Source organism: Azolla caroliniana, unplaced genomic scaffold, assembly GCF_043228905.1.
Source record: "Azolla caroliniana isolate FFs.n. ecotype wild unplaced genomic scaffold, voAzoCaro1.0.p SCAF_21, whole genome shotgun sequence".
Lineage (NCBI taxonomy): Eukaryota > Viridiplantae > Streptophyta > Polypodiopsida > Salviniales > Salviniaceae > Azolla > Azolla caroliniana.
This window is the reverse complement of record NW_028230456.1, coordinates 11,904,146-11,963,104: the sequence shown is the minus strand read 5'-3', so window position 1 is coordinate 11,963,104 and position 58,959 is coordinate 11,904,146. Positions and strand designations below refer to the sequence as shown.

At 40.2% G+C, this 58,959-nt stretch overlaps 4 protein-coding genes across 5 annotated transcripts; 3 read left to right on the top strand and 1 right to left on the bottom strand.

Annotated features, from left to right (window-relative positions):
* The first annotated feature begins 23,098 nt into the window (after positions 1-23,098).
* LOC147850640 (uncharacterized) lies at positions 23,099-27,774 on the top strand. Its single transcript, XM_087336193.1, has 13 exons — positions 23,099-23,784; positions 23,889-23,982; positions 24,994-25,050; positions 25,138-25,193; positions 25,296-25,527; positions 25,608-25,694; positions 26,002-26,079; positions 26,155-26,238; positions 26,348-26,412; positions 26,507-26,708; positions 26,810-26,898; positions 27,003-27,117; positions 27,205-27,774. Exons 1-13 carry the CDS (start codon positions 23,147-23,149, stop codon positions 27,244-27,246), a joined length of 1,839 nt encoding a protein of 612 aa, XP_087192319.1. The 5' UTR covers positions 23,099-23,146; the 3' UTR covers positions 27,247-27,774.
* Positions 27,775-29,275: 1,501 nt separating this feature from the next.
* Positions 29,276-34,666, top strand: LOC147850639 (DNAJ heat shock N-terminal domain-containing protein). The gene is made up of 6 exons (XM_087336701.1): positions 29,276-29,694; positions 30,186-30,282; positions 30,393-30,482; positions 33,681-33,746; positions 33,837-33,905; positions 33,990-34,666. Exons 1-6 carry the CDS (start codon positions 29,297-29,299, stop codon positions 34,128-34,130), a joined length of 861 nt encoding a protein of 286 aa, XP_087192827.1. The 5' UTR covers positions 29,276-29,296; the 3' UTR covers positions 34,131-34,666.
* Positions 34,667-35,970: 1,304 nt separating this feature from the next.
* On the bottom strand, positions 35,971-40,167 carry LOC147850638 (uncharacterized). 2 transcript variants are annotated; one of them, XM_087336869.1, is made up of 10 exons: positions 40,068-40,167; positions 39,836-39,931; positions 39,608-39,739; positions 39,363-39,489; positions 39,052-39,195; positions 38,771-38,863; positions 38,445-38,616; positions 37,819-37,897; positions 36,576-36,653; positions 35,971-36,344 (listed from the first exon to the last, which is right to left on the bottom strand). In XM_087336869.1, exons 1-10 carry the CDS (start codon positions 40,107-40,109, stop codon positions 36,231-36,233), a joined length of 1,077 nt encoding a protein of 358 aa, XP_087192995.1. In that variant the 5' UTR covers positions 40,110-40,167; the 3' UTR covers positions 35,971-36,230. The 2 variants fall into 2 exon arrangements, with proteins under 2 accessions (XP_087192995.1, XP_087192996.1); XM_087336870.1 differs by having other exon boundaries at positions 38,445-38,610.
* A 7,466-nt stretch (positions 40,168-47,633) lies between these two features.
* On the top strand, positions 47,634-52,981 carry LOC147850637 (U-box domain-containing protein 2-like). Its single transcript, XM_087336332.1, has 5 exons — positions 47,634-47,740; positions 47,999-48,275; positions 49,866-49,982; positions 50,100-51,914; positions 52,634-52,981. The coding sequence occupies exons 2-5, from the start codon at positions 48,003-48,005 to the stop codon at positions 52,709-52,711; spliced, it is 2,283 nt and encodes a 760-aa protein (XP_087192458.1). The 5' UTR covers positions 47,634-47,740; positions 47,999-48,002; the 3' UTR covers positions 52,712-52,981.
* The last annotated feature ends 5,978 nt before the right edge of the window (positions 52,982-58,959 follow it).

The following is a 58,959-nucleotide window of genomic DNA, read 5'->3' as shown; positions in this document are numbered from 1 at the left end:
ATTGTATTTTATAAGATTCAACTTATTACATTGTCGGTTAATCAATAGAAGTTTCCATGCACTCTCTAGATGTTTCCTAGCTTACATGCATTCTTGTATAAATACTCGGGTGCACCTTGATTACAATCAAGGTGAACAACACCAGTTACGGAAGCATAATTCAGTTCTCGCCCTCTTGTCTATTTTCTCTCGCTCTCTCTTTCTTGCTCTCTTGTCTATGCTCTCTCTCTCTCTCTCTCTCTTAGTATTTAGCCTCGTCTACTCGTCCGTGACAGTTTGTTCACCTTCCTCTTCTTGTTACCATGTCCGACTCGGTCAACAACTTAAACCAAGTAATGACAGTCTTGGAACAAATTCAACTAGAAAATGAAAGCCTTCGTCAATTATTACAAATGCTTCAAAATGGCACATCCAACCCCCCACTCGTCGAGCCTCACCCTCCATCAGCACCTAGCCCAACCCCTTCCTCTTCCCATTCATATGTCCTCGAAGCTAGTGTCAGCCTACCTGACAAATTCAATGGCTTGAGAGCACATCTTCGCGGCTTCATCAATCAAATTTGGCTTATCGTCCGCTTACAACCCCAACATTATGTTAGAGATTTCTCTTGGGTTGACCTCATTGGCACCCTTCTCTCTAGGCCAGCACAGGCGTGGTTTGCACCATTGATCGAGACCTCATCCCCACTCTCAGATAGCTTTCCTGCCTTCCTTGCGGAGCTTGAAGCCACATTTGGAGAGACAGACCGGTGACGAACAGCACTCACGAAGCTCTATTCCTTACAACAAGGCTCTCATCCAACTTCGGTCTATGCTTCAAAGTTTCGTCAAATCGCGTGTGATGTCAACTGGGGTGCCCAAGCCTTATGCAACCAGTTTCATCGAGGCCTCCAAAACGATGTCAAGACTCTTTTCTTAAACTTTCCGGAGCCCACATCGTTGTCTTAGATAATCTCCCAAGCCATTCAATGTGATAATCTTCTTTTTGAGCTACGACAGGAGGAATGGGGGACTCGAGGTTCCCGTTTTCCTCCTACAATTCTCCACTCACAAGGCCATATACATCGGTTTCGCTAGGCATGCCACGGTTGCCATCCTCCAATGATACTCATACCCCGATGGAGGTCGACCATGCTCAGTTCCAACCATTAATCGATGCCCAACGACAACATCGACGTGACAATGGTCTCTGCCTCTATTGCGGTACCTCCGGCCATGTGGCGGCCCTCGTCATCAATCCCACTATGCACGTCTTGTAGAGGTTTCTTGACAATAGGAAAAAGACCAAGTTTGGCTACAGTAGGAGCCATGCCACTGGACACTTTCTGTTACCCTACTTCTCCGTGCTCCTACAATTCAGCCACGTCAGTAGGACGTTTTACTTTGCAAGTAAGTCTTTGTTTTGAATCTACTTCAATACAATCCCATGCCTTGCTCGATTTTGGTGCATCTACTTGTTTCATTGATATCGCGTTCGTCTGAACACATAAAATCCCTACCATCCACACAACACAACCCATATCCATTGAAGCTATCGATAGACAACTTCTCTCTTTGGGGGCAGTTACCGAAGCCACTGTCTCGTTGGTACTTCATGTCAGGTTCCACCAGGAGGTATTAACACTCTACCTTATTGCAACCCCTCGACATCTGATTGTTTTAGGGCTCTCCTGGTTGGAAAAACACAATTCAACGGTGGATTAGTGCAGTCGCTCCATCACTTTTCCACAAACACTAGTGCGGGTCACGACTCCCCACCCCGTTACTTTTGTGGGGGTTGTTTTCAGCTTGGGTGTACATTCTTCTGATTTCGAGTAGTTGTTGGCCTTATGGCCTAAGCAAGGAGTGTGAGCAAATAACCTTCGGCGATTGAATAATTAGGTTAAATAGTATGGTATCTAAAGAATAGTTCAAAAGAGAATAATGGAGGAGGAGGAGAGAGAGACAGAGATAAAATTCAAACTTCAATTTATGTAAGAAATAGGTCTTATGGCAAAAATACTACTAATCCTTTTCCTAACTCTCACCCTAACCCAAACCACCGCTCCAATAGTAACTCCAAACAAGCGCAACGTCCTCGTCATCGAGCATCTAACATCCTTTTCACTTGTAACACTGCAACTAATGAAGTCAAACAAGCATTTAAACCTTATGTTGTCCAGAAGACAGAAATGTAAAATTAGGAAATTAGCAAACGCCGAGTCCGAGTATCACGGGCCACCGACGGCTCGGTTGTGTATTAGGGGAAAAGTTATTTAAACGAGGACTAGTACCTCAGAGGAGGGAGAAGAAAACTATAGGCGGAAGCACTAGCTTAGTCATTCGTAATTAGATAAACTCATAAGGTCACCGGCCATAGGCCGTGTTCTGTAATCTTTTCTATCATAGTAATATATCTGATTTGTGCCTATTTTTGCTGCATGAGTCTGTGCTTTGATCCATACCTATGAGTTTCATGCCGCCACATCTATCAAGACCTCACTAGTGTTTTCTCTCTGAGCCCTGTATCTCTCTCGACGCCTCTGTTACGAGCCTTCACGTACCACGCCCTTGAAGACCGATAGACGCAGATCTATCGAAGGTGTTCACCCAAAGGAACGGGTAACACCTTATCCCAACCTTGGTGGGCCTCAAGTTCTCTTCGACAACCCACATTTTGCCAACAATGAATCATCGGTTCCCGTCCCGGCTTTTCTTGTATGCTTTCGGCAAGCAAAAAAAACGCTAGCGGGCCTACCACGCTTCGCGCCTGCGTCTTTGCCAGACAGTATTTGCCAGTAGTGCCATCCCACCCGACCTGAGGATTTAGTTTGTCCCTTGCGGGCAGGCAGTTGGTCTACCCATCCCAACATGAAACAAGTGTAAGTTGAAACGAAACCTCGGGCCGGTTACACGTTCCACTGTGCCGAAATGCGGAGGGTGCTGGTCGTAATAGTTACCCCGCGGGGTATGCGCGTGCGCTCTTGACGGGCACTCCAGGACCCGCCAACGCGTTCTTGTTTCCGAGAACCCCCGGGGAACCGTTGGCTCGCTCGTGAGATAACCAAAATCGGAAGTAGAGGACGGCAGGTTCTCCCGCACTCATTTATTCTGACCTCTGATACAGATAACGAGGCCACCTTTACGACCTTCTCCCTTCCTTCCCTTTTTAGGTTCGCCTCACTTGAGTTGCTCGACAAACCGAACTCGGTGCTTACGACGCGGAAGTTGCCTTCGCGCGCCGCCCGTGCCAGGGAAAAAGCGGAGCATCGCTAACGGCTTTCATCTGGCCAACTCGGCGCCAGCAGCTTCATGCCGCACTAGAATAATCCAATATGCGGTTCCGCACGTTCTACCGCTTCTCCATTCGTTTCCGATACTGATCATGAAACACCATAACCAGCAAGGTGCTAAAGTCCAGGATTCGAAGTGAAATTCTTGATTTGCCTGTTAGACGCCGTATTGAACCATTCTTGCTTGTTCCTCCCACCAGCCCACGACCGGACTCGAACCGGCTAGTTTCCCGCCAACCCGGGTGGTACATAGGAATGCTCTATCCTTTGAGCTACGTGAGTCAAAATAGCCACTGCTGTTTCTATTACTAAAAAATTGTTCTCCGCGGGCTTTCATCGTGCGTGCTAGGTTGTTGGCCAAGACTAGTTACTAGTCCGCCAATTTCTTATTGTTAGAAAAAAAGAAGTTGGTCATCATTTACTAATATCCAGGACTTGTCGTAGTCAGGAACCAGGTCGCAAGGTAGTTTCTGACGATATGTTTTGTTCCGAATTCATTCGGGATACCACCATTAGCAATATAAGAGGATCCAACAATCAATCAATCAATCGCGCGCGGGGAACCAAAGGAAACCATTCCCGCCCTTGCCCTTAAGGCTACCCTGCGGACCGGGACTTGATACCAACTAGCGCGAACTCCCTTTACCTAATGCCGCCTTTACGGGCTTAGGAGCTTTGCGGGTTTCCGGGCCTTTGGCGGGATGCGGTAGTATTTCTAGTAACCGGCAGGGTCGAGTTATCGGTTCAACGTGAAAGAATTTTGTATATAAGTGCGCATTCTGTAAAAGAAAAAACGCTTTGCGTTTCCATTCTGGACAAACTGCCATGAATACCAAAAACAAGAAAGAAAGGATTCATTGAGTACGTATTTACCAATAGTATCGTTGTCCTTGCCTGGTAGCTTTGTAGCAGGTGCTTCTGGTCGTTTTCCAGGGTCGAAAGGAACCGCTATAGTAACCATCACGTGCGTTTCATTCTTTTTCATTTTATTCCTGACCGTCTTTCATGAAGTCGCACTGGGAGCCAGTGCTTGCTATATAAAGATTGCTCCATGGATTTCCTTGGAGATGTTCGATGCTTCCCGGGGCTTCCTTGGCGACCGCGAAGCCACCGGATGAATTGCCGGATAGATAGATTATCCGGACGCTGTTGTTGCTCCGTGGCGAGACGGGCTCGACTCACTCTATGGGATAATTTCCTCCCCTAGAGCCTCATAGCATGTCGAGAAAGGGGCCTACTGGACTCCGCCCGCCGAAAACTGCCCGCCCTCCCTTGGCGGCTCCCGACCGTGTCTCCAAGACATAGGTGAGGCTTACAGATCACGAACTACAGATCGGTGGAGAAGGGATCCCGGCTAGCGTCAGGCGAGGTCCCATATACAAAGTATATGTACACCTCCACGCCGGCCGCAATACAGGCTATGGATAAGGCGCATCCCTCGCACATGCGCAGCAAGAGGGCGCAGATGCCTGGACAAGGAAAGGCCTGAGTCCGATAAGGACAGCACACACACCATTGGCAAGCGCACTGTGCTTCAACACCACCACCCACCACAAGCATTCGCAACAACGACAAGCCCCTGTCTTCTCCTCGCTCATACAAGTCCTCCGGCTCCCAACACCACCCCTGAGCCTCATCCACTTTACTATCATCAGCCACACATATCAAGGCAACAATTTCGACACTCGAAAACGGATCAAAGCTGCCAACAGAACTTCCCGCCGCCGCCGCCACCGCTCCTTCACCATACGCATGGTACTCCCTATGATAGTTGGAAATCACAGAAACATCAGCCACCCCATAATACTCAACAACATACCGAAATTGATTGCGGCCTCTTTAATCAGTCCCCCCCCCCCCCTATTGTAAACGAGTATGGGATTGTGTTTGACAGCCATCTCATGCACCCTTCCCCCTCCCTACATGGCACGTTGTTCGGGACTACACAAGGCAGCCGACAGAAATTCATGCCTCCCCTCCTTCCAACCCCTCATCCATCCTCACAACAGCCTCACCTCTCATGTTTTCAGAACCCTAATTTCTTCCCTTTCTCTGTCCGCTCCTCACATCCCCCTTTCTCTTCATATGGAGGCAACTTGTATGAACAAATGTCTCCTCCCCTCACCTCTCCCTCTCACTTATATCCATATCTCCCCCATGCCCCTACATTACTTCCCAATAATCTAACTCATGCCCCCCTTTAGTTTGCCCCTAATTCACATACTGCCCTTCCCCCTCCTTTTTCTAATTTTCATTCAGCCCCCCCACCTTTTTCTACCCCATTTGTTGAACCCCACTCCTCTAAGTCATACTCTACCCCTCCCTCGTATCTTACTAAACCCCCTTCTTATTATCCCCTCTCTAATATAAAACCCCTTTTCACCCACCACACCACCCCTCCCTCCTATCCTAATCATAAACATTATAGAAATACACCATACCCTACTAATCCTCCCTCTACCACACACCATAGGAACCCACCCTCTAGCCGACCAAAAAACAACTAGCACGGCGTGCTAAGCGTGTTAACAAACACTTTAGACACGTCGTGCATCCTTATAGGTGCCTATTTTATCTTCTTAATAGGACCACCTCCACCCCAGACACTTTTATGTGGCTAGGTAAAACAAATACAACTTTCCCCTTCCGCCCACGCCAGAAAAGATCCAATAGTAATAGACTATGTAAAAAAATTTGGAAACCGCTTAATGATACCCTTCGAATAGAAAGTAAAATTCACAATTTATAATTGCTAAGCTTAGGTCTCAAATACAGTCCACCATCCTCTCTACCTTCCACTAATACTATCCTTAAAGAATTTTCTAGTTTAAGTAGATCCTTACGTTTAAAACATTTCTTTAGAGACCTGGACTCAACACCCCTTAACCCATTTAAACTACCAAATCCTAATTGGAATCCACCATCTCAATATCCCCCTATTGAAAATATTATTAAAAAACATGAAAACCTCCTTTTGTCTATACTCCAACAACCTAAACCCAAACATGTTAGGACACCACTCCACCTTCACACAACCCTTAAGAGCCTTACGAATAACAACCAGATTATCATTCTTCCGGCGGATAAGAACATGGGAGTATGTGTTCTAGACAAAGATACCTACTATGAAAAAGCTATAAACCACCTCTCAGATACCACCACCTATAGAAAAGTAACCCATTTTCCGTTAGAAGAGCTTTGATACTGCCTTAATAGTATAGTACAAAAAAATCTAGGAACACTTTCCTTTATAGAAGCTAATTACATACTCCATAAACCCCTAAAGGGATATCAAGTATCTAATATTTACTTCCTTCTTAAACTCCATAAAACACCCATTGGATTTAGACCCATCTGTTCTTATAATAACTCGATATTCGAGCAAACCTCGAAATGGCTACATTTTCAACTTTTACCCATCCTAGTGCTCCAAAAACAATACCTAAAAGACTCACACTCCCTCATCCAAAAATTAGAACAACTAACCCCCCCTCCTAATAGTTTCATTTTCTCTTTTGATGTAGAATCCCTTTATCCTAGCATCCCCCCTAAATTAGGACTCAAAGCACTTTGCCATATCATCTCCCCCCATTTTTCCTTAGCCAAGACTAATCTTATCTATACCCTTAGCACTTTAACCCTAGAGTATCACTACCTGACCTTCGATAATCAAGTATACCAAGAAATCAAAGGAACAAACCATGGGCAGCAACTTCTCAGTTGTCTATGCATGCCTTTTCTTATCACACTTAGAAAACTCACAAACCACACCCCATCTCTTCTATTTTACTATGTACATAGATGATGCCTTTGGGGTTTGGACTTGTATGAAACCCCAACTCTTAGAATACCTTGGTTTCTATAGTCGTATGACCAATAACTCCATTAAACTTACAATCCATACGTCCCCCACTAGGTTCCCTTTCTTGGATATTTGGATTAATCTAGAGAACTCTAAGTTCTCTTTCAATTGTTTCCAAAAACCATTAAATTCCTATCAATATCTTCCCTTCTCTTCAGTCCATCCCATACACGTTAAACAAAATTTTATTTCAAATGAATTAAAACGCTACCTAGTTAGAGAAAGCACACCTATAGGGTACTTAGAAATGAAAAAGCGTTTCTTCCTTAGACTCATTGGTCGAGGTTACCCGCCCCATTTCATCCTTAAGGCTTTTAAAAAACATCCTTTCTCCCTTAGGAGTACTCTCATCCATAAGCATAAAATCAAATCTTCCCTTACACCTACCATATTCAAGCTTAGGTACTCGAAAAACTCCCCTAAATTAGGCATCCACTCGTTTTTACAAGACCTACATGTTGACCTTAGGCTAGATCCCCAACTAAAAGACATCCCTAAGCCTTTTATATGTTGGACCAACTCAAAATCACTCTATTCTTATCTAGTCAAAACTAAATATCTTGGATCCCCAAATCCCCATTAAAACGTCACACTTATCATTGGTATCTATCTAGTATAACTAAATATAACAAATCCCCAAAATCATCCCTTCCCATTAAACTCATTAAGCTATCCCTCTCTACTTTAACTACCTCCCTAACTCCCACATCCTCCTTTATACACATTCAAAACCCCTCTCTCCTCTTTTCTCTCCCTCTCTCTCTCTCTCTCTTTTCCATCCCCACAACTCCCCAAATCACTCTATTCTTATCTAGTCAAAACTAAACATATTAGATTCCCAAAACCCCCATTAAAACATCAAACTTATCATTGGCATCTATCTAGTATAACCAAATATAACAAATCCCCAAAATCATCCCTTCCCATCAAACTCATTAAGCCATCCCTCTCTACATTCACTATCACCCTAACTCCCACATCCTTCTTTATACACATTCACCCCCCCCCCCCCCTCTCTCTCTTCCATCCCCACCACTCCCCATTCTCTCTTCTTTCCTCTTCCCCTATATAAGCCTCTAACATTTTTGTATGGTCTTTAGCACTGATGAGCTCATATAGAGCGAAACATGTTTGCCATAAGACCTATTTCTTACATAAATTGAAGTTTGAATTCTCTCTCTCTCTCTCTCTCTCTCTCTCTCTCTCTCTCTCTCTCTCTCTCTCTCTCTCCCCTCCTCCTCCACTATTCTCTTTTGAACTATTCCTTAGATACCATACTATTTAACCTAATTATTCAACCGCCGAAGGTTATTCGCTCGCACTCCTTGCTTAGGCCATAAGGCCAACAACTACTCAAGTGTACATTCTTCTAATTTCAACTTAGTCCCCAACACTGCTGATTCCGTTGTGGCCGATTCTAGCTTGGTCGTTTCTATGCCCGTTGTGTCACAAAACGTCTCTGTTCCTATCACCAATTTGCCTGCAAGATATAACAACTTTTTGAATGTGTTCGAAAAGCGAAATGCAGACCGATTACCGGCACATTGCCCCTATGATTGCCCAATCGAACTCTAAGATGGCTCACATCCACCATTTGGGCCCATCTATGGGATATCCGAACCCGGACTTGAGGCTCTAGATGAAAACCTCTCCAAGGGCTTCATTCAACCCTCCAAATCACCGGCTGGGGCCCCAATCTTATTTGTCAAGAAGAAGGACAGTTCATTACGACTATGTGTGGATTATCGGGGTCTCAACAAAATTACGCTACGTAATCGTTATCCCTTGCCTTTAATTTCAACACTCCTCAACCAACTTCGAACTGGGGGTATCTTCTCCAAAATCGACCTTCGGGGAACCTACAATTTGGTGCGTATCAAGCCTGGAGACGAGTGGAAAACGGCCTTCTGGACACGCAATAGACATTTCGACTACAAGGTGATGCCTTTCAGTCTCACCAACGCCCCCGTAGTCTTCCAGCACATGATGAACAATATATTTCAGGAGTATCTCGATCACTTCGTGGTGATCTACCTTAACAACATTCTCGTTTTTTCTTCCAACATAGAGGAGCACACACAACATGTTTGACTGGTTCTATCCAAACTTCGGGAACATGGGCTTTACGCCAAAAGTGAGAAATGTGAATTCAATCGGACCTCTGTCGAATTCCTAGCCTACGTGATTTCACCCTCAGGGATCACAATGGATGCACGCAAGTAGCGGCAATCACCGATTGGCCTATCCTTACTCGGTTGAAACAGGTATAATCATTTCTTGGTTTTGCAAATTTCTATCGACGATTTATCAATGGTTTTTCCTCTTTAGTGCAATCTCTAATCATCCTTACTAGAAAAGATACTCCATTTCTTTGGACCTCCGCGATGCAAAGTGCTTTTGATGCCCTTCGGGCAGCTTTTCTCATAGCCCCCCAAGTGTTGGGACCCCACAAGGCCCTTCCAAGATGAAACTGACGCCTCTGACTTTGCCATTGCAGTTGTCCTATCCCAACAAGAAGACGAGGGCACACTACATCTTGTTGCCTTCTACTCTCAGAAGTTTACAGCCCCAAAAATCAATCATCCGGTCTATGACAAGGAGCTTGCAACAATCATTTCTGCCTTCGTTGAATGGTGACCCTATTTGGCTGGGGCCCAACCATAGTTCTAGCCATATGTCTCATTCGTGCCATACTCATACCTGAATATTTGTATCATACTCATATGTGAAATGGCTCCAAGTATGATTGAAATCCATACGCGATACATACATACACACATATATACGGTGTACATATTGTGTGTGTGTGTGTGTGTGTGTGTGTGTGTGTGTGTGTGTGCATGGGAGAGAAAGATGAGATGACATGAGATGAGAGGAATTACTAGTTGTCTGTCTACTTTCTTTGTGTGCACCGCTCAAAGAGGAGCTCCTCATCTATCCATTACATACAAACAAAGCGGAGAGAAGTGACATACAAAGAAAGCAAAGCATATAGAGACAGAGAGAGGAAATCCCATATAGAGGCAGACAAACACACACATAGGGTTTCTCTTGGATTTGTTGTTTTTGGAATTTCTTAGGTTCCCTCATTTCTGATGACTTCTCTACCTGTTCTTTTTAGGGTTTCTCTAGTTTCTTTGTAATTGTTGATTTCTATCAGGTTCCTCTGTGACGTCGCTTCCTTTCCCTTTGTAGCTTTAATCAACATCTTTGTTGATTTTTTCGGCTTCTACTTTTTAGGGTTTTCTGAAGCGTCTCTCTCTCTCTCATTTTGTTGTCTTGTGTCTAAAATGTTCGTTTCTTAGGTTTCTTTTGCATTTCATCCCGTTTCATGGTTTCTCGGGATTTTCTATAGAATTCAAGCCTTTCAAGCTTTGTTTCTCTGTGATATGGTCCTTTGTTTCAAGATGGAAAATGAATATCACGTATCATACGTGAACGTATACAAACGTTCACATATGTTTACCAGATTGGGCGTATGCGAATATTAGGAACTATGGGCCCAACATCGTATCCAGGTGTTGTCCGACCACAAAAATCTTATTTACTTCACCTCGTACATTGAATCGGAGGCAAGCCCGATGGTCATCTTTTCTCGCCAACTACGACTTCGAGATCTTGTTTCGACCCGGAGTTCAACATGGGAAAGTTGATGCCCTCTCTCGAGGACCTGATTTCGCACTGCGCCCAGGGGATGACGCATATTCACAACAATCCCATTATTTGTTGAGGCTCGATCAACTTCAAATGTTTGCCACCTGCATGTTGCATGATGATTCTTTACTCAATGAGATCGCCACCGCAACCATGTCAGACCCCTTCACCAACGACATCATGGCCCGCATCAATGACCCATCCCCGGACATGAATAGCTCATATCTCACCCAATTTACAACCCGGGATGGGTTACTATATCTTAATCATCTCATGTACGGTCCCGAAGGATCGTGTTGTACACGGGGTACTACAAAACTATCATGATCCTTTTGCTGGCCACTTTGGGGTCACAAAAACCCTAGAGTTGCTATCTCGGGGGTTTTGGTGGCCCCAACCTTGGAAATTTGTCAAGGAATTTATCAAGACATGTGATGTATGTGCTCGGTCCAAAACAACTCACCATCGGCCATACGGTCTTCTCCACCCGCTCCTAATTCCAAGTCGACCATGGGCCTCTCTATCCATGGACTTTGTAACCGACCTCCCTCTAGTCAGTGGCCATAACATGGTGCTAGTAATTGTCAATCAGTTTTTGAAGATGGCTCACTTTGTCCCATGTTCCAAAACCATTTCCGGAGAAGAGACAACTGACTTTTTTCTTAAAAATGTTGTCTGATTACATGGCTTACCCAAGGATATCACCTATGATCGAGGTTCTCAATTCATTTCTCACTTTTGGCGACGACTTCAATAAACTTGTCATCAGCATACTATCCTCAAATTGATGGACAAACCGAACGAGTCAACCAAATCCTCGAACAATACCTCCAGTGTACCGTGAGCTACCAACAAGAGGATTCGGTGGACTTCCTTGCAATGGTGGAATTTGCCTACAATAATAGTATCCATGCTTCAACTAAGGTTACCCCATTTCGGATGCCAGATGGGAACCGGTTACACATTTACAAAATGCTCTAGAGGCCATTCACGATTTTCATCAACGATACCCACATAAGCCGACCATGGGTCCTGGGAGGCGGCCTTAGAGGGAGGATAATGTCATGGACACGATGGAATGTAGGGGGTTAAACCCATGACCTCCTGGTCTTATTGGGCAACCTTACCAGTTGAGCTACATCCATCTATGCATTATTATATTATATAAGATTCAACTTATTACATTGTAGGTTAATCACTAGAACTTTCAAGAAACTTCTAGACAATGCATCTTCATGCACTCTCTAGATGTTTCCTAGCTTACATGCATTCTTGTATAAATACTTGGGTGCACCTTGATTACAATCAAGGTGAACAACACCAGTTACACAAGCATAATTCACTTCTTTCTCTCTTGTCTACTTTCTCTCTCTCTTTCTTGCTCTCTTGTCTATGCCGATTTGGATAAATCTGGATCCGGCAAGACCGGAAAAGAGCCAACCTTTGTTATGAAACAAAAGGCAAACTCAATGAAGAAGACCATTTCCAAATCAGAGGAAGTGTGGTACATTGACTCTGGAGCATCAGATCATATGATGAGCCATGTAGAGTCGTTCTCGTATCTGGAGAAGTCGAAGTAACCGAGAGTCGTCGAAACCAGAGACAACACTCCTCACATGATTGAGCATGTCGGAGAAGTTCCTTTGATTCATGTCGGACGAAAGAGAAAGTTGATGAATGTATTACATGTTCCGACAATTACGAAGAACCTGGTGTCGGTCTGACAAATCGTCGACCAGGGGATGCAAGTGTAGTTTACGCACCTCGGATGCTTCATCAAAGAAGAGGGCCAGGTCATCGCGCAAGGGCGTTGAGATGGGATGATGTTCATCCTCGACGCCAATGACGTTGGCACTGCTCTATTCTCCAAAGGAAAAAAAGTCGAGTCAAACACCGACTTATGGCACAAGAGAATAGGTCAGGCTTCAAGACCTGTAGGTTGTGTTTGAATTGCCGAAATTTAGTGGCCGGAAGGCCCAAATTTCTGAAGCTTTCTAGGGACCGACACAGAATGTTAGTCTTGGCTGGAGTTGATACTTCGTCTCTTTCATCGACGACTACAACCGACACTCATGGATCTACCTGATCAAGAAGAAAAGTGAAGTTTTTGATTGTTTCCGGAACTTGCTATCAGAACCAAGAGAAAAGATAGGGTGGCGGAAGAAAGATGTAAAGAGATCACAAGAAGAGAGGAATGAAGTGATAAGAGAAGAATGAATGTATTCAGATAGAATGAGAATGGATACAAGATAGGCAATGAGAGCTTAAGACTGGTGTTGATTCGTATTGGTTTTAGAATACATGTGTATCTCTATTTATAGGTTCCTATAGAATAGCCTAGAGATTTCTATAATGTTCTAGAATATTCTAAGATGTTCTAGGATATTCTAGAATGTTCTAGAATGTTCCAGAGTTTTTACAATAATCAGTGTATTACAAGAAGTAGCTTTTATTCATCATCTCATTTAATCATAGGCTAACTTAATGGTTAGGTTCTTGATTATGTATTACAAGGTCTTGGGTTCAAGCCCAGGTGAAGCTATGATGTTTATGTATTCATGACACTATCTCCCCTTCGAGAACGATGAGTGGAAGGCAACGTTAACAATGTAGGGCCCAGTTTATTTGGATAGTGGCGATGGAAGTCGTCGACAGGAGCTTGAGCATTAGAAACATTATTGACGGGTTCCCAAGTGCGAAGGATAGCCTACCCAATCAACTAGATAATAGAGCTTATTCTGCACAATCTTGGAATCGAGAATAGCAGTTACACGATACAATTACGAACGGAAGAGGTGTGCCAAGGTTCCAAAAGAGAGCTATGAAAGATTGGGTGAAGCTGCATGTGTGCTAGAAATTTAAGACGAAAGGTTGCATCATTAATTTGCGCAGTGATGAGAAAAGGACTTAAGTGTTGTCGCAATGATAAGAATGCTTAGAGTAAGAGAGTATGAATAGCACTAAATTATATCTATACGTAAGCAAAACTTAAATTAAGAGAGTATGAGAGAGTTTTTATTACTAAATCATCCATATAATGGACTTATTTTGATACATGATTTTTTTATATCCCCCTTTAGGGTTAAGAGTATGAGAGAGGAAACATAAATCTTTTCTTCAAATCCCTATCCATCTCCCCCCTCTTCTTCTTAAGAATAACTCTTATTTATAGAGTTTCTATGGCTTGCTTTATTTTTCTCCTAAACAAAAGCTTGTCTATATGAGTCGGGTTTTATTTCTATCATTATTTTATTTTTGTAAGTCCAAATTAGACATACAAGTTATTTTTGGAAATCCCTTTGAGTTAGTTTTCTTATGCATATTTTCTTGTCTAATTTGGACATCCGATGAGGAAATTATGAGCTTTTTTCTCTACCTTGCTCCTCAATTCCATGCTGTCATAGTGTAATTTGCACACTACGTGAAAAATTACATTTTTGGTCTCTCCGGATAGGACATGGAGTACCCGGTGAGAACCAGAAGAAGGAACCGGTAAGGACCGAAACCGGTAAGGAGACCCAGCAAGAGCTGGATGAAGAAGGCCGGTGAGAGTCGGTAAGAACCGGACAAAGAAAACTAGCAAACACCGGATGAAGCAGAACCGGAAAGAGCCGGATGAAGAGACATATTTGTAAATAGAAGAAAGTATCAAAATATATATATTACATGCATAGGGCAAGATTCGAACCTTGCACCTCCATGTTAATAATGTTAAGCCTTATCATTATACTAGGGTATTATGAATTTTAAAGTTATACTAAACTTTATTCCATGTAAAATTTCTAGACATGCATGGTACAAAAAGTTATTCATGCATAGACACTCAAGTTAAAAGAAAAGATGAGATACAAAGTTAATCATGCACATGCAGTGTGCATGAAAACTAAAAATAGGAAAAGCATGATGCTTGCATGTGATAAACTTAGACTCTTCAAAACACTATATAAGGAAGGGAGAAAGATGTATAGAGGTTGTTGATTATTTTACAAGGGTTGATTAATATAATATAATCGTGGGATCCACGAATTGGCTAACTATTTTTCTCTCTTAATTTGAGTACTCACTAATACACTATACTCGTGGGATTCACGAGTTTTTCATATCTTTCTTCCTTACAATATATTTCACATTCTTAATTGCCTTAGATTTTTCTTTCCTCCTAGTCCAAAACCCTAGCGGTTTCCACCCGACTCACGCAACGATCCGGAGCCATAAGGCACGACAACGCCTTGCGTTTTTTTTCTCTCTTACTTTTTCTATTTTTATCTACTTTTGAAAAACTGCTTCTACCTTACTATCTTTTCATCATTTATGACAAAAGTTGACTTTGCAATATTAGTTTATTTGGACCACTACTTTATTCTCTTTTGAGGGTGGTTTCGTACTATGTGTCAAAAACATCACGACAACGTCTTGCATGTCCCAACCATCACGAAAAACTTGGTCTCGGTCGGCCATATTATCGAACAAGGTATGAAAGTACGATTCAATAATGAAGGGTGCTTCATCGAAAAGGATGATCAAATCATAGTGCATGGTCATTGAGAAGGCCGAATGTTCATCCTTGAATTAGAGGAGGTGAAATCAGTTATGTTCGCAAAAGGCCTCAAAGTCGAAACAGACTTGAAACAGTGGTACAAGAGAATCGTCCACATCAATCTCCAAAAGCTCTAGAACATGCAATCGAAAGGAGTCGTAATCAGACTCCCGAATTTTATCGAGAAGGAGGTTACAGGCGTATACGAGGCATGCCTATTCGGAAAAAAACACCGACATCCATTCCCGAAAGAGAGGAATGTGAGCAAAGGGATCCTAGATGTAGTACATTCATATGTGTGGGGACTAGCCCAGACGACAACATTCGGTGGTTGCCGATATTATGTCACGTTCATCAACGACTTTTCCAGGCATACTTGGATCCACTTGATGAAATAGAAGAGCAAAGTGTTTGGCCACTTCCAAAGGTTCAAAAACGAAGTTGAGAAAGCCACAGGTTGGCACGTACGCTGCCTTCGATCAATGGAGGCAAAGAATATTTCTCGGACCAGTTTATTGTTGAGAATATGTCCCTCAAGTGGGAGGAGGAACTGATTGTCTAGAAGTTGCTGACAGTCAAGGAGTCGATTGATCGGACCAAGGAGTGCCGACAATCGAAGACAGGGAAGATCCGACTGTTCGGAAAGCCGACAATCGAAGAGTCGAAAACAATGAGTCGACTGTTTGATAGTTCGACTATTATTATTATAGCAATAATAATAATGAGACGTAGCAGAGACTACATTTGTAAAAAGCCCATACAGTGTATAAGTATAAATACACTTAGGACAAAACGTGAGATAGAGAATAGAAGAGATAGAGTGCGGTTGCGCTAGAGGGAGAGCGTGAGGAGTGAGCAGAGAGAGAGAGAGAGAGAGTGTGTGTGTGTGTGTGTGTGTGTGTGTGTGTGTGTGTGTGTGCGGCGCCATAGCTGTGTGCGTAACAGCAGACACCAAGAGCCCCACGTGGCTGATACACTCGTAAGAGTGCTGTAACATACCCTCTGTAGTATATCCACTGTATAGTGAAGTTCTGTTCTCCGTGGTTTTCTCCCGTTTTAGGGTTTCCACGTAAATCTCTGTGCATTATTGTTTATCTTGTCTCTCTTTGGCATACTTGTGTGATTCGTATTTCAGCATAGTTCGTTTATTGTGATTTGACCGAACGATTTCTCAACAAACTGGTATCAGAGCTTGAGGTGCAAGCATGGAAGGAGGTGTGAGCGGTTTCCCAGGTATGATAGTTCTAAACTCACAGAACTATGTAGACTGGAAGATCAAGATGGAAGTCCTTCTCATAGTTAAAGACCTATACGAGCCAGTCGACAGAGCATAAATACCTTGGGTGGTATTGGAGTCGGACTGGAAGCTTCTGAATAGAAAGGCAGTGGCTACTATCCGACAATGTGTCAATGTAAGTGTCCTTCAGCATGTGGCGAACGACGCAAATGCTCACGAGATGTGGCAGAAGCTGTCGGGTCTGTATGAGAGGAAGAACGCGCTCAATAAAACCTCGTTGATGAGAAAAATCATACGACTGAAATACAGAGACGGTGAGAGCATCATCGAACACATCAGCACATTCATGGGGTATGTAAATCAACTTGCTGCGACCAAGTTTCCCTTGGATGATGCAATGCAGGTCATCCTGCTAATGTGCACACTGCCGGATAACTGGGAGAACCTGGTGGTTGTCTTTATAGACGGTGAAGACAAGCATCCTAAATGAGGAGGCAAGGAGGAAAGACAAAGGAGTCATGTCCCAATCGGAGTCGAATCTGACTCAACATATGAACAGAGGAAGAGACCGACGAAGAAAAAGTCTGCAACGAACAGACAAATCCCACGCCAGATCGAAGTCCAGAGGTAAGCCCATGTGCTTTTATTGTGGAAAGCCTAGACACTTCCAGAAGGACTGTCGACACTTAAAGAAAGATAAGAGTGTCGGAAATAATGTCGAACCCAGGAAGATTCCTGATGAGAAGAACACTTCGGCCATTGCTACGAGCAATGAAGAACTCCTGTTCATTTGTGAACAGACAAGTGCAAATCTTGCAAGTGAAGATTGCACGTGGGTGATTGATTCCGGAGCATCATTCCAAATAACTCTGTCGAGAGAGTATTTCTCGACTTACATAGTTGAGGATCATGGCTATGTAACGATGGGTGACAGTGGAGAGTGCAGGGTAACCAGAGTCGGAAGTGTTTGCTTAACGACGTCGATAGGGTGTCGACTGACACTGAAGGATGTTCGACACGTCCCTGATATCAGATTGAATCTGATATCGACTGGAAGGTTAGATGACAAAGGCTATAGTGGTAGCTTTCAAAATGGCAAGTGGAAGTTCTGTCGAGGAAATCTTATAGTGGCCCAAGCACAGAAAGAAGGCACATTGTACATGATGCATGCCCGACTGTGCAAATCGGAAGTAAATGTGGCATCCAACTCGGCAGGTGAGATATGGCATAAGAGGCTAGGCCACATGAGTGAGAAGGGAATGCACCTGTTACCCGACCAAAAACTTCTACTAGAAGTCAAGGGCGTGCATCTGGAGAAGTGTGTCGACTACTTAGCCGGAAAGCATAATAGAGCTGCATTCCACACAATACCACCAAGAAGAAGAGAGGTTGCATTGGAACTAGTACACACGGATGTGTGCTATGTTGATGCTCCATCGCATCGAGGTGGACAATACTTTGGGACCCCCTTGCAGGTCACTTCGGAGTTGCAAAAACCCTCGAACTAATCTCTCAGGGATATTGGTGGCCACAACCATGGAAGTTGGTCAAAGAATACATCCAGACGATTGAGGTTTGCGCTCGCTCCAAAGTTGCTCATCATCGGCCATATGGCTTACTCTAGCTACTTCCATGTCCTAGTCGTCCCTGGGCCTCTATCTCTATGGACCTCATAACCAATCTACCCTTGGTCAATAGCTATGACTCGGTGTTGGTCATTGTTGATCAGTTTACAAAGATGTCTCGCTTCACTCCATGCTCAAAAACCATTTCTGGAGAAGGAATGACGCATCTACTCCTCAATAATGTGGTCTGTTTGCATGGCCTCCCCGGTGATGTCATCTCTAATCGTGGACCCCAATTTGTCTCTCACGTCTGGCAGCACCTGCTGCAAACTTTAGGCATCCTCGTCAAGTTGTCCTCCGCCTATCACCCTTAGACTGACGGTCAGACGAAGCGCGTCAACCAAATCCTTGAGTAGTATCTTCGGTGCTCGGTTAGTTACCAACAAGATGATTGGGTCAACTTACTTTCACTAGCAGAATTCGCTTACAATAATTCTCTCCATGCATCGACTAACGTCACTCCCTTCTTTGCAAACTATGGTTTACATCCTTACTTCAACATTTCCCTCCCTACCACTTCTGTGAACCCTTCGGCAGAGGGTCGAGCCCGCGTTTTAGAAGAGCTACATCATGACTTATCCTTGGAGCTTCGTCTCGTTGGCGAACGATACAATAAGCACGTTGATCTCCATCGCCATATCACTCTACCATTTATCATTGGAGACATGGTCTAGTTGTTACGACGACACATCTCTACTACCCGTCCATGTGCAAAACTTGATTACAAGAAGTTGGGACCATTCCATATAGTTGAGCGCATCAATCTCATCGCCTTCCGGCTGGCCCTTCCATCCCACTTCTAGATTCATGATGTTTTTCATGTCTCTCTCCTCAAGACGCATTATGCTTCACAACTCCCAGGACGCCAGGCGCCCCCACCACCACCTGTGAAGTTGACAATAGGCGAGGAATACGAGGTCGACCAAATCCGTTCTATGGTATAAATCTAGACGAGTATATTCTAGAGTATTTCTTAGGTATATTCTAAAGATATTCAATCTCAGAACTTGTATAAATATGTGTGTTCACCTAGATTACAATCAAGGTGAACAACACCACTTACAAAGTTTTTCAATTAATTAACTCATCCCTTTGATTATCTTCTACTCTCCTGTGTATATTTTCTACCCGAGACAGTCTCTTAATAAATACATGTGGATTTGGTAAACTATAAAATTCTTTAATGGTTGTCTAGCGTTATAGGAGTACAGTAACCGTTCGGTTAAGTGTGTGCCCAATTAAGTGCGTCATTCTATTAAGTGCACTTTTTATAGATGTCAAAATCTTATTCAAAAAATTTACATTGTTTTATGACAAAACATATCAAACCAATTTGAAACTATGTTCCAATCATGCAAAAAACAACAAAATGATCAATAAAAACAAGATTTGTAGTGCTTTTGCAATTTCATACCAAAATGATGTAAGGCCATTTGTCTACTAAATAGGTTGAGCAAGATATGGTGAATACATACAATCTTGAACTAATTTCATGGAAACTTTGCTTTGCAACAAGATACATATTCTCTAAAACTAAATAGGGTGCAAGCTTGGGTCTATTATGGGAAATGTATTAATCGATTAGTTGATTAATAGCTTATTATGTGGACTTACATGAAGGAAAAGCTATTAATCAAATAATCGATTAATGGCTTATTTATATAGAGTTAATCAATTAATGGCTTATTACATGAAGGGAAAGCAATTAATCGATTAATGGCATATTATGTGGAGGAAAAGCTATAAATTGATTAATGGCTTATTATGTGAGGAAAAACTATTAATCGATTAATCGATGAATGGCTTATTATGTGGAGGAAAAAGTTATTAATCGATTAATAGCTATTGATTGATTAACAGTATGTGGATTCAAATCCCTACTTTTGGGCATTTTTTTACACTATCTCCAGCCAAGTATGTGGATCATTTCTCATAGACCACATACCATTCAGGCATAGACATCACCGCACAATCTCCATAGACACCAAAAAACAAACTTAGACATCTCACACAATCTCCATAGACATCAAACAACAGACATAAACATAAAAAAAAAAACATAGAAACCAAAAAACAGACATACGAAAGAAAATATATACATATCCGAGACATTACAACAGTAAGGAGGGTCTGAGCGATGGCTGTTTGGGCTATGCTTTCTCAAAATTACAACAGGGAAAAAATTGGGATTCTTTTTTTTTAACTAAAAAACCCTAAATGCGCAGCTTAGTTAAGTGCGCACTTTTACCTTGCGTTCAAAGTGCACACTTAACCGAATGTTTACTGTAAATAGAATAATGATCATATTCTTGAATTACTAATATTTTGAGAGAATAAATTTAATTAACAATGCAAACCACCTTAACTTTAGAAAACTAGGATGTTTTAACAATTTGTGAACAATCTTAAAGTTTAAAAAAGGAAAAAAATAAAAAATCTTGGATTTTCAATTGAAATCCAATGCACTGCATTAAATTTTACTCTATACATCTAGAATCCGATGCACTACATCAATTTTTACTCTATAAATCTAAATTCTGATGCAGTGCATTGGATTTAAGTTGAAAATCCAAGATTTGTTTATGGAAAAAATAATTAAAAAATATTATTATGTACTACATCGGATTTTACTCTATACATTTAGAATTTGATGCAATGCATCAGATTTTAATTGAAAATCCAATAATTTATTATTTTTATTATTTTGTCCACATGTATCGATTAAGGGCCTTTAAAGGCTATGGGAAATATTCAATCTTTCCATGTAACTATTAAGAGCCTTTGAAAAATATGGGAATTATTCAATCTGAAATCAAAGTTACAATATGCTTATTTTGAAATCAAGTTCTAAACATTAAAGCAAATTGAGAACCATGGTCTACATTTTGAGACAAATCAATAAAAGAGTGGATTGCAATTAATATGTAGAGACACGCTCTATATAAATTTAGCATTATAAAATTAGTTCAATGGGGTACCATTTTCATATTCTGCAAAATCGAGGTTAATACAATTAAGCTTGCATGGAATTTCAGTCCTTATCTCAAAATTGCATAAAAAAACATGATAGATGGAATATGAAACTATTGTTTTTCTTGTCATGAAAATAATTAGCTAAAATGGTATATTTTAAGAAACCATGCATGCATGCATCATATCATCATGAAATTGTGTTGAAATAAGCCTTTTTAACATCTCCCCAAGAAGTAAAAAAGAGAACACGACATATTACCTATTTCAAATGTCCTAGTGTTCCTGAAGATATTGTTCCATTTTCACAATATTGGGGACTGCAACACAATACAAATACGCGTAATGTTTTTATGTTTGATAGTTGACAAGCCATGAAAGGGGGGTGAAAGCCTATATGAAGAAGTTAAAAGGCATTCTTATGTGGAAATTCTAGATGTTAGAACATGTGGGGATAATTGCCACAAGTGTTTTCTAGTGGCTTCAAAGGATGTCCCACTCCCTACTCTCCCTACATAGATAGGTAGAGGAGACTAAGAAGTTGTAACAAGTGGGTTTTACATGCAATTAATATAATTGTTTGGTTTTATGCGAGAGAGAGAGAGAGAGAGAGAGAGAGAGAGAGAGAGAGAGAGAGAGAGAGAATGTAAAGATAACCTTCAGAATGTTTCTTTGTCATTAGTAGAGGGTTGCTCCTAATTACAGACAATAATAGAAAGCGAGGAACAAGAGACTCCATATATACAACATGTAGAACAGATGAAAGTATCAAATGGATCGTAATTGATCAGGTGGAGTAGGGTTTGGGGGTGTAGGAATTTGATCTAAGACAAAATGAAAGATGCAAACTACATGGTCGAGTCAAGAGAAGAAAGGGGTGTGTGTGGGGGGTTATATTTGTGTGAAGGTGCAGGAAGGAAGAGAGGGGGGAGGGGTAGAGATCGACAACGGTTCGGTTTAGGCTTCGCCGGTTTGGCCTTATCCAAGCCAAATCGGTTAAGCCTAAACCGTTCAGGGGTTTTCAAACCTAAACCAAACCGACCCCTAAACTGGTTTGGGAGAAAACAACAATACTATTACAATGAATATTCAACTTCATACCATAAATTTATTACAATTTATATATTAAACTTCATAATTGTATTACAATTAAATCACTTAAACGGCTTAGTCGGTTTGAGCCAGTTTGGGAGGCTCAAGCCAAGTCGAGCCGATCTCAAACCGTTAAGGCAGGCTCGAGCCTAAGCCGAGCCGAGCTGCTAAGCCGCTTTAGCCAAACGGTTTAGGCTTGAGCTGAGCCGTTGCTGATCCCTAGGGAGGGGTATGTAATGGAATTATGTGTAAAGGGAGAGAAAGGGGCTGCTCTTGCTCTTCCTTCCTCCCTTCCTCCCATATGTATGTACATACTTTGTTTTGCCTTGCCTCTCTGCTTTGGCTTACATACATACATCCATACATACATTACATACATATGTACATACATCATCCATACATACATACTTCCTTCCGACTCTTCCTACTACTCTACTGCTACTACTACTATTTACTTACTTACATACTTGGGGCTTCTATTTATTATTTAGGGCTGCCCTTCTCTTTTGGAAGAAGCTGGCTTCAACAGACACCCACCCACCCACACCAGACAGACTCAAACCGAAGATTAGGGTTAGGCTTAAGGTTCACAGTCGCAACAGCAGCAGCAGCAGCAGCAGCAGCAGCAGCAGCAGCAGGCGTCCTGAGCTTCTCTGCCTGCTCGACCTGCTGAAATTTAGGGTTTCTGACATCTCCCTCCTTCTCTGTCTCTGTCTCTGTCCCTCTCTCTTTCAGGTATGTTTACATCGCGTTTCTTGTTATCGTCATTTTGTTTTGCCTTTCAAGCTTGTATTTTGTTTTCCCGTTCCGTTTCGCTTTCCCATTTCCCAGCGTGTTTCTGTGGAGACAGGTTTAACCAATCCCTCCACCTCTCTGCTGTAAAGCTAAGGCAAAGGCCATGGATTTTGATGAGTACGAGTACCTTGAGAAGACTGTGGAGTCTGCTGATGCGGAGAAAGGATCAAACGGTACATCTCTAAAGAGCAGCAAGAGTGCAGAGAAGGACAAGCGAAGAACAACGGAAGGAGGAGATGAGGCAGAGGATGGATATCACAAGAGTAAGCGCCACAGATCTCTGGATGGGAAATCTGATGACAGGGATCACCGCGGGAACAGAGAAAAATCCAAGGACAGGGGAGATAGAGACAGAGACCGTGACCGTGACCGCGATAGAGAAAGATCTGAAAGGTCTCATAGAGAGAACAGAGACCGGGAAAGAGAAAGAGAACATCGAGATAGAGACAAAGATAAAGACAAGGAAAGGGACAGAGACAGGGATAGGGATGTTGACAGAAGGAGACGTAGCAAGGACGGAGACAAGGAACGAGATCATGAGAAAGAGAGAGAGAGAGATCCAGACCGAAAGCACAGCAAAGATCGGGCTCACAGCAAGGGCAGGGATTATGAATCACACGACAGAGAGCCAAGCAAGAGCCGAGATGGAGAAAGAGAGAGAGAAAAAGAAAGAGAAAGAGAAAGAGAAAGAGAAAGAGAGAGAGAACGAGAAAGAGAAAGAGAGAGAGAAAGAGATCATCGGTATGTATGGAGCATTTCTTTTAATGTGGAGGTTAACCCTGTTTCTATTTTTATGAACTCCTTTTTGTCAAAAGAATATTGTACAATACGTGGTTCATTTGCAGCTACCCACACCGGGAGAAGAGAGAGAAGAAGGAAGAAGGAGCTGAGCCAGAGGCTGATCCTGAGCGAGATCAACGGACTGTCTTTGCATACCAGGTTTTGGTTGAAACATCTATTTTTTAAACGGTTATGCTGGCACCGTGGATGTTTTTAGTTGCTCTATGCGTTTCTCACAAATATGCATTAATAGGTATATATACACACATATGTATCTCAATGGTGACTTAGTTGTGTACAATTATGTCTGAATGATCATTTTATGCAGGGATGCTGGTCTCCTGGTGATTTTTCTCCTTTCTGACTTTAGTCAGAAGAGAATTACTTGATTTGCCATGTGTGTGTCTAGGTTAGGTTCACGTGTCTGCAAGGGATGTATCTATGTTGAATATGTATTTTGTCCAATTCTGACTGCTTGAGATTGAGTCATTGAGAAGTTGCAAAAACGTATCTTTATGTCTAAGTTATGGTTGTGTGGATCTCTAAGCTGTATATATTGTCTGGGTTGTTGATATTGTCGAATGTTCTTTGTTCAACTCCAAGTTCTTGATAAGTAGGTGTACATAGCAGCGTCGACTAGAGGCACTAATCATAGCTTTTTTCTTAGGAAATATTGTTGTATCTATTTATACTTGGTGCTACTCTCTTGGATTGATATGCGTTTTTTTTCTGGATTATGCCAGTTATAAGTTAAAGCCTCTCCTCTGCTTTGAGCAGTTCATCAACTATCCAAGTAATCCTTAGTAAGGCAAGGAAATGTGATGCTCTGTTTTACATCTTATTTTACTTCATAGTCTTCGTTTACTACAAAAAAAACTTCCAAGTCTCAGAAGATACTTTTTATAGATTATGCGAGCTAATTATCTGCTTAAGAAAGCATTCCAACTTTCAAGAGACTCTCAATTTCCACAATATGGTTAGTAAGGCAAAGAAACATATGGTAATTTGGGACTTATTGTCTTCTATCTAAAGAATTTGAGTGAAACTTCTCGATACTATTAGTTGAGCCATTGCATTTATTGGTTGATCCAAGGTAGGAAGTAAGACTTGTGCAATGAAAGAGGTTTGCAATCTGTCTAGATGAGTTTCTTCCTCTGTTTTAATGTGCAGATTTCTTTGAAGGCAGATGAACGAGATGTTTATGATTTCTTTTCTAGGGCAGGAAAGGTTAGTGTCTGATGTAATCAATGTTTTGGTTCCCAAAAATCCATTATAACATGCGTGTCTTTCTTAATTGCCATTTTGTTTCTGTAGGTCCGAGATGTGAGACTTATCATGGATAGAAATACAAGGCGTTCGAAAGGGGTTGGGTAATACTTACCTATCTAACTTATAAAACTGTCTTCCTTCCATCAAGCTCATTCCATGTTACAGGAGTTATATGCATGTTCCTTCCTGATATGTCTTTTCAGGTATATCGAGTTTTTCGATGCAATGTCTGTCCCCATGGCAATTGCATTGACTGGCCAGCTCCTGCTAGGACAACCCGTCATGGTAAAGCCATCTGAAGCAGAGAAGAACTTAGTCCAGTCGACTGCAACAGCTAGTGCTGCAGCTGGTATGATGGGCCCATATTCTGGAGGGGCTAGACGCTTGTATGTTGGGAATTTGCATTACAACATGACAGAGGATCAACTGAAACAGGTTTATATATAACTATGTGTTGCTTTCTCTCGCAGTTCATGATAGAATTTTGGTGAAGATCAGGTTTTTGTGATCGACAGGTCTTTGAGCCTTTTGGTGTCGTTGAATTGGTGCAACTTCCTACAGAACCAGAGACTGGCCATTGCAAAGGCTATGGTTTTGTACAAGTAAGTCTACCTGATCTCTAATGGCCCGTGCTTGCAGTCTGTTTCTGATGTTCAAACTTCGTAATGCTTGCAACTTTGTGTGTGAGTTTGTTGTGATGCATTGATCTGAAGCTTGTCTATTGCAGTGTGCTTGTTACTACTGTGAAAATATGTACTGGTTGCTCTCTATGTTCTTGTATGACACTCTGTATGTGAAAATCTCTGCTGTATTGATATAAAACAGTACTCTTGCAATGTCTGCAGCATTTACAATATTATGAAATTCGTACTTCCTAATGTTGTTCTAATGTGAAATTAAATCTTGAAGTATGCTAGGCTTGAAGATGCTCGTATGGCCCAACAAAATCTAAATGGGGTTCTAGAATTAGCAGGGCGTGTTGTGAAGGTATGTCTGTCATGCCAATTTTTACTGATGTGTCTGCCTAAGGTGAATTGTGTGAATAAGGAGTGGTTGCTATAGGTAGTACCAATGACAGATCAACAATCGATGCAAGACCCTACTGTTGCTCCAGGGGAGCTTGATGATGATGATGGGGGAGGCCTGGTATCTCTCTCTCTCTCTCTCTCTCTCTCCCCCTCTCCCGAGTTCTATCTACATATTTAGTGCCATTTGTTTTAAACCTTTTTTATCGCTGGGGTATATGTTTTTGCAGTCTCTCACTGCTCGATCTAGAACTCTACTCATGCAGAAGCTTGATAGAACAGGCACTGTTTCAAGGTATGCCTTCTTTTCCATGCCTCCAGTTGTTGAGGGCTTCATGCTAATATATACCATTACGAAACCTGAAAAGTATGCACATCTATTGCATCAGCATTGTATCAACTGCGGTGGGCCCTGCTCCATTCAATATGCCTGCAATAGCGCCAATCATACCAAGTTTAGGTATTCCGGGAATGGTTGGCATAGCAAACCCTGCTTTAGGAGGGGCTGCTTCAGTAGCTGCTGTCATTGAACCTATTGGTGCACCAACAGACTGCTTGCTTCTGAAGAACATGTTTGATCCAGCTGTGGAGGTTTGTCTTCCCTATTCGAAGTCTGTTATCAGTTTTTTGCTGTGGATATTCTAAAAGACTTTGTTAAGTTGGGCTTCACCAATGTTTTTGTTGCTAAACAGACCGAGCCAGATTTTGATCTTGATATCAAGGAGGAAGTGCAGTCAGAGTGTGCGAAATATGGGGCAGTGAAGCATATCTTTGTGGACAAGTACTGGATTCTCTTAAGAACAAAAATAAAGTCAAAAAATTACAACAAAATGATGAAGAATTTCTTGCTTGTTCCTGATAATGTTTATGAGGTTTGAAATGCAGGAACAGTGCGGGACATGTCTATATCCGGTTTGGTACAATGCCGGCAGCAGTCAGTGCACAACGATCACTTCATGGGCGTTGGTTTGCTGGCAAGATGATCACAACAACTTTCATGGTAACTGCTACTTTCTACTTCCTATTCACCTCTGTTTATATTGTTCTTCTGAATTCTTGATCACAATTCTGTTTACCTGGCCCACAGACACCTCAAGCATATGAGGCGAAGTTTCCTGATGCCAAATAGATGGATCTGCTTTTGCCAATAGGTGGCCATTGCTAGTGGAGTTGCTCCTCATCAGCTTTTGGGTCATTGTTTTTCAGACACATTTTTCTTTAATACCAGGGCCATGAATGTTTCCCCATGAATTTGTTTTGGTCAGTTTAGTTGCAGGCATATCTAAGTTCCAGAGATAAATGATATCCGGATATCAAGAATTTATCTTCACTAGGCCAGTCATGGTTTGGTGTTAAAATACAATTTATGCAGTAGTTTTCCTCTGTGAATGCTATGCTCTACTCTTTTGCATTATGCAAAAGTGAAAATTTGAGGTTCTGAACTGTGTGTTCTGTGGGGCAGGGGAGATAGGTGTATATGTCTACTTCTCACCGACTGGCAGTACCTTGCTCAATTTGCTGCTCTTTCAGGAGTTACCAGTGCTTTGTTATATTCAAATCAATGGAGACTCGTTAATATTTTGTCATGGTGGAGGATATATGTACCCCTCCCTACTATCTAATTTATCTCCACATCGAGGATCATTTTGTTTTTGTTTTATGTTTTTTGCTCTTGCTTTGTTTTGTTTACCAGGGAGGGGAGGGATGGTCTTAAATGTCATTGTACATTATTAGATTTCTAAACAGAATACTCACATACCAAGTGACTGCATGATTTGGGTTCATCCAACAGAAGAGATCATCATGGGTTGTTATTGTGTTTTCTTTCTGGGAATAAGTTATGTTTATAAAGAAAAATTGTCTCGTGGATATGAAACAATTGATTTAATGCTGTTATGAAACTTGTGAAACTACCTTGTCCCAGGGAAATTTAGTGAACGTCGTCACTTGACTACCATTTCATGTTAATGTAAGAAGGAAATGGTGAAGGTGTGTTGATGGCTATTTTTGGAAGGAGGGGATGGGGTAATGTACTGTTTCTTTACAAGAAAAAAGCATGCTTTAAGATTCCCATCAGAAGTGAAGTGAATGTAACGTCTGAAAAATATCAATTGAGAAAGGGTTGATGTCAAAATTATGTATTGTACATTGTTGGTCATACAGTAGCACAAAGCACAAAGTATCGCATCTCCTATCTGCAAACATCAATAAAGCCACTGAATTTAATTGTGTAGATTTTGCTAATCGATGTGTTATGTACAATCTATCTATCTATCTTGAAGGAACGTACATGTCAAATGGCAGTTGCCTGTGTCTTATGAGACCCTATTAAATTCTCCGATCTCAGAGGATGTATGATTGTAATGTGTAATTATAAAAGGTGCAACGTGACTTGGTTTCAATATTGCTAATAATGGCATTTTCCAAATTTCATTGCAGGGAAAATGAATGAAAATTGTTTCAACAATTGTGTGTTTGCTGCATGTGTGCATGACTATGAAGCTAACATAGAATTGTAAATGAAGTAGTTGCTTGAAAGTCTTTAACAATATGCATGATCATTTTTGTCACTAGATTTTTGACATGTGTGATCTTTCACATGGTTAGTAAAATCTTCTTCTTCCCCTTAAATGAAGGCGCTAGTGTTATCAATAGAGTAAAGGATCATAGAGGTAGATTAATTGTAATTGTAACCTTTGCCAAAACTCTAATTGTGGCACGTCCATCAATCAACAATTAATAATAAGCTTGCTCATAAGATGTGGCCTAATTGTAGTTTTGGTTGAAACATGAGGGCATAGTCAATGCCCTGACCACCGTGAATTACATGAAGGTCGTCACTCATTTCTTAGGGTAGAAAAAATGGCATAGCATGATGCTTCGGTACCTTGTTGACCATACCAAAACCTCTCCATATCTTCAGTCAACTAAACCAACGACAAGGGGTGCGCAAACCCCTCCTAGAATCTCTTGATTGGAATCAAGAGTTCCAAATGTTTGGAGAGGTGCTTTACAAATCCGCAGAGCATAATATGTACATGTCGGTCGAACTGAACCGAGGCGGATGGTGTGGTGGCCATCTAATAATAATAATAATAATAATAATAGTAATAATTAGATGTAACAGAAACGAAAAGAAAAGACTCGGTGGGGGAAAGGGAAGGAAGGAGGAAGAAGGAATGGCGACAGGGGCAGCAGCAAGGCACGCTCTAAAGAAGAAGCTTAGAAGAGACCATGGATCCTCCTTGTCTTCTTCTGCCTTCAGAAGCTGCATCCATAATCTTGGTGAGGCAGAGAGCAATGGGCATGGCATGGGCATGGCGTTGGCGATGGCGATGATAAGGAGGAGGAGCAGGGTCTCGTGGATGGAAGTCGTGGCAGGACAACGAGTTATGCCTCCATTTCAGCTTTCGTCATCTCTGATGAACACTCAAATTCGCAATTACTGCCTGGCAAAGAAAGGGAGTCAGTGCTGCTGGTCGTGTGGTGAGAGCAGAGGATGCATTTTGGTCTGCCCTTCCTGCTCCGCAGTACAATCTCCTGATCCTTCCATCACCTATTTCCAGATCTTTGACCAGTGAGTTTGATTGGTCTCTCTCTCTCTCCCCCTATCTGGGTCTCTACCTCTCAGTTCTGGATGATTTATTTTTTATGATGATGTAGAAGAGATTACATGAAACCGAGGCTCTATAGCTGCTCGATAAACAACACTCCGACCTGTGTTTATTTTTATTGTCCTTCCAAGCTTGTCGTGGGAGCATGTTCTAAGGAATTTAATTTGGATGTCTTTCTACTGTTTCCCCACAAAGGTTTGGATGAAGATATTCTAAGAGCATGTCTTTGACTTTGTAACGTGCTGATTAATGAAGTTTTAAGAACAGTATCATGTTTAAATTCCAAATATTTCCCTTATTAAACCCTAAACCCTGTTGATAAGACGAGGTCAAGAAAAACTCTACTCCTTAGTTGATAATGCCAAAGAATATGTTGGATAGAGTTTAAGTCTCACCTATCATGCTGTGGGGGAAACGCATTCCACTGATGAATGCCTTGCCAATAACTGTGCAGGGATCAGAAATATGAAATGGACCCCAAGGATTTAGAAGCCAAATACAAGTCCTTGATGAAGAAGTTGCATCCGGACCTCTCGCATGGGAAATCAAAGGTATTTTGCCATTGCTTCTTTGCTTCTGAATGGTTTTACACGTGTCCAAGGTTTCTCCTTTCTTTGGTTTTGTTCTGCTTCAGTTATGCAATTTTACTGTCGATGTATAGGAAGAGAAGGGGAATTCTGCTCAACTATCAGCACTCGTAACCACAGCATACAATGAACTTTTGAATCCTGTTTCAAGAGCTACATATCTGGTACTTATTCATAGTGTATCTCTCTGTTGACATTGCCATGATCACTGACTTCTTCCTAAGGTCTTCTCTGAAGATCTATTTGATAAATTGCACATACTAGCCATTTCACTTAGACCTCTCATTTAGACCCCTGGTAACCATTACCGCCAGTATAATGAATGTAATTAAAGTTCTAATTATGGTTATTTCTAGATTGTGTGTTCTTCAAGGGGTTTCTATATCTTCATCATTCTAGGTTTGGCCAAATTATAGATAATGGAGGCCTGGCTCTATTGTGACTCTGTGGCATCCATGATATTCATGTAGGTCTGGCCTTTACTTCGTTGGTCCTAATGGACGAAGATGAGAAATACCCACGGAAATGATGCCATAATATTGTTAAAATCCATTATTCAATGGAAATGCATTAATTCCGTAAGCTTTGTTAATCTTAATTTGATTGTGCAGAGTGTAGTAGGTGTTTGGCTTTCCAGATCTGTATTTCTAGATTGCTTTCTAATTTTAAGAACTTGATGTATTTCTATTTGTCCCCAATTATAGAATATTGGATTCATGGCCAGATTTGTGTCAGATTCAGCCTTTAGTTTCCTGTGATTGGAAGGTATAAATTCCCTAGGAATCAATGGGGAAACTTCAGAATGTATTTGCCATCCTGAGTAAAGGTCTGGCGTAGAGGAGCATGGTGGAATGATGGAGCACTACGTAAGTTTATTGTGCGCGACTTCATCCCCAAATATTCTACAACATTTTGCAGTTTGCTAGGCAGAAGGCATTCAAGATGTTTGTGAAGAAATTCGTGATTCTAGAACATGCACATATTCTGTCCATTTTCTTAGGAGTAGTTGCATGTTCCACGATATAAAGTCAGAAATTTTCATCTCTGTAATCTTGGAAGTTACATCACCTTCGAGTCCCATAATTGCAATCAAATTGCAAAAGTTCAACCTAAATTTAAATCTTTACTTCTTTTGGTTTTCAAAGGAAACATTCAAATTATCACTCAAACTGCTGAAAGACATCAAGAGAGATGTATCTCGTCAATGTTGATTTTTTTCCAAAGGAAACATTCAAATTATCAATCAAACTGCTGAAAGACATCAAGAGAGATGTATCTTGTCAATGTTAAATTCAGCTTTCTACTATGGTTAGTGGAGACTACCTTAGATGCTCTATATGCAGGTTCTAGTCTCTGAACAACCTTATTGTATCCTCTTATATTAATTATAAATTAAAATATGAAAGTGGTGCCAACTTCCTTGTTAAGGAGACATTGTGAAATTAAGTCTTAGTGAATGCAAAATCTTAAGGACATGTCTCTTTGTTTACTATGGTTAGTGGAGACTACCTTAGATGCACAATATGCAGGTTCTAGTCCCTGAAGTAGGCTTAAACTGATGGCTGTGTTTTTCTGGTTTGTCTCGACCTTATTGTATCCTCCTATATTATTTATATATTAAAAAATATGAAAGGGGTGCCAACTTCCTTGTTAAGGAGTGATCGTGAAAATCTTAATGCATGTCTCTTTGTTTATATTAGACTTCTGCAATGAAGTGTTAGTTAAATCGGTGGTTCGTTTCATGTTTTCACTCTTACAGCCCTCTGGAAGATCAACAGACCGGCTTCATGTTAGCCCAGAAAACAAAGTTTAAAATTGATATGGTCTCATACTATTTCAAGAAAGAAAAAAATGAACTTTGGAATTTATTGTATGCAGTATCCATCATGTCCATATGAAACCAGGGTAGATTGCATATCCCTAACTGAAGTATTTGGGTGTCCACCCTTGTTTCTGCCAAAGGAGAAAATAACTGATAGAAATTGTGTTTCTACCCTGTGGAGTAAATATTAGAAAACGAGCATTCTGTTGCCAAGCTGGAGAACAACTATGATCTGAATCTTTAGGCAAAGATGTTGACTGTTGTTGACCTCATCATGCCATGTAAAGATTTTGTAAAGTTTGGGTATTGACTGCTGGGTGTTCATTTTTTTGGCAACTTTATCGTCCTGAGAAAACCTCAATACTCTGGATGCTTGGCTAAAAAGAGGTCAATCTTTGAAGGGGGAGTGAACTTCAGCTTCATGCCAAATAACTAATATCCCTGCATTGCTCATTTTATGAAAGAAACTTTTCCAAGAGCAGCTGTGATGCACAATGTTGGAGAGTATCACTGGATCTTTAATGTGAACTACAAAAATGATGTGACTAGTGGCTAAGTATTGTGAAGTTTGGATCAGTAATTTGCATGATTACCATTTGCTTTGGTTAATAATTGTACTAGTAGCACATAGTGGCTGTTGTGTTTATCTGGTGGACATGCAAAATGCATTCTTGTATAAAGCAAGCTAATAGAGGTTTCAAGATATATAAAGTTGCAGAAGGATTTGAAAGCTTGAAGCAAACTTTCAGAGTTTGAGTGTAAGATAAATGAGTTTTCCATCTATTGTACTTCACACCTGTTCAAATGCCATATATTATCGATTTCTAATCATGGATGTTCCAATCTAGATTCTCAGATGGAAAAGGTGCATTTCATCCATCATGTGGACTATGGGAAGGGTGCCATTATTATGTTCTTGACTTTAAAACTTATCAGACATTAGATAAAGATCCCGTTTACTGATCATAGGTGCATTTACTATGTCCTTAAATAACCTTTTCAGAAAATCCGTATCTTAGGGTAACACAACGAAGATGAATGTAGAATGGGGAAAGTACTATTCATCCTGCAGTCTCTGAACAAAGACTGATATTGACTAATATATGCTTTCTCTCAATCTTGTCAGTATTTTAATCTTCCCAATCAGTCATCCAAGTAAGGAAATCTTAACTTGGTCACTAATGCCAAAAGCACATTGATATCTTGTCATTGAATTATGTCAATAGTAATGCAGCCATGGTATCCTAGGAACTTATAAGATTGGCTATTAAGTATCGGTATTAGAATTTTGGATATACAAGCATTCTTGTGATTGTTGGAAAACAGTGATCAGAGTGTGCTTGAATCTCTACCTTTACGTCCTCTACTAGTTCTGTAATCAGCTGGTAATCAACAATCTGGCCAAAAACTGAATGCATTTAAAAACATAATATGGTCGTGTGATGCTCAAACTTCTTTTTGATCCCTGTGCTTCATGAACTTCTTGTCTTAGTGTGCATAATGTTTTGTGGAGGTCCTGATTTGCCAACCTCTTTTATAGCTGAAGTTACGAGGCATACAAGTGGAGGAAGAAGGAACTGTAGATGATTCAGAACTTATACTTGAGGTGATGGGTTTTCACTAGGTTTGTCTTATTTGATGGTAGTTGAATTCCAGGAGCGGATTTAATTTTTTGCTGATTTTCTCCTGATAATAGGTGATGGAACTGCGAGAAGCCCTTGAGAATAATCCTGACAAAGATACTCTTGAACGACTCTATAAGACTGTAATAACAATCAGATTTGAGTTTCTTTGGCAATGGATTATTCTTTGGGATTTTAGGAATAACACATTGCATGATTGTGGACAGGCAAATAATAGGATGATGCAGTGGAGCAACAGTTTTAACAATGCTTTTGAGGAAGGTAATACAGTCTCAGCCATATCTGCATTGCAGCGAATGTCCTACTTTGGAAGGCTTTGTGAAGCTATCAAAAGGGAGTTACTATGAAATATGCTATAAAAAATGATATGATAGGTAGGAGGATATTCTTGGAACACCAAACAATTTTGTACTGAGCAAAGCAGGAGGTTTCAGCTGATGCAGTGGACTGTCATTTTTAAGAATGCTTTGAAGGAACATCATCCAACTACTCGGGGTTTGCTGATATGGAATCTTACATGAAAATGATATATAGGAACATCATCTTGTGTGTCAAAGGTTTTTACACTGAGTTTTTAAAGATTATGAATGTTTATCCTGAACATTCCTGTATAAATGAGATTGTATTCTCTTCTCTGTAATGTTCAGCCTGTAGGCTACTTTACCTCCAATGATTTAATTAAAGGAAAAATGGGCCAAGATATTGCCCTTCACATGAAATCATTTATGTCATTACAAAGAAATGAAGGTCTAGCCAAAGTTTCTCTAGTTCCATCTCATTTCTGTTGCATCATTGTAACTGATATCACAAAACCATATGATATAGCTTAGTGTATTGCTACAAGTAAACCTATTTTCAAACAATTATGTTCTTACTGTATCTATAGCATTGTGGATAAATTTGGTTAATTTAGGTTTACAATGGGCTGTACATTGGAACCACCAAATGAAAATGGATCGTGACACCAATGGTTTTGTAGAATATATTTTTATTTGAGAGACAAAAACAATGCATGCCACTATATACAGAAGAGTAGACATTTAGTCTACATTTAAACTTGACAGAGATTCTTGGGTATACAGAATGTCAGAACAAAGTTAATTGCATAGGTCATGTTGATTCTCTGTTGATGTTTGGAAGTTATTGAGACTTCGGAATGTTTGAGGATTCTGTAATATGAGTATAAATGATCGCCAACTATTCTTCACACTACATTCACTGTTGAGCATAGAAATATGTGCATTAAACTCAAAGCTAACCATCCTCTTGTTTTAATATGTAATATGTGCTTTTTTTAGGTAAGTTAGATATAGTTGTATATTTAATGGAGATGCATGCTTCACTGTTTGCCCACCTATGATTGTACAAATAATATACTCAAAGTTTGATATTTCCTTGTATTTTCTTGATGCTCTTGCCTGTGTTTTCTCAATCAATAGATGTAATATAAAACTATATTGTGGTTAGGTGATTAACGTGGTATTTGGTTACTTAATGGTAGTTTACTATGGATTTTATAATTTCTGACACACTTGTATGCTTTTATTAGTCTATCATTCCTAAATGGGTGAATGGTACTCCTTCAATCTGCAACATGCTCTCTATATTTGTCAATCATTCCTAAATGAGTGAATGGAATATGATAAAGCGTATAGAATATATTTTTCTTGCTCTATGCTATTCTTTGTCTTTTGATCAATGCCTCTTCATCCGAGCCCATTTCAAAGGGTCCAACGCATCAAGGAGATATATCTCTGCCATAGAATGCTCATCAAAATCTCTCCTCACTAATTTGGTTCTCCAAGATTATGTCATTGCAACCTAGAAACACCAATTTACTTGTCCCATGAGTAATTTTTTGTAACATAGGTTTGACAATTTCTTGAGTAATTTCTGGGAAGTTATAAAATAGCTATCAGTGTTTTTATGGAAACTAAAAACCAAAGTCAAGTTTAGGATATGCCTCTTTCTACTTGTTAGTTATTCATTCTGTTTAAAATTAACTACAAGCTCGCCCTCAAAGACTTGCCATGTGGTTCAAACCTTGGTTCCCCTACTATATTTCTAATCAAGCTTATGTTTACTCCAATTTTATCCTTATCACCCACACTGCATTATTGACCATTTATTCGCTGCTTTTATTTGCCAGGCACCATATGCTTTGAAAAAATGAGTGGATTTTAGACATTAGAAAGTACACCAACTTGCTATTCAAAATATGGGTTTTACAATAACTTTACAATACCGGCTTTTGATGTTTCCATATGGCATCATCCTCTAAATTAGAAAGTTGATGGTCTAAACTGTTTACAAAATATGCTACAGGAATGAAATAAACAAGGACATGTCACAAATCAAGGACGAGTTCTGCATTGCCAATAAATTTGTCAACGGTTAACATTCAAATACATCGAGGTCTTCTGATTGGAATAGAAGATGGAATACTGCTACTTCTCAACCTTGCAAGGTGCTTGAATTGGCAACACAATTTCCAATTTATGGTTGAGTTTGTCAAACTTTGCATGGCCCTTGCTAGAATCCACAATATATCGCCATTTCACCTGAAGAACTTAGCATGGCTTCTCTCTCTCTCTCTCTCTCTCTCTCTCTCTCTCTCTCTCTCTCTCTCTCTCTCACACACACACACACACACACACACACACACACATACACACACAAACACGCTTCCTTCTCTTTACAACCTAGGAATATAATCAGTACAAACAAGAAGTATTTGTGGTATATAAAGCAGAAAAATGATGTTATTGAAAATCTATGGACAACAATCTTGCCTGGAGTTTGTATAGATTAGGAACGTTCAACAGTGCTTGGGAATCGGAAACATCAAGCTCTACTTCACAAGCATTCATCTGCAAAAATATTAGTGCGTATTAGATTCCTCCCAAAAAGTGTAAAAGAATATAAACAGTAAATTCACAAACATTCATCTGCAAAAATATTAGGATATACTAAGTTCCTCTCGTAAAGCGTAAAATAATACAACAGTAAATTCAGAAACATTCATTCGCAAAAATATTAGGGTATTTAAATCCCTCACAAAAAGTGCAAAATAATACAGACAGTGAAAATACTCAGGACACGGCAAAGAGATCCCACTGACATGTGTTGGCCACATCAAATGAGAGTCCAAATGATGGAGTTTCCAAAAGAATAGAAATTATTACGGTCTTTCCATCTGACTTTCCATAAGCTATGACATGCCAACTGACACCCAGCGCAATATACATTAGGTAAACTTAGTCAATAGGTATTCCATTATTTAAAAATTAAAATAGTGCATTTGGTTGTGGAAAAATGGATGCATCTTGAACTCAGGCCCATGTAAGGGCCTACCTACACATCCATCTGCTCCAGTATGGAGAAGTAAGGCATTTAAACACCCTTACAATATAAATGATAAATTCCTTCTCTTATATAGCATCCTAGGATTCTTCATCCCATTTTTCCCCAACATGTAGACAGTTGTTTTATTGATTATAATCAGCAAAAGATATGACGATCGAAAAAAATAATCTCAAACTATTTTAAATAATCACCAAGTCATTGTTAGGTTTTATTTAACAATGATTTTTCTTAATACTTTCGTAGTCAATGGAGCTCTAGGGCCGCTGAGAGAACACAGAATTCTAGCAGTACTGATATGATCAGGATCTCAAGCTTGTGGTTGAATCTCATCATAATAATGACAATACATCCTCTTTGACATACATGATGATGATTCAGTATCAATAACCTCATATTTCATTTTTGGTAGTCCCAAACGACATATGTTGTATTTATATGATATAGTCATGTAGTCATGAGTCATTGAGGGTTTACCGTATGTGTCTTATCTAGATGTGTTATGTATTGCATTTGTAACAGAGTTTTAGGTTTACCCATCCAGGATACCATCTTCACATTGGCCCAAGGTTGTGTGAAGAAAAATTACTGAATAGCAAGATGCATATCACATTCCGATGATTTGATTAGTGATAAACAGATGAATAACATGATTCTTTTATAGTTATATACCACTTCAGGTAGAAACACTCGCAAAAGGATTTCTTTAGGCATCTCCAGCTCTGTTGTTGAATCAATGTTATTGTCCATCCTGTGTTTAATAGATAACGGAAAAGAATGATATATCAGAAAATGTTCAACTAGTAATCCATCAGGATGTTAACTTCTTATGTATGAATACATGGAGAACCGACTGAATATTTTGCCTTGTGACACCAAATTGTGAGAGAGTTTATTAAAACCCAAAATAACACAAAGATATTATAATCAAAAGAAACAAATGTGCATGCAAATTTGGTATATGCACAGTTACAAGACCCCCATTTTTTTTTTGTGACCAGCGTTAACGAACCTAAATTCAAATGGTGAAAAAGGCTCTTATCACTTTTGAGACTGGCCCAGTTTGCCCAGATTCAATCCTCTTTGGCCACAGAATATGGTTGGTGCTCAAACGAAAATTATCCATATCACAAATATTTTGAAAGATGTGATAGAAAACCAATTTAAAAAATGATTAGTTCTTCATAATTTAGTGACTTTAACTATACAAATCTCGTTTACACCAATGATCACGTGTTCGAACATGACAAATTTCTCATTATCTAAAAAAGTTTATTGTTAAAAAGTTCACCACTAACCAAAATCTTCCAAGATCTAAACCATTTCTGTATATGATTTCAAACTTTGGTTCATGGAAGATCTCATCTCCTATGATATCACTTTGGCAATCCTTTTTATTATTATCGACTTTTTTCAGTGCCTTCTTCCTTTCTACACTGCTATCATCGGCACAATGTGTACTACCTGTAGCTAGATATCATGGAGTTTAGCAGAAATATGATGAATTCTTTTTAAATTTTTCAGCATTGGGTTATGTATTGTCAGAAAAGACACATTTCCTGCTCTTCTTCCATTGTCATATTTAAAAATATGAAGACATCATTTTATTATTTTGTAAAACTACCAGCAGCAGGCATGGCTTGTGTGCTAGATGGTATTGTCAGCATTTTGGGAGTTTGGGAAGGCCCCTTGTATTTTAGCTTGGGATAGATGATTTCTGCATGACCCATCATGAAAAGTTTCGTTACTGTCAAAATAGCATATATGGTGTATGGAACTATAAGTTTGTTTATCAAAATGGCAGGCATTAAACGAGGTACGGAACCATGAGTTTGTTTATCCAAATATCAGGAATTAAGAAAAAGGTGTTTCTTGCAGTAGCATGAAGTTTGCTGTACGAAACACCTCTCGTGAGTTGCAGACTATAATTTTTTTCTACTGATTCGATTGCTGTTTCTGAAACAAACTGTTTGAATCGTTTATTTTCTGTGCATCGTTTGCATACTTCTTCGTTGACAACGTAGTCAACACTTGCACACTCATTTCCACCTGCATCATATGTTATAAAACACATTGGGATTTACTCATTTATGGCTGACATGATGCTGGTGATTTCGTGCACCAATCTACTTATTCTCAAACTTGGAATTTCATTAGTTCTCTTTATAAATAAAGTTGATTGCTAATCAAGGTGCGAAAAACTCCATATCAGAAACCTTTGTCCTTATCCTTGTGAATGTGGCTCAAACCATACGGAATATCCCAATCTGCTCCACTGCCATCAGCTCTGGGGTTGCTTTTCGGTGGCTCTATCTTATCAGAATGGCATACATTGATGAAAAACTGCCAATATTAATATTAGGTGCATACATACACACCTCAATCAGAATATAAAGCTTGAAAATGGAATCCAGAAAACAGAACAAGATATTGTCTTCTCCAACAATAAACATTATCTAACCTTGGATCCTGTTTTCTGGTTCCTTGTCTTAAAACAGAATGATGGCTGTGGGGTCAAAAGCTCTTTCCCTTTCATTGAGAATTCACCTGCTTTCGCCCTTTCCTCCATCATCTTGATGTAGCAATCTGCTTCCTGTTAACCCACAAATCGTTCAAGACCAAGTGCATTTTCTTTGTGAAGCGTTACCTATGTAATGCATGTGTAAGTAATGTATGTTCATAGTCAAACCTCTTTATTCATGGGTTCAGATATCTCCTGGGCGTATTCATTGAGAAGCTTCATGAACTGGGGGTCCTTCATGGCCTTGGAGAACCTCTGCACTTCCTGAACACATACAAGAAGAAAGGACATGAAGAAAACAGTCGTCCCTCTCTATCTTCCCTCCATGACAGACTAGAGATTAAAAGAAAAGAAGAAGTAGGAGCGGGTGATCAGCATTAGAAGTGGAGGGTTGCGTTACCTCGCTGGAGAGGTTGAGGTCCCTCAGAGCTTCGTCCGCCATGGCAACAAGCCACAGAGACAGCAGACAGGGCAGGGCCACAGACACACAGACAGTTCTTCTTATGACCCTACGTACGTGTGTACGTGTACGTGTGTGTGGGTCATTTCTTTTCCTGTTCTTGTTACATATATGTACATACATCATATATGTATACGTATATACACGTATACATATACATATACATATACATATACATATACTACTGTATACATACATACATAGAATGTACCTATATGTATATGTGTTTGTGCCTCCCACCCACCACCATGTGCGTTTCAACTATGTATGTAACAACGTTGTATACTGAATCTGAAGATACAGTTTTGTGTGGCCTTTCAGGGCGGGCTTTACTTTCAAAGTAAATGTGAAAAAATGCATGTATTGAGGTTCTAGCAATAACATCCCTGCTATTCTAGTAGCCCATGCCATCACTTACCAAAAGTATTGATTCCTCTATACGTATGTCCTAGAATAGCGTTTGTAGCTTTGTGCTCACTATCTGCTCTTCATCAACCGGATATGCTAACAACAATTGATTCATTAACATTATGACCCACTTGCCATCTTTGGATGCATATTCATCACACCCAAAACAAAAAAATCCATAAAAAATATGCTCCATTGGTATTAAAATTAAAAAAGGCCAGAGGCACTATACAAATAGTATATAATATTTTCCATCTCCACAAGTATATATCATCAAAGAAAGGACAAAATATAAGTGATGGCATTTGGCAAGTTAAGGATAGTTATAATACATGTATACAACTCTCAACCTTTGGCAATAACACCTTTGCTACGACAACCTAGGAGACCACATATAAAGGTGATAGAATTGGGGACCATACTGTCAATCTCCAACATGTGAAAACAAGTTAGTGTTTCATCGAAACATCCATGTTCTATAAGAGAATTTTCTATTTTACGTTTGGTAAATCTGGAACACAGACCTTTCCACTACGGTAGAGCAAACCGTTTGTAATGTGAAAGGTCGCCTTCGAGGGTAGGGTGCTAGTATCGGCATCTAAACCAGATTCGGCTTTCGTCGAGTATTTCGAAAAATAACTATCATCAAGGTATTTCCCTCGAAGGTGATCTAAAAGATCAAATTTTATTTCCGTGAAGCTAAGCATGTTAACTTCTTTAATGCAACTAAGAGCATCCACAACAGTAGTCATAGAACCCTTGCGATACCGTATGGCAAAATCAAAATCTTGCATAAGGTCAGCCCAACGGCCTTTACGACCAACAAGATCTGGCGGGGCACAAAAATACTTCAATGATTGATGGCCTATTGTAACCACAAATTTATTTCCATAGAGATAGTGCCTCCATGTTTTAAGTGCATGTATTACCGCAAACAACTCTTTCTCTTGAACTGAATACCGAGATTGAGCAGCATCAAGCTTCTTACTTTTAGAAGCAATAGGGTGACAACCTTGATAAAGAACAACACCAATAGCATAATCACTAGCATCGGTTTCGATTGAGAAAGGCTTAGAAGGGTCTGGTAATAGAAGAGTGGGAGCTTGACACACATGCTCTTTGAGTGTCTCGAATGATTTGTCAAGTTGTTCATTCCATGCAATTGGTTTGACAGACTTATGTGGATGACCTTTTAAAAGGTCAGTTAATGGCGTAGTCAATTTGGAATAGTTACGAATTGATTTTCGTAAAAATCCAACAAACCCTAAGAATGATCGCAGTTCACGAATATTATGAGGAATGGGCCAAAGTTTAACCCTTTCAATACGAGAAGGTTCAATTTCAACACCATTTTCCGTAATTAAATGACCTAGGTACACAATAGATTTTTGGAAAAAATCATGTCATTTTGAATGTTTTGCATAGAAAGAGTTGTCACGCAACTTTTGCAAAACAAATCAAACATGTTGAACATGATCTTGCAAGGTATGGCTATATATCAAAATATCATCCAAGAAGACAACAACAAAATCACTGAGTTGATATTGGAAAACGTCATTCATCGCTTGTTGGAATGTGGCTGGAGCATTAGTCAACCCGAAAGGCATGACTAAAAACTCATAATAGCCATAGCGTGTACAAAAAGTGGTTTTAGGAATATCATCCTCAGCAATGGGAATCTGATGATAACCTGTCTGTACGTCAATATTTGTAAAATATCAGGCCCCATGCAAACGATCAATCAAATCATCGGCACGAGGTAACAGATATGCATTTTTAATTGTCATTTTATTCAAACGACGATAATTGATACACATTTGCCATGAACCTTCCTTCTTCTTAACTAATAGAACTAGCGTACCCCAAGGTGATTTACTATACCTAATGTGGCCCATACTCAAGTATTCCTTAAGTTGTTTAGCGATCTCATCCTCTTCTAATCGACTAAGTCCGTAAGGTGGAATGATCATAGGAGCAACACCGGGAATGAGTTCAATTTGATGGTCCACATTACGTTTTGGTGGTAAAGTAAGTGGCAATTCGTTAGGAAACACGTCTTGAAAATAGTCTAAAATAGAGTCGAGTAATCGTTGTTCATAATGTGGTAATTGTTCATAAGTGTAACTTCCTCGAAGGTGATCTAAAAGATCAGATTTTATTTCCGTGAAGCTAAGCATGTTAACTTCTTTAATGCGACTAAGAGCATCCGCAACAGTATTCATAGAACCTTTGCGATACCGTATGGCAAAATCAAAATCTTGCATAAGGTCAGCCCAACAACCTTTACGACCAACAAGAACTGGTTGGTCACAAAAATACTTCAATGATTGATGGTCTGTTGTAACCACAAATTTATTTCCATAGAGATCATGCCTCCATGTTTTAAGTGCATGTATTACCGCAAACAACTCTTTCTCTTAAACCAAATACCGAGATTGAGCAGCATCAAGCTTCTTACTTTCAAAAGCAATAGGGTGACCGCCTTGATAAAGAACGACACTTATAGCATAATCACTAGCATTAGTTTCGATTGAGAAAGGCTTAGAAGGGTCCGATAATAGAAGAGTGGGAGCTTGACACACATCCTCTTCTAATCGACTAAGTTCGTAAGGTGGAATGCTCACAGGAGCAGCACTAGGAATGAGTTCAATTTGATGGTCCACATTACGTTTTGGTGGTAAAGTAAGTGGCAATTCATTAGGAAACACGTCTTGAAAATCGTCTAAAATAGAGTCGAGTAAGCTTTGTTCATAATGCGGTAATTGTTTGGCGTCAATATTAAAATAATAAAATTGAAGCGCAAGATCAATTACACATGAATAAATTAATGAACTAGAATACTCATTTAAAGATTTAGAAGCCATAAGTGAACGAGAAGGAAGTTTGGAACATTGAATAAAATGTTTACAATTATTAAGTTCAAATTTGATTGAGTTTGAGTGATTAACCCAATCAATGGACAAATAAGGGTTTTTTATTAAAAAACCAAGGGTATCCTAAAATGACATCTGCGGATTGTGGTTTCATAACATGAAAGTCAAGCTTCTCCAAATAGGTATCTATTTGAATTGGCAGTTGACAAACAATGCCACTGATGTATTGAACACTTCCCTTTGCCATGTGAACTTGATAGATATGATCGCTTGCGTTTATGTGGAGTTCCATTTGCTACACAAGGTGATCATTAAGAAAATTGTGAGAACTACCAAAATCAAACAAGAAATGTGCTTGTGTTCAATTGATATACCTGACTGCTTGGAGTAAATCCTTAGGTCCAAGTAAATGTGAAGGAAAAGTGCATTCACATGAACTTAAGTGGTTGGTATAAACTTCAACAACATCAAAAGACTCACCTGTGTGACTCGTAGATTTTTCTTGAGGAGGGGTGTTCATTGACTTCCTCTCAAGACGACGACATGTGTCCTTTGTGTGGCTCCACTTCTTGCAATATGCACAAAAGACATTAGGTTTCTTGGAGTCGCGGTCAAGAGTGTCATTGGATTGCTTACGTTTGCCAATGAACTTGACATTCGGAGTTTTGGCGAACTCAGGTTTATTGTGGTCTTTCTTGGAAGTCCTATGGTACCGAAGTACAATGTTGACAGCTTCCTCAAAAGTTGTGGGGTCCTTGTCATGGACAATCCAATAGTAATCCTCCATAGGAATACCATTCAAAAAGCAAGCAACAAACCATTTCTCACCCATAAGTCCCGATTTTTGGATTTGGGTCCGAGCATGATGCACATAATCCTCAAGAGAGGTAAATGGCTTACTCGACAACGTGAGCAAGTGTTGTGCTTGTTCAGTTTGAGAAGGTGGCTACAAAAACAGTTTCTTAAAAACATCAACGAAACCTTCCCAAGTTGTGGGTAAGTTATTTGCAGTCCTTAGGCCACACCACCAAGCAGCAGCTCGGCCACCTAAGTCATGATCGACGTAACCAATTTTTTACAGCATCGGGCTTGGGGTGGAGCTCAAAGTGAGACTCCCAACGACTAAGCCAAGTGTTAATGGCCTCCTCGGTTCTTTCTTTCTTATCTCCCTTGAATGGCGTTACTACGAAAAAAGGCTCACCTTCTTTCTTGGACTCAATAGTCAATTCTTGGAATTTCTTTTCCAATGCCATATTGGCCTGCCTCATTTCGGCCAATTGATTCAAGGTAGTAGTGAGCAATTGCTCAATAGTGATCTCAACTTGTGTGCGAGATGTGGATTGGAGTTGAGAGGTCTCGGTCGGAGAGATTGCTCCAACAACGTTCAAAACTTGTTCCATGATGCAAGCTGTGGGTATGCAATATAAATAAGGAGGTTCAGAAAATACACAAGCAAAATGAATGCTTGAAATTTTTATTGTAAGAACTTTACCAAGAAAGCATCTCACGTCTTTACCCCTCTAGACATATGAGATGTGATTCGAGATTCGATAACTAGGGTAACACTATGGTGTTTTAAAAACCATGGGGGCAAACATAGCTAATATGTCTTTCTCGGATCTCTATCTTGAGTAATCATGGCGGCTCCCCAAGGCTCGACCATGGTTCTAACATCAATGTAGTTTCCTAGTTAGCCTTATATTAGAATGCAAACCCAACATGTATTGATATGGACGAGAAAGTGTATTACGTGAAAAAACAAGTGCACTCGCAAGTAATATTCTAGTCTTGCGAGTAACAAGCAAATGTTATGAAAAAAACGATAAAATAAGGCACTACCCATTAGAGGCAAGTAGTGACGAAAACAAGGTAAAAAAACCCATATCTTACCTACTAAAAAAAATGTCACAATAAATGGATGGTGCGAGGTATGCACATATACATCCCAATATGGTGGTTGTAATTTGCACAATTGTGACATAAGCCACAAATTGATACAAGTGGCGGTGGTGTTGTGCGCAAAGATGTAGAACTCAAATCTATGAGTAAAACATCGATAGGGGAACTCACGTGGTTTTACTCGAGTTCTAAGACTCGATAATATGAGTTAAACCTAGATGAGCCGTTGGAAAAAATCGTTCAAAAAACAGCATGATGCCCACTCAATATTAAAAAATAGTCTACATGAATCGTTACACCATTAAACGTACGTAAATAGTGTAGATGAACTTAAAATAAGGGCAAGAAAGAGAGTTAATTGTGGGTGGGTAAATGACAATTACTAGAAAATCATACAAAAGTGAAACAAAAATTTGTGTAATTTGAAATTAATTAGAATAATAATCAATTAGGTGTATGAATCATTAAGCATGCCTTAAGGTATGAAACCCTAAGGTAGTCGACATGCACCTCCTCAAGACCACCACATCTCCCTAGAATCGGCTAATTGATGGCTCAATAAAGAGTAAAGTGGCATAGGTAAGCAACATATACCTCGTTAAGGCCACAACATCCCATAGAATCAACCAAGTGATGGCTCAATAGAGAGTAGAGTGGCATAGGTAGGCGACATACACCTCGTCAAGACCACAACATCCCATAGAATCAGCCAAGTGATGACTCAATAAATGGAAGAGTGGCATACTCAACATCATATGCAAAAGGGCCATGAGGTGAGCGTGTGCAATTAGGGCAAACACGCTCGACCCGATGCACAAGAATAATTATTATCGTAAGAGAGGGGAGAGTGGGAGATACATTGCAATATGCAAAAGGGCCATGAGTTGAGTGTGTACGATTAGTGCAAACACGCTCGACCCGATGCATAAGTAGATTAACATCGTATGATGGTAGAAAGAAGAAAGAAAGAAAAAGAAAACGTAATACCACTTCCCTATGACCAAGAAGAAAGCATCATAGAAAAGAAAAGAGAGATTGAGAAAGAAGAATACCGGGTTAAGAATGTTGTTTTGATCCTATGAAGAGCATGACGGGCCTTGTTAGATCCCCATCGCTCACACGCAAAAAACATCAAAACAACAAAAAAAATTGTTAGTAAATGCTCTGATACCACTGTTAAGAGTCTATTACTAATCAATAGACCAAACTAAAGTAAAAGAAGGAAAATAGAATGGATAGAAGAACCTGTTCCACCCGACCACCCTCGAGCTATGATCTAGACATAGCCAACCTACCACCGACGTCCCATATCGCCGGATATTAGGATGACTAATACCTTGGAAGAGATAAACACGATCGTCGAGACAAAAGCCTAACCCGCACCGCCGGTGTCTAAGACTGCAACCTTCCGACGTAATGTGATTATGAGGGTAGCTAAGCCTCATATTTATACCTTTTCTTAGGCCCCTTGAATAGATGTGCTTTTCTAAAAGGCCCTCCATTGGTTGTCCAAATCATGATAGTGCATGCACCTATCATTCCTTCTATCCAATCATTAGTCCCCTTTTTAACATTAGTGAACATACCCTTCACTAATGTAAATATTGGTGACCTACCCTCACCAATGTTATGTGTACATAACACTAACACTAATGGAGTGAGAGTCATTGATTTATGGGGTCCATTTAGTTTCTCACGTTGTGACGTTGGTTAAGAACTTCCCCTACGAAGTCATCTAGCATTTCATATGGTAGAGCCCAAAACTTTCTCGTTTGACAAATTCTTTCATCAAGAAATTAGTGGTCCTTTTCATTTGAAAAATTCTTTTCTTGTCTCGCTATAAAAATAGGAAATTGACGGTCAATCTTTTTATTCCTTGACGGTTGACTTTAAGGAATCTTTAAATTCCTTTCCTTTTGCCCAAACTTTGAGATCTTCTTCTTAGCTTCCCTTCTTAATACATATTTGGGAGGATGCTACCTTGCGAGAGAGAGAGAGAGAGAGAGAGAGAGAGAGAGAGAGAATTGACTATCTTTAAGCTATCTATCTATGTATACAATGATATACACATATACATATGTTAACGTTATGTTAATGGTATGGTATGATATGGTATGGTATGTAATATCCTCCGCCGATTGAATTGACTTTCGGACACAACACAACACAACACAACACTACAGAATGTGATGACGACCCAGTCACTCAATTCCCCCCTCTTCCTTTTCCTTCCATTCCTTCCAAGTTCCTACTACTACATACAGACCATACAGAAATAGAGAGAGAGAGAGAGAGAGAGAGAGAGAGAGAGAGAGAGACATACATACATACATACAGACAGAGAGAGTCCAGACAGACAGACATACACACACAAATTCAGTGTTCATCATCAGAAGACAGAAGAAGAAAGAAGAAAGAAAGAGGAGGAGCAAGGTAAGGTAGGTGAAGGCAACACTTTGGCTTTTTTACAAATTTCCATCCCATGCGTTCCTGTTCCTTCTCTGTCCGATTCTTCTTATCTGTTCTGAATCCACCCCTCCCCTCCTGTCCTTTGATCTCTCTTTAAATTTGTACACATTTTCCTTTGCTTCCTACGTTTTTTTGCTCATCTTATATATAATATCTACTTTAGCCTATTAGATACCCTTATTCTTCTGCAGCCGACAGTCCTTTTCTTGTCAATCTCTACAGGAGCATGGACGTGGACAATGCTCCAATCATGCAGAAGCTATGCCATCTCTTTCAGGATATAACTATGATTTCAGAGAACGCAATATACTATAAACCAAATGTTCAATGTTGGGTCGAGTGTATGAAGGTTGTGAGTACCCTGTTTGAAGAGCTTCAAGAAACCAGTGGGCCCCTAAATGATGATGAGGTGTCCCATCTTCACACACTAGAGGCCGTGTGCTTGAAAATGAAAGAACTTCTGGAGAAATGTGCGGGAAAGACTAGCAAATCCTTGCCGGTAAGTTCTAGAGAAATTGTAACTCTTGTCTACTTTTTCCCATAATCATTTGTTTTTCTTCTTAATAATATGTATGATTCCTCTACATCCATGGCATGTCTCTTACATTTGAGCCTTTCATATGCATCCTGGATGATAAGGGGATAATAAGGTTTAGAGAATTGACAAAGCAGCTTGGCAGTGCTCTTGCTTTGTTTTGGAGGAAAAATAAAGTAGTGTGCGTTTTCCTTGAGGTTGCCATTCAGGCATGAGGAAAGCAGGGTTAATTAGTTCTCAGGAAATTGTCTAAGAGCACGATAACTAGAGTTTATCAGTTAGTGTGCTTTGATTTGGCTAGTGATGATGTTTGAAGAAAGAGATATGACGAAATGAAGATGGAAACGTTGTGCCAATAATTAATATGGCAGATCATCTGTGTGACTGGTGATTTGTAGACTAAGTCGTTCGAAAATTTATGGGCTGGATACCACGCATTTATGAAGACATGTGTAAATTGTGCCATAATGTTATATGTTGGTTCTTTTTTTATTATCTCCGCTCTGAGGGAATCTGAGATTAGGCACCTGTTCGGATTCTCTTACAACCTCTGAAATAGAAACGAGATGGGAAAAATCTTCCATTCCATATCCGTCAATCTAAACTGTGAAAAGATGGATGTATCGTGCTCATAGTTTGGGTTGACCCTAATGGCTAACCCAGCCCAGTGCATTAGCTCCTCAACCCATGACGTTATTGACTACAGTTGTATAAGATCTGTTTTCCCCTCAATTCATTTATATGCTCAATCTGGATCACCAGTCCTCTGGACTCCCGCTTTATCTTTTTCTTCAGCAAACTCCTGCATTATCCAGTGGCCTAAATTGTTGCATAATCCACTTCTTCTGCATGTTGGTTCTCTGCCACATCGATGCTCTGCTATAACTTCTTTATTTGGCCCTAGAGCTTCTGTAAGGACGTCCACTTCACTGATGGAAATGCTTCAACTTCACCATCTCACCTGCAATGAGCTCTCAACATGCCTGATCTCCCCATGGAACATGGCATTCTTTGCGGAAGCAATGCAACATTGGTTGTCGCGTCTATCTAGGTTTGGCATTGGAATCCGCTATTTTAATTGCTTTTTAGCTGTAACATTGCTTCACATCCAACATAGATCACCGCCTTATGCTTTGCTTCCACTCAGGAGCAATGAGACACTAAGTTGTCCAACAAATTACCCCAAATATTACAGAGAAACAATGTCCATAAGTAGAACTTCTGTTCTTTGGGCGACCAATGCATTCCGAATAACAATATCTGACTAACTTGGCCAAACTTGATGCCTTGAATACTTCATGTAACTTAGATTATCCTGGCTTTCCATTTAATCTTTTTCGGATCCGCTTTGAACTTTGCCAACCCCCTATAAAAATTGCAATGATTAAATAATGTCATGAAAGCAAACAAACATAACTCCTCCCAGTGACTGAAACTGGGGTACCTAGTATGTTTTTTCTCCAGACTCTGACTTTAAGCTATTTCAGTGGTAACTAGGTTGTCTCGTCGTGCAATGTTTAGTTGCTTAATCTAGTATTGTGCTTATGTTCTCAGGTGCTTCTGAAACAAAGGATTTTGAAGGCGTTTGCAGAACTATCGATGGATTTGCAATCCGGCCTAAGATTATTTCCACTGAGAACACTGCAACTGTCAGATCATATACAAGAGCAAGTACATAAGCATGCATATCTTAACTGAGAGAAATGTTCTGAGATGTCAGCATTTTAGCCCTTTTATGTTCTTATACCAACATAGTTTAATTCTGTGCCTTGTCTTTTTGGCTTCCAGGTTGTGTTATGTTCAAATCAACTTGAGACTCATAATTTTCATATGGATTCTCTAGAGGAAAGACTTCATGAAGAGATTGCAAATGCTTTGATGGAGATTAAGAAAGGCGTAAAGCTGAGCCACAGTATGCTTGTAGATATTGGGGAAAAACTCGATTTGACGTGCAATCAAGAGATTCTGAGAGAAGCATGCTTACTCGAGAAGGAAAGGAATAAAGCTCACTTGAATAAAGAGAAAGTGGATGAAGAATTTATAAATCTATTGATTATTTTAATGACGCAGATGGCAGACGATTTGGCAGAACAGAAGCAATTATTAGAGCATGAGCATAAGATCTCAATTCCTACAGATTTTCGGTGTCCTCTGTCGTTGGAACTGATGAAAGATCCAGTAATTGTTGCATCTGGGCAGACGTACGAAAGAGTAAACATACAGCAGTGGTTTGACCAAGGGAATACTAGCTGTCCAAAGAGCAGGAAACAGCTGGCTCATATGAATCTTATTCCCAATTATAATGTTAAGTTTTTGATCGCCAACTGGTCTGAATCAAATGGCATGTCTCTTCCTGTCGCTGAAAAGCCGACCAATGGCACTGTGAACCATATAGTGAGCGAAGAGCCATCCCCGGATGCATTAAGGCCACATGGGGGGAATTCCTCTGAATCTCAGATTACGCTGGATGATGATCCTCGTACTAGGGAAGATGGAAGTTTTAGTGTGATAGAGGCTATGGGGAATTCAAGTATTCATGCTCTAAATGCATGCAATGGATCAAGCATTGACGATAGCATTGGAGCATTGAGTTTGCAAAAAGATTTCTCTGGCGATAGATATCTTGCATCTTCAAGTATTGCAGCATACAATGAGGAGCGTAGATCAAATGTAATTTCAGATAATCGTGGCTCTGGCTCGAGTAACAGAAGCACACAAAATAATTACTCAGCTGTGCAGAGAATTGGTCCAGTAGAACCAAATTTATCGGGAGATGATGAAGACATATTCCAACTACAGGTGCAAGCCCTGCTGAAGGATCTTCAATCACCTTCCGCAGATGCCCAGAGTATTGCTGTTAAAGACCTAAGGCTCCTTACCAGGCATAACACACAAAACAGAATTATTATTGCTAAATGTGGAGCCATTCGACCTTTGGTCTCTTTGTTGCATTCGGCTGATCCTGAAATACAAGAGAATGCCGTGACAGCTTTGCTGAACTTGTCAATTAATGACAATAATAAGTCTGAGATTTCCACAGCCAATCCAATTGATTCTCTAGCTCATGTCCTCACTGTGGGTACCCCGGCTGCCAAAGAGAACGCAGCTGCAACATTATTTAGTTTATCTCTTATGGATAATGAGAACAAAGCCGCGATTGGTCAGTCTGCTGCAATTCCACTGCTAATTGATCTTCTTATCAATGGTTCACCACGAGGCAAGAAGGATGCAGTCCAAGCTTTATATTATCTCTCAACAGAGCCCAGGAACAAGTTGAAGATCGTGAGGTCGAATGCAGTGAAGCCACTAGTTGCACTCATGTCTGATCCTGCTGCCGGATTGGTGGACAAAGCAGTTGCAGTCATCCACAATCTTGCTCATATTCCGGAGGGAGTGGCATCCATTGGTGAAGTTCATGGTGGGATATCAGGCTTGGTAGAGGTGGTTGAGACGGGGTCACAACGGGGCAAAGAGAATGCCACAGCAGCTCTCTTACTTTTATGTTCGCATAATATAAAGTTCCGAATATCTGTTCTGCAAGAAGGGGCAATTCCACCTCTTGCTGCCTTGGCAAGATCGGGAACAAATAGGGCAAAGGAAAAGGTAATGTTTTTTTGGTCCCGTTTCTCTCACTTTTGCTGTTAGTCAGGTGATCAGATATCACAAAACCAAAACATTAGATGTAAGGTGCTGACTGCCTCTTATTCGCCTATGTATGGTGAATCAGCAGGAATTAACGATGAAATGAATATTGAAACGTGGGGCTCTCAAGACAATGGAATGCCCCCAGAGAGGAAGTGCTAGCAAGGGGTCAATGACAGAATGATCCCGTGAATATTCGTATGTACGACTAGAAACAAGTATAATCCAACCTAATGCTGGGTTTAACCGTAAGGAGTCATAAGGCCAAAGATCTGATCTTGGCCCAAGAAAAATATCCCTGAGCTGTTGCCCATGGACGGTCAGTTCATATAGATTATTACCACCTTCTGTGTCACAGCTATGGTCTGGATGTGTTTATATCATAGTCATGCCCCAGATTCACACTTACCAACTCAACTCACAGGCCATGCCATGTGGAAATGATTGGGGTTCTTTTGGCAAGTATTTTTCGAATTAATTTTGATTACAGTTCCATGAGTGTGGCGAGCTCTTTCATTCCATGAAACCTTTCCAGTCCAAACTGCTTTCATCTGTCAATCAATGACCTTATGGCCTTTGTATGATTCTGGCATTGTGTGTATGCTTATGTAACATTTAATTTAGCTCTAAGGATTTTCGTACTATAGCGAGTTTTTCTAAATGATATTTACCATCTGCAGGCAAAAAATCTCTTACGGCTCTTAAGAGATCAAAGGCAAACCAAGCAAGAGGCTGACATGCATCGAGATCATCACTGACATTGAGTTCCTTTGGTTCTATTTCTGCGTCTGGTTTAAATTGTTGATGGAGACCATTGATTTGCTACCATACACAAGGATTGAACTTCCTACATAAAATTAAAATGGGATTTATGATGCAGCGGCAAAGTCAATTGGTACTTCTGAGGTGGGATCTTCAGGTTGACTGGTTCTCAAGGGTTGCCTAGTAATGCTTGGTTTTTGCATTTGCGTGTCTATATATAACGAAATTGTTGTAACAATTTTTATTTAACGTGAAAATTTCTATCACTGACTACACAAACCCTTATTATTGCTCCATTTTTCCTATGGTCAGTCAATGCACCATATAGTTGAGATTTGGAAAGCTCTTTATGTTCTCCATCAGCACTTGTGAGAGTTTTAACTTTTTTATATATTGGTAAGTTTGAAACAGATCCCAACTCTTAATATTCAGAGATGTTTAGATGACTCTTAGAGAATTTGCCTTAATGCACCGGGTGTGATGGATGGCACCAATTATTGGGAGTTTGATTTGGCCACTATAGGGCCACATTCTAGCCCGCCATACTTCTTAAAAAGGGTGAGGATTCGGGCATGGAGGAAAGGGTGTTGCCATCTTGCTAGTAGGGTTCACTTTATGATGGAAAGAGTTTGATGTAATTAATGGGCAGGAGATCATGCCCCCACAATCAATAGATGTTTCCATTCCGTTAACACTTCCACAACTCATTGATCAATCTTAATCTTCTCGGTGGTTGTACTCTAGTTTTACATGACATCCAAAATGTCCCAATTTGAGCTAGCGTCTTATCTCAGTTGGACAACTCGATGAAGTCGGTTTTCTAACAAGCTTCTTGACAAGAGGGTGGTCGATCCACAAAGGGAACCAATCTCCTACTTGCTTGGCGACCCATTATTGTGCAAACATAGAGGTTTTGGACATGAATTCATGCCACCATAAAATAAAGCTTGGAGTAGAATTACATTGACGAATATATGAAGCAAACAATTCAAGAGAGAATTATTGCCATGATGAAGCACTCGAGTTTATTTGATGGTTTTTGGGTTGAAGTTCTACTCATTGTAGTGCACATAATCATCATGTCCCAGAGTAGACCCCTCAACCTCAAAATCCTGCAAGAGCTCTATATAGGCAAACATGACAAGTTGTGAATTTTTGGATGTAAAGCATGTTCCCTTGTGCCCAAGGATGAGAGAAGAAAGCTGGAGTCTCTCTCTTGAAATTACATCTTTCTTGGCCACAGTTATGATGGAAACATTGCTTATAGATTGTTGACCTCGAGACAAAACAAATTGTTCGAAGTTTGGATGTTTTCTTCAACGAGTTGACAATGCGTCAAGTAGTTGAATGTCCTATAAAACTTAGTTGAGTAACCATTGTAGATCCAATTACTCTCGACAACCCAACCTAACTCAACACACTCAATCATCTACCCAAAAAACAATTGACCTAACACTTCAGAGTGTACTAACAACAATATACACCCTCACCACTTTAGAAGAGATCATCAATGATGACTGTTAGGCTTAATCCTAATGTAAGCATACGACAATGAAATAATAGATAGTTAGATAAGAAAGGAGAGATAAAGAAGGGTGTCGATCCACCCAACCACCCTTGAGTGAAGGGATCGAGACGGACTCGAGCCTTGATTAGCGTCCCATACCACCACCGCCTTGGCATTGACTCAGACTTGGTTCTAGCGCACTCACTACAAGAGTTTGATCACCACAAGATTATAGTCTCGGTGTAGTCATATTTATAGCCAAACCTAAGCCCCCAAGTAATTTCACACTTGGCCCTTATGGGTTGTCTCAATTCCTAGGATTAAAAGTAATCATCCCTTCTTTACACTCTTATTTGACCCTCACACTTTATCCACATGTATAGAATACTATGGTACAAACTTACCATGGGATAATTTATGGTCATGCATGTAACATATTCCCCCTCTTTAAAACATTGTATTCTTTCAATGAAAAGTTAGGGAAGCTAAATTTAATGGTGTTTTCTCGTTTCCATGTAGCATCTTTTATAGATTTATCCATCCATGTAATTTTAAATTCTCGGATTGTTTTAGAAAGCAAATGTTTTGTTTTAACATCGAGAATTTTCTATGGTACATGTTGTTTAGAAACTAAATCTTCGAAGTAACCAGAGTTTCAGTAATAACTGTATTGTCGCTAGAACCAAGAAATTCTGTTAAACAACTTACATGAAAAATTGGATGGATTTCGACACCATCAGGAAGAGTGAGATGATAGGCTTATGAACCAATGCGTTTGAGGATTGTTAAAGGTCTACAAAACCGTGGGGATAACTTAGCACAATTACTCATAGACAATGTCTTAGAATTGTGAGGTACACCGTCTGTCCAGGGTTGAATACAAAAGGTTGCTTATTATGGTCGGCATAAAAATTTGCTCTATCTTGAGCTATTTTTATATTCTCTCGTGTAGTATGTAACATATCTTGCATATCCCTTAGAAAGTTAAATTGCATGCTTCACAACTCATCATGATGTATATTAACATCAATCGAGGCTTGTGGTTGAAAGCCATACATACAAGGACTATAACAATGAAGGTATTGACCTCATACGCATATGTAACATATGTACACATTATACAACCAAAGTATTACCACTACAACATAAATGAATCATTGAAATGATTACATATCGACATAAACATGATTAGAATGGGGGAAGAAAGAATAGAAAATAATAATAAAGGAAGTACCTGAAAAGAATTAGGTTTGGAAGCTTGGGCATAGAGAACACACACTCGGCTTGGCTAGATACCCGCAGACAGTTAAGTATACACAGAGAATGTAGGGAGAGAGAGATAGAGTTGAGCAGACAACAAAAACAACATCTATTACAATAAACTCCAGTGTACATAATGATGAGCTCATTGAGCACCTTTAATACAAGTCGACTTGACAAAGGATTGACAAAAGTACTGACTAGTACATTAATACTCATTAACTAAGCATCTGACACTAACAACTTACAATATTCCTATTTACTAAAATAGGAATATAGCTACCAACGACCTATTGGCCTCCAGTCAACCCAGCCAACCGATTCGACTTATGACTTCTTTTAGCCAATCCGAGCCTAGTCCTTCGACCTGTGTCTAATCCGGTTTTCGGCTTCTCTAGCCAACCAGCCCATGTTGAGTTTGTCACTCAACAGTCCTCCTCAATCTCAACTTGAGGCCCCACTTATCAGATCCAGTTGATCCTCCACTCCGGCTTCTCCTAGCTTCACACCTCCTTGCTTGCACTCCACAACTCGTCCGGTCTCATGCTCCTCAACTTGTTGTCGTCAAGATTTCCGGCTACGACGAGAAAATCTATGAAAAGAGGGTAAATCAAACATGTGCATGTTAGGAAAAGTAAATACGATATAAAAAGGAGTAGTCAAATATAAAGTGCGAAAAGGTGTACTGAAAAGAAATTGGTTGTATGTACTTAGGTTCACATTTAGGAGGAAGGTGAGAGGCGGGTGAGGAAAGCAAGGAGAGAATCTTGGTAGAGATCCCTCTCTGACAGGAAGGAATTTCATAGCCATCACGTTGTCGTGGAGGATTCCGGCTCCTAGGAGAAACCTCACAGACCGTGCGTGTGCACGGATGCACACGAAATGGTCTTTATGTACAAACTTGTGTAAATAACATAGTATTGGTTGAGTGTTGATGAATACTAGGTAGGATTGGTTGATAGGTACTTTAAGATCACACGTATAGAGAGGAGTAATGGTGATTGAGGGGAGGAGATGGAGAAGAGAATCAAGGGGGACAGAAAAGCGGTTGTCTTAATAGCTTGATGTAACGGTCTCTCTCTCCTTGAGTTATAAAAGGAGGGAGAGAAAACTAAGAGGGGTTCCATCATTTTGGAAGGAGAAGTGATGTTGGTTTGAGATCCAAATCTCTCTGTTTTTGCGTTGTTTCGATTTGGGAAGAAGATGAGGCCTTTGCTCGCGTAGGAAGCCAGTGTGCTCCCGACTAGAGGCTCATTGTTCTATATGTGTGTGTGTGCAGAGCGCGAAGCTCTGTTGCCGGCCGACTCCGGTTGTATTCCTTTGCTGCTTAATCCATTTCATTTTTGTTATATCCGATTATTCTCTGTGTTGAGTCTGCATCTCCATTTCTGTTTCCATCTGCCCCACGTTTATCCGAGTCCCGAGCCTGTTGTCGTGATGTGGCGACATGCTCGAGTGTGGGAAAAACCGGCGAAAGGGGGGGTCAAAATGTGCATGTGCAATGTGTGTCACACAAAGGCAATTAATTGTGCACATGCAAAAGAAAAGGGAAAAGAAAGGGTGGAAAGGAGGTATAGAAGCTCGTGTAAAAAGTAAGAGAGAGGAGAGATAAAAAGTAGAGAGGAGACAAACTATGAATTAGTAGATATAGAATTTGTTGAGAGGCAAGCTCAACCAGATCTGGATCGGCTGGATAAGCCTGACCCGGATTGGCGTCCGGAAGGATGAGCCAGATCGATATCCGGAACCATGAGCTGGATCGGTATCCGGAAACAACTGACCGGATCGACCAAGAAGGGCTTCAAACTGTCAAGAGTAGTACTAAGACAGAGAAGTACTGTTAGGAACAGTACTAAAATTGAGAAGGAATTAGTACTAAAAGATGAGGATTAGTACTAAGGGAGGTGTAGAACTCTCGAGAGAAGGAAAGAGTGAGTGAGTGAGAGAGCCCAGATGGATGTAGCTTAGTTGGTAAGGTTGCTCAATGGAGACCATGTGGTCATGGGTTCAACCCCTACATTCCACAGTGGCATCTAGTGAAATAGAGATATATATGAAGTATATAATGGAGAGGTGAGGAAATTGGGTTTCGAACCCAAGACACAATGCTTGTAGTGTTATCAACTTACCGCTAGAGTAAGCTAATTATGATATATATATATATTTTTTATGTTAAGGGAATATACAATAGTAGCTAGGAGGCTTAAAACTAGCGTTGAACTGATTTGGTTCGAAATAATGCCTTGTGTCACCTTTTATAGTGTTTTCAGGAGTACTCCTAAAGTTTCTAGAATGTTCCAGAGAAATCTGGAATATACATCAATTTTCTATAGTAAAACCTAAATGTTACATGGGTCAAGAGCTCGACCCATGTAACATAAGGTCATGGGTTCAAGTCTTGCCATATCATGACACTATCCCCCCTTTAAAACGATGAGTGTCACGAGTCGTTTTGGATTGAGGACCTGGTTTGTCTTGATATTGACAATGGAAGTCTTTAAGAAGAGCACGAGCATTGGTCACATTCTCTATTGGTTCCCAAGTACGCTCGCTGGGACTATATCCTAGCCAATCGACTAAATAGTAGATCTTGTTGTGAACAATCTTGGAATCAAGGATGATGGCAACCTCGTACTCAGGTCCATCTTCAAGTTCGATCGGGGGTGGAGGTTGTTTAATACGACCTGGGATGGTGCTGTCTTGATAGGGTTCGAGGAGAGAACTATGAAACACCAGATGTATCCGAAGTTGTGGAGGTAGATCGAGATGAAAAGTGACATCATTAATTTTTCCGATAATACGGAAAGGACCTAATCGTCGGTAATTCAACTTCTTGCATGGACGAGTAGTCTTGATGTGTCGTCGTAGTAGCCACACCCGATCTCCAATGTCAAAATTGGATGGATGCTGATGACGATCCGCATAAACCTTGTGTGTTTGTTGAGCTTGTTGTAGATGAGTAGATAAATCCGCTTGTATCTTACGTAGCCGCTCCAAACAATCCTCTACACAAGGATTTGTGGGTAACTCTGGGGTTTCAAATACACACCACCGAGGGTGATAGCTCGTGTAAGCATAAAATGGTGTCACCTTTGTCGATGAGTGGATAGAGTTATTATACGCAAATTCGGCGAAGTGGAGAATATCCGCCCAATCATCTTGATGATAGCTTAAAAAGCACTAAAGATACTGCTCCTGCGTTTGATTTGTTCGTTCTGCTTGGCCGTTTGTTTGCAGGTGGTAGTTGGAGGAGAGGTTACAAGTGACCTTAAGCATTTTAAAGAGGTGCTTCCAAAACTTTGAGATGAATTGGGGTCCACGATCGCTGATGATATTATCAGGAAGGCCATGATGCCGACATACTTCACACATGACAATTTCAGTGGTTTCTTCACTGGAGATTTCCTTAGTACATGGCAGGAAATGGGCCATCTTCGTATATCGATCTACTACTGTTAAGATCGCATCAAATCCCTT

Excerpts from the sequence above, each read along its gene's own strand:
- LOC147850640 (XM_087336193.1), top strand. The coding sequence starts at position 23,147 with ATGGATTTTGATGAGTACGAGTACCTTGAGAAGACTGTGGAGTCTGCT. Across the intron at positions 25,695-26,001 it reads AAGGCTATGGTTTTGTACAA|TATGCTAGGCTTGAAGATGC; the intron begins GTAAGTCTACCT and ends TAAATCTTGAAG. Across the intron at positions 26,899-27,002 it reads AAGCATATCTTTGTGGACAA|GAACAGTGCGGGACATGTCT; the intron begins GTACTGGATTCT and ends TTTGAAATGCAG.
- LOC147850639 (XM_087336701.1), top strand. The coding sequence starts at position 29,297 with ATGGCGACAGGGGCAGCAGCAAGGCACGCTCTAAAGAAGAAGCTTAGA. Across the intron at positions 33,747-33,836 it reads ATTCAGAACTTATACTTGAG|GTGATGGAACTGCGAGAAGC; the intron begins GTGATGGGTTTT and ends TCCTGATAATAG. Across the intron at positions 33,906-33,989 it reads TTGAACGACTCTATAAGACT|GCAAATAATAGGATGATGCA; the intron begins GTAATAACAATC and ends GATTGTGGACAG.
- LOC147850638 (XM_087336869.1), bottom strand. The coding sequence starts at position 40,109 with ATGGCGGACGAAGCTCTGAGGGACCTCAACCTCTCCAGCGAG. Across the intron at positions 38,864-39,051 it reads TAGTCTGCAACTCACGAGAG|AAATCATCTATCCCAAGCTA; the intron begins GTGTTTCGTACA and ends TGGGTCATGCAG. Across the intron at positions 36,654-37,818 it reads GAGTGTTTCTACCTGAAGTG|ATGAATGCTTGTGAAGTAGA; the intron begins GTATATAACTAT and ends ATATTTTTGCAG.
- LOC147850637 (XM_087336332.1), top strand. The coding sequence starts at position 48,003 with ATGGACGTGGACAATGCTCCAATCATGCAGAAGCTATGCCATCTCTTT. Across the intron at positions 48,276-49,865 it reads AGACTAGCAAATCCTTGCCG|GTGCTTCTGAAACAAAGGAT; the intron begins GTAAGTTCTAGA and ends TTATGTTCTCAG. Across the intron at positions 49,983-50,099 it reads CAGATCATATACAAGAGCAA|GTTGTGTTATGTTCAAATCA; the intron begins GTACATAAGCAT and ends TTTGGCTTCCAG.